The sequence below is a fragment of the Artibeus jamaicensis genome, unplaced genomic scaffold (assembly GCF_021234435.1).
Source record: "Artibeus jamaicensis isolate MK-2021 breed Jamaican fruit bat unplaced genomic scaffold, CSHL_Jam_final contig_387, whole genome shotgun sequence".
Classification (NCBI taxonomy): Eukaryota; Metazoa; Chordata; class Mammalia; order Chiroptera; family Phyllostomidae; genus Artibeus; species Artibeus jamaicensis.
This window is the reverse complement of record NW_026521812.1, coordinates 41,690,092-41,762,180: the sequence shown is the minus strand read 5'-3', so window position 1 is coordinate 41,762,180 and position 72,089 is coordinate 41,690,092. Positions and strand designations below refer to the sequence as shown.

Below are 72,089 nucleotides of genomic sequence, written 5' to 3'. Positions count from 1 at the left end.
AAATAAAGTCACATTGTACTTCTAACCAAAATCCGAGTGACAGTATGAACAGTATGAACAAACAGGAACAGACTAATTTTGACTAGAGCAATAATGGTTGACATAGAACACGCTTGAAGAAATTATCAGCTGGTCACTCATTCAACAATTATTTGTTTAGCATACACTACAGCCTGAACCAAGTTTCACAGGAAAATTGTATTTGAATTGAGCAGAACACACAGGACAGAAGTGTTCTGTTCAACTGAAGGACAGAAGGGGGACAGAAGAGGGACAGAAGAGGGACATTATCTGCTGAGGGACCAACATATGCAACACACAAAAGCAACTTATATGCTCTTCTTCTGAGAATCTGGAGTGGTCCAGGGTGTGGGAACCAAAGTCACAGCTGGGAAAGCACAGGGACAGGGCACAGGAGTGCTGGGAGGGACTGCATTATGTTAAGCCTGGAAAGCCCACTCAGGCCAGAGAGTCTAGAGTTAACCTGAGGGCAATGGCAATCAGTAAAGGTATTTTGCTTTGTTTTATCTTTTTAGCAGTGATGTAACAATCTTGTTTAGTGGAAACAAGACAGCAGTCAAGGGGAACAGACCTAAATTAAAACAGGAGCAGTGAGAAAGGAGAGCAAGGATTCTATCGGCAAAAGGCATCACAAACTGACAGCTTGCAAATCCAACCTTGTCGTAAATGCTTTGTTTGAACTATGTAATGTAAGTTTGTTTTGCCTGAATTCATTGTCAGCAGTTTAACATCCGAAGACTTCACATAAAATCTAAATTTCCATTTTCTCTTTGGAAATACCAGGTCTGCAGAATTGAGACGCATTCATGTATCCCATTGTACCTGGCAGTGAGAAACACACGCTCGCTCTAGACAGACATGCCCGCTCCACCTGACCAATCCCCTCTGACCTGTTTTATTTGACCCACTGGGACCCTATTGGCATTTGAGAAATATCTGAGATAATATGAGAAAACCAGAAGGCCCTGGTGGTTGGTGGGTGTGGCGACCGTGGGAGAAGGACAGGCTCAGCTTCAGGAGCTGGCAAGTGGAGACTCAGCTGCCTGAGGTGGAGGGCACAGGAGAGGAACAGGTTCGAGGAGGGCAATCATTCATTCGGTTTTGAACATGCTGAGCAAATCTATTATTAAATTAATCTATCTCCCAGTTAGGTGTTATTAAAAAGAAAAACCATCTTTTATTATAAGCTTTTAAAAACAGATGACTCTCTATTAAACCAACCTGCTAATTCTCTTTTATTCTGCCAAAAAAAACCCTTTGATCCAAAACATATAAATGTACTGTGTGCATAAAGAGATGTCATTTTAATCGAATTTATATTTGAAGTGTCACAAGGAATTTTTATTCTTCCTGTCATTATTTATGTAAAGGAAAATGTTGCCAGAATTAAAGGCAAAGGAAATTAGCTTTCCTAGTTAATGTCATAGGACATGAAATATTTTTACTCTGATGGAATAAAGAATTGGAAGATTTTTTAAAAACTCTATAGAGTTCATTTACTCTTACTAGAAAGGGTTATAGAGCAAGATATTGAAAGGCTGATTTTTTCCCTTTAATGAGGAAAAATGCCAAGATAAATGAGTTTTAACCCTGAAATTAGAAACAGATTGTTTATGGAAAGTTCATAGGTTATTCCACATTCCAGAATGTTCTCTCTCCTCCTTCCTCCTCATCACTCATAATACTTAAAGGTCCGGCCCCAACCACACCTAGTTCATTGAGATGTCACTGAATCACCCATCTCTTCTTCTCCAAGCTCTTTCTTCTAGTTTCTCTAAGGGTTCAGCACTCTCCCTTCCCTCTAATACTTTCGTGTGTCTTCATTCCACTCTCTAAGTCAGTAAGTGCATTGAATAAAAAAATTAAAAAAGTAAAGTTGTGTCTTCTCTAGTCTCCAGAATACTGTGTACACAGGAAGTGCTTGGTGAATACTCTTGGCTGGTTGAGAGATCAAATGAAGTGGCAACCTAGCACAGGTGGTGGAGCCAGCCTGCTCTCGGCTCCTTCTCTCACGAGCTGTGCAGTGTGGGTGAGGTACTTAACCTCTCTGCAGGAATCTCATCCTTTGTTAAATGACGGTACCTGTGCCATAGCGCTGTTCAGGTGATAAAAAACAAGTCAACATAGGAACGCTCTTAATGCCTGAAATGCAGTAAACCCTCAATGAATGTTAGTTGTTATTACAAATCGAGGCTCTGATACAAATTGTCTGACCTTGGATAAATCAGGGCATCTTCCTGTGCCTCAGCTGTTTTCTGGGAAATAAGGACACTAGTAGTACCCACTGTGTAGGGTTTTCCAGACATTAAAGGAAATGATGTATGTAAAGTACTCTTTGAATAATGCCTGGCACGTATAAGAAACTCAACAAATGTCAGCCATTGCTCTCACCACAACTATTTTATTTATGCCAAAGCAACCAGTCAGTGGACAGGAGTCGGGGTCTGAGCTCAGGGAAGGGAGCAGGTGTACTTAGATGGGGAAAACCAATCAAGATTTCTGGCATCAGGGAGAGATGATCTCCAACAATGTTCTCATATATTTTAATAAGTCCTTTGCCAAGGGAGAACCATCAGTTTCTGTAATAAGTGAAAAACTGGCCCCAGGTGGATAGTTCAATTCAGCAAAGTGGAAAAAGCTCCGTGATTTACTAGGCCCTCATCAGTAATCAATTGGACAAAGACACAGCTGAGAATTAGCACTGCAAAAATATGGGGATGATAGCAAATCTAATTAATTTTTAGAATAAGTTGAGTTTCAGTACTTTAGAAATATGCATTTGTAGGAAATTAGTATGTTAACTCTCAGCTACTAATTTCTCAAGGTCTATTATTTGGAAATGTGTTTAACCAGAGGAGAGGTGGGAGGGGATAATGCAGGGAAGGAGGGAAGGGTCTTCAGGAACAACTGTAAAGGACACGTGGACAAAAACCAAGCAGGGGTGGAAGCAGGGGAGGGAGGTGGGCTGGGCTGTGGTGGGGGTTGGGGTGGAGGGTAAACACAGACAACTGTAATTGAACAACAATAAAATAATTTTAAAAATCTAGTTTTAGTGACCATGCATAATGAAAATAGTAAGTTGTAATTTTTTTAATTTAATGATCCTATCGATATGAGCTATCATTGTAAAGTAATTATATTAATTAATTATATTAATTCAACATAATACCATTTTAGCACCAACTGTGTGTGAAGTTCTTTTCAAACATTATTTTGTTTAACCTAACAATATTCTTGCCGGTATGTATGATAATCTCAGGACTGACAGGTTAAACAGCTTGCTTTGGATCACCAGGTCATGCATCTGAACCGAGATCAGAACCCATCTGTCTCTTCTAAAATTCATCTTCTCTTTCTACTTGTATATAATGTTCCATTTGGAAAATACTTGATTCAAAAATGGACTTTCCTTCAAATATGTATTTGACTTGACTGCCTTGTCGTCCACTTCATTTAGTGTATTTGACTGTGATTGAATCCTGGTTGCTTCAAAAAATTTAAATGTATCCTCACAGGACAACCATTTCCCTCTGTATGATATATTCAAAGAATAGACTCTACATGCCTGTTGTGTAGATCTCAGAAATGTTACACTGAGCACAGAGAAGCCAGCACAAGAGAATGAAATAGGTGATTTCACTTATCTAAGTTTCTAGCATAGGCATAACCAATGTGGAGCAATATGAATCAGATCAGAGTTTGCTGGGGGCAGTGGGAGTGGAGGATATGGTGGGAAATAGATGATTGCAAAGGGGTTTTGGGAGAACTTTCTGGGGTGAAAACAATGTTCTGTATCTTAACTGGGGTTGTCATTATGTAGGCATGTCCGTTTTTCAAAACTTATCCAATGGTACACTAGAATATAGAAAATTTTGTAAGTAAAACAAAAATGCATGATGTATAAAAAACAAGATAGAGAAATTCCTAATATCATAGCAAATGTAATAAATGCTAATGGCCAATATTAGCCAAAAAAAGACTGTGCTATTTTACCATTAAAAATGGAGTTCACGATAAATGTTTATAGCTTATAAACATTATAAGCTATATAAGCTTTATATATTAGGAAAAGAAATAAACTACTACTATAAAATATAACCAGTAGCATATATTTACATATATATGTAGTATTTAAGAAACAAAACTATGAAAATAAATATACTAGTTAATAATTTAGAGATTTGGAGGCTTAACACATCCCTCTTACAGTAACATAGATCAAGCAAATAGGAGCATTATCAATAAGTTAAAACAACTAAATAACAGAGAAATATATTCTTTCTGAGAAAAAAAACACTCACAGAATTGTACTAGGTAAAGCCTGAATATGTAAAACCTGAATAAATTATGTAGAATCGAGTTAACACAATTCTTACAGACTATATTCTTTGATATTGATGCAACAAAATTAGAAATCAAGAAACAAAGGATCATTAAAATAATCCAGACATTTAGAAAACCTACAACATAAATTTTATGTTATAAATAACATTTCAAAAATATAAAATATGAAGACAAGAAAGTGCTACATATCAAAACTTAGGAGAAACAGAAAATTTAAACATTCAAATGCATTTATGACAAAATAAGACCAAAAACAATTAAGTTCAGTTTTTTTAAAGTAAGCCACCCCCCAAAATGCCATCACCTCCCCTCAAAAAACAGTAAGAAAAAACATAAAAATAGTAGCAATTAATGAAATAAACAGCACCAAAAATTAATAAAACTAAAACTGGCTCTTACAAAGTTCCATATTATAAACCTTTGATAAGATGAACCAATTATAGTAGAAAAAAACTATAAATAAATGCATACTAAAAAAGATGGTAATTATAGAGACTATTAAAATCACAAAAGAATGTCATAAATGACCATATGCTAATAAATATGAAAACTCAGACAAAATTTGAAACATTTCTAAACAATATAAAGTATCATAATTGGCACAAGAAGAAATTTTAAAAATTGAATAGGCCAATAATCTCTACAGACATAAAATAATTTTTTAAAATTCTTTTTCTACGTTCAAAAGAGCCAAGCCAAATTAATTTAAAAGCTGAGTTCTATTAAACTTTTTCTATTTAATTATTTTTCAAGTACAGTTTCCTGTCTTTTACTCCCGTCCCAGCCCACGCCCCCAGTGGTCCCCACCTCCCTCCCATTTCCACCCTCCTTAGTTGTTGTCCATGTGTCCTTTATACTAGTTCCTGTAAATCCTTTTCAGATACAAAAATTTTCTATTTTATTTAAGTTATTATGAAAACAGGAAATCTGTTAGATTTATCTTAATAAACCTCATATAAAATGTATTCCAAAACTAACTCTTCATTTCAAATTAAGAAGAGAAAATGTAAGCCAATTTTACTTCTAACTGAGGTATAAGAATTCTAAAATAAATATTAGGTGACTAAGTCCAACAGTACATTAAAAATAATTCTAAGAATTCAAGGTTTAACTTGAGAAAAATCTATCAAGATGTTTTGCATATGAGGAAATTGCATGATTATTTTAATAAATACAGAGGATTATTTAATGAATCGGTAAATATTTATAGGTTCCTTCTTTAAGAAAATTCTTAAAAAATAGGAATAGTACAAAATGCTCTTAACATGACAAGGGTATTGTCCCCCCAAAAGTAGGCCAAATAACATAAGTAATAGGGAGATTTTTTAAATACTGTCATTAAAGTCAAGAATGAGATAAGGATGCCTGCTATTATTTACTATGAAACATAGAAACAAAAGAAGCTCCTCCAAAGATGAGAGAAGTAAAAGTTATAGTAGGTATTTGCAGATGTGTAGATATTAACTCTACATTGGACTTCAAATAAAATCAATAGGCATTATAATAATGTTAGAGTTCAATAATATTGCCAGATATGAGATCAATTTGCAAAAATATACCTTTATATCAGCACTAAGCAAGTGGGAAACTATAATATGCAACAAAATTAATAAAATATCTAGAAATTTTTAATTGTTTTATTTACAGTAAAAATAATATTAAACTCTATTGAAGGATATAAAAGAAATCTAGATGTAAAGAAAAAGACATACCATGTGCATGGATGAGGTGATTTAGCAGTCATATCAATGAATTCTCTTTGAATTAATTTCCTTTTTGTTCAAACGGTGATTCATCAGCACAATGAAATACTACACAGCAGAAAGAAAGAAGAAGGAATTCCTACCCTTTTCGACAGCATGGATGCAACTGGAAACTATTATGCTAAGTGAAATAAGTCAGTCAGTAAAAGCCAAATACCATATGATCTCACTTATAAGAGGAATCTAATCAACAAAATGAACTAATGAGCCAAACAGAACCAGAGACATGGAAACAGGGGACAGACCGACGGCTCTCAGAGGGGAGGAGGTGGGGAAATGGTGCAAAGAAGGGAAGGGACTAGTCAAAGAACATGCATGAGTGACCCATGGACATGGCCAATGGGTTGGGGATGGACTGTGGGAGTGGGGATGGCGGGAACAAAGGAGGGCAAAGGGAGAGAACCGGGACAACTATAATAGAATAAACAAGAATAAAAGTAAAAATCTTAAAAGTGGGGGAAATGTCACTTTGCTACACTGCAGGTGGAAATATAAAATGGTACAATTCTTTTTCACCAGTTTGGCAGTTTTAAGAAAGTTATCCATAAGACCCAGCCATTCCACTTCTAGTTGTTCACCCAAGGAAATGAAAGCATCTGTCCATACAAAGATTGTATTTGTAAAAGGTGACAACTTAAAACAACCCAATACCCTTCAAAAGGTGGTTGTTTTTCAATTTGATGGTATAGCTATACAAATGAATACTATCTAGCAATAGAAAGAAATGAACTACTGATACAAATAACAACATAGTGAAATCCAAAAATATTAATGCTAAGTGACAGAACTCCTCAAAAAATAGTACATATTAAACTTCTTTTCTATTTTTAAAAATTCTAGAAATCACACACTAACCAATAGAAAGCAGATTAATGATTGCCCGGAAGCCGAAGGGACAGCAGAAGTGGTGGGAGAGAGTAATTATAACGGGGCACATGGGAACGGGGGGGACGATGGATACGTTTCTTATTTTTATCGGGTGTTGGTCATATACATCCCTTTATAAAAATGTTGTAATTTATCACATGTACTTTACACATACGCAGTTATAGTAAGTCAATTATATCTCAGTAAAGCTCTAGAAAATCATGAATAGTTTTTGTGGGAGAAATTGACAAAGTAATTCTAAAATTCATAAAAAAATTTTCGAGGAAAAGAGAGATTCATCCTACAAGATATTCTACACTTTCTAAAGTCAAAATAATAAATACAATATGGTATTGGCACAGGAAGAGATTAAAAGAAAATGAAACAAAAATAACTCATAAATATACAATTCAACTTGCTGGATGACGGATGTGGCATCACAAACAGTGGACGATTCAGTAGATGCTGTTTTGCAAACTGGCTTACTGTGTGAAGGAAAGTAAAACTGAATCTCTAGTTATTAATGGTGAACTCCAAACAAATTTGAAACATAAATGTGAAAGGAAAAAAACTATAAAGGCAATAAAAGAAAATATGGAATAGATGCGTATCTTAGTAGAGGGACTATTAAAACAAAATCCCCCCCAAAATCACTAGGGGGTGGGAAATCAATGTGCTTAACTACATCAAAAACAGGGAAAGGATTCATGGACACGGACAGAAGGGTGGTGATTGCTGGGGTTAAGGGGAGGGGAGTAAAAGGGGGATAAATGGTCATGGAAAAATGCTATAAAAGTAATTTTTAAAAAATACAAAGGTAACAAATTACTGACTGAGAGAAGATACTTGTTCCTTCTAAAACCAACTAGGATTTATTTGGAATATACAAGAAACTTCTATTAATTAATTTTAAAAGGCAAGAAGTTGCTTAAAATGGCAGAGGAAGTATTTAATTAATGTTATAGGTTTACAAAGCAATTTTATATCAACTATGTCATTGTAATCCAAACTGCACTGTGAGCTTAATATTATTATACCCATTTTTTCTATTACTCATTTCCCACTAGATTATAAATTCCAAGGGTGCCAGAACTTTGTCTGGTGTCCCCAGAACCTAATGATCTACCTGGTACATCATGGGTACTTACTCAACCTGGGACCACAAGAAGGCCTTTTTTATTTGACATATTACACAGTATATATTATGGTCTAACACCCAATATGTGGAACTAGAAAGTAAAGCCATCTCATTTATTCCATCCAAGCCTAATTTGGATAATCTACAGCCAGCAACATGTAGATAATGCCAGAGTAGCTATTAGTGTTTTTTCATGAAATCACTTTGGGAATTTTACATGGAAAAGAATAATGTGTTTTCAGAGATTTTTTTTCCTCTTTAAAATATATTTAGAAGACATAGTTCCAAGGCTTAGCACGCAAAGGCTAACTGTGTTATGAAAGTTTAGAGTATTATTGAAAACAAAAGCTCTGGTTTCCTCTAGGAGAGAATCAATAGAGAGAAAGCAGTAAAACACAAAGAAGAGCAAAGAAATGTCCTTAAACAGGTGACTGGGAAGCAACGGCTCTCCTAACAACGAGGGATAATGCTGGAGGAGCTTTCATTCTAAAGCTAATAGCAGCTTTTGAATAATACAAGGGTCACTTGCTTGTAGCTAAGCCAGAGCTGGTACTTATTTTGTAAATTACCTTGAAAGGAAAAGGGGGAAACCAGAAAAGTTAGTGGTTAACTTTTGTACAAGGAAAAGTTACCATATGATGCCTAAATATTATGTTTTTTAAAAACCTTGCTATAGACCTTCTCTGTGTTTATTTCATCTCTTACCAACATATATACTTTATAGAAACATACTAATGAGTAGTCTAATTTTTCTGAAAAATAATAACTGGGCTCATTCAGGTTTCTGTTTTGCCCCCTCTCAGATAGCTCAGCGCGAATTACCCAAACTGCGGAGGCTTCTTCGCCCACCTGGTGGAAGTGCCTGGAATTGCAGGAAGAGTTTTCAGTGGAGCCAACCTCTCCAGCACAGTGCGAAAGGAAACCGGGGTGTTCATTCATGTGCTCGACAAACACTGGTTAGGTCCTAATAAAAGGCGAATGTTAGAACATAATGATGAATTTCAGTGACAGCAAAGTTTTAAAAGGTTTAAAAGTATATCATACATTGGTGTAGCACAGGGTTTAAATGCAGCCATGAGGCACCTAGCATACAGCACTCAGTGACTTGATTCAAAGTGCTACAACCTAATTGTTTGCTCCAGTTACACACCTATGAGCACTTGCGAGCTGTATGTCTGACAACAGGATTCCAGTTCCTGTGAGATAAATTTTGCTATATATATATATATATATATATATATATATATATATATTTCACAAAAATCACTGTCTACTCCTGGTGGTGTTGGGCCACTTTGAGTACCTCTTTTAACTGGCGGCTGGAAATAAAAATGAAAAGAAAAAAATTATGTGTTTTGATGAGCAGTTCAATACAGGATGAGCATTATTCATTTTTTCTTGGATAGTGCTCAATTTCACTACTCCTCAGAGGAAGAAAAACCTAAATTTGTTTTATTTTGCAACAACATAATCTAAAATACTCTAATCCATGAACTGAAATGCTTCTTTTAAAACATGCTGAAAACTATGACTTTGCTGACTAGTTCAAAACAGTTGCAAATGCATAGTCTATAATTTAGGGCTTGAGCAAATTAAGACGATTTCCTGGCCTGCCCAAGGCCACAGAAGTTGCTGTAATAGGTTTGGGAACCAGTTTGCAAGGGAACTAGTGGATGCATGAACACTTTTTAAAGTACACGTTTTCTTATGTTTGTTTCTGTATCACTCAGGGATACGGAATGAGCCGAGAGCCCATACACAGAACTGCATCTCTTGATTAGGATGCAGAGATTTGATTCAGAGATGCTTTTCACTCTTTGGACCCAACTCTGGTCTTGAAATAGAAGGCACTATTGTGCCTGTCCATGTGCAACTTGCGTCCTGACGAAGGTGAAGTAATCCACTTTCCAAGCTGTCCATTTGAACAGCCCCTGGCAAAGCCATCCATTGAGAACATAGCTACAAAATAATCAAGATTTACACCTATAACAGGAAAATTAAAATTCAGGAATTTTCATTTTTATTCAAACATTTACTGAGCATATACCAGATATCAAATATTTGATCAGTTCTTAGGACACAATAAAGATGAAAACTGTACTTGAAGACCTTACCGACTAGCAACCAAAAGCCTAAATTTTATTCTTACAGAGCTTATGAACACTGTCCTCACATCCCTCCAGAAGTGCCATTTGAGGTACACTTTCTGGGCAGTACTTTGCTTAACTTCCAAAAGATATATAAAAATTAAGCCCTTCAATCAGTGGGAGAAGCTTGCTCAGGAGGATTTCATTCATTATTCTGGCTGGTATGACTCAGGGGTTGAGTGCCGGCCAGCAAACCAAAAGGTCACCAGTTCCAACTTAGGGCTTACGCCTGTGTTGCGGGCCAGGTCCCCAGTTGGGGGTGTGCAAAAGGCTACCAACTGATATATCTCTCGCACGTTGATATTTCCCTCCCTCTCTTTTTCCCTCCCTTCCTCTATCTGTAAAACTAAATAAATTAAATATTTTTAAAAAAAGAATAGAGGAGAGGTGATAATGAGAAATGTATTGACACCAGAATCAGAGAGGAAAGCTCCGGTCCCAGAGGCATAAAGGGAAAGAATGGCTTTGCTAAATTGTTCTCTCAGGGAAAAGTGGCATTCTTGGAGTTATAGACGATGGGCTCTGTGTGCACATGAAGACAGAGTACAGTTGAGTGATACATTATTAAAAGAAATAATTTTATGTTTTTATATCAACCAGTTGAGAGTCCCCAATAAGCTGGTTTATTATTTCAATGACAGGACTTATCAAATCTGACTTGGATGTTTCTAACTATACCATCACAATGTAAATTCTCTGAGGGCACAATCCATTTCTTAGTCGTGTTTATGTGTCCAGCGGCTTGCACTTAGTAGGTATTCAATACCAATCAAGTCAAGACTAAATTTCAAACTCGTTTTATGACAGGGTGAGACTAGGTTGTCTGTAAAATTTTTTTACATTCTATAATTCAGCAATTTTTCCTATTACCCACATTGGAGAAAGTCTGTTAAAGCAGTTGGAACTAAAAGCACACACTAATCTGATGATACCACTGTATTATCTTTCACCGGGTGTGGAAGACCTTTTCAGTAATGGCTCCCAGTTTGTTCACACCTCCTTGTGTCCAGTGTCAGGTAGTCCCCTCCCACACTGGCTCCGCTGTTGGCCTTATGACTGGTTTTGGCCAATGTGACAACAGCAATAATGATGCACGTAGGAACTTAAAAAAGCCCTTGGGAACTGGAGCCTGCCTTCTCTTCCTGCTCTGGGAATGGGCAGCTTCCATAGGAGAAGCCTGAGCTAGACGAGTGGATGATTAGAAAAACATGATCCAGTCGCCACTGTCACCTCATCCAACTGTTGTCACACATGTGCACGATGCCATCCTCGATTGTCTAATCCCTGGTCAACCTGCCAGCTGACTGCTGTGGAGGAGTGAGTTCAGCAGAGGCCAGAAAAACAGCCCTGGTTGACCCACAAAAAATTTAAAATCCATTTGGAAACATTTATGCATCTTTCCTAAAACTTTCATTAGTAAGGCAATATGAGCAGGGAAGTGCTGTAGGGACACAGAAGACCAATTATTATTCTGTTCTGTCCAAAGAGGACAATCTCTCTTTTAATGGAATACTCAGGAATTTGCAACCTTGGATGAATTCAGGATCCACCCCAACCCATCTTCTGATTCCATTAAATAAATATATTTTGGAGGGGTAACAAAAACTTGAATAGCTATTTTAGGAAACTCCTTTTTTTTGTACATTTGTCTTCTGGAAGTGACGTCTACATAATATACTTCTTATTTGTTACTTAAATGCTCTCGTTTGTTCAAACAAAACAAAATAAAGAAGTTTGTTCAGCAGGGAAAATTTGCTCTCCACAAAAGGGCCAAACGACACACAATCTTGAAATAGGAAACTTCCAAATCTTTTCTACACTGGCCCTGGAGTTAACCATTTATTGGGCCCAACTGCCTGGAGAGTGAATGAGGACTGAAGGAATCAGAGTTGGCAAGAAAAAAACTCTCTCCCTCTGAAGCTTCCAGCTGCACATTCAGTAAAGACAGGACATTTGAAGTAAGAGCCTAATCTACCTGTCAGAAACATTTTGATTTTGCTTAAATACCAGGCAAACTGACAAGCACTTTCCCACAACTGAGAAGAATCTCCTAACATGAGAGGCACTTGAAGACGTGTTAAAATTTTTGCAGCTATTAACACATTCCTAAGAAAAATACTGCTGGAGACACAGAAAAGCCAAGGATAACAATCTCCTCTTTCCAATGAAAACGTTCCATCTGTTTGATTAAAGGAAGATAAATGAAGGGGCTAGGGCAAACTCACCTCACATTCTGTGCTGCAATTTAGTTTGCCTTAAGACCAAGTTCTCCAGTTTAGAAAAAATGCCACCAGCCTGCCTTCAAGCCCCTGCATCCCTGGAGCAGGGGATCTGTTGAGGAACTGCTTGGCATTCAGGAGAGGGGGGCCCGACTGGCTCTAAAGGGCTTCTTTCTCTGGCACACTTTGCCAGGGGTAGGCTGAATGGAGAAGGCAGAGCCATAGTGAATGCGACCCTCTGACACTTATCCCTATTCCAGGGGATTCTAGGAGACCTACAAATGGTCCTAAGAGAAGAATATAACCCCGGTCCAGGAGACCTGAGCTCTGGTCCTATCTGTGTGATCACCTGTGACTTTGGGCAGATCTTTGGGGGTTTCTGAGCTTTAGTTTTCTCTTCTAGTAAATAAAGTTAAAAACTATTTGTCAAACTATGAGTAGTAGCCATTAGTGGGACATGCTATTAGTGGGTTGCAAATGGTGAGTTTTAGAAAGATAGGATTCGATAGGATAAAAGATATGCTATCATGAGATTTCTCTTTCAGTGTTTTGGTTGTGTATGTTAAATATAGTTCTCACTGTATACTTTTTAAAATTCTAGTTTAAATATTATGTATATTGTATTTTTAAAACTTTTTATCAGTAGTGGGTTAAAACAATGTCAGGTTTCTCTTACTCTGGTTTTCTGGGCTTTGGTGAAATATACAGGCACCCTTTTGATCAGCCTACATTCTGGGTCAATCCAGACTGTGGTACACTTCACCACTCAATATGAACCTATTTTTATGTGTGTTGAAACCACTAGAATGTGTGCATTTGTGTATTGATGTGTGTGTGCATTTGTGTCTTTATCTCACCTAACACAAGACCTAGCCACACAGTCAGCATTAAAGTACAACGTTACTGACTATGACAAAACAAAACAATACACGATAGCCTTCAACTCAGTAGAACCAGTTTCCAGAGAAGCATCCTGGATACCATGGGGCTGTGTTTGCCTGATGCTCAGAAGGAGAACATGAGAGGGCCATACTCATAATGTTTTGGTCTAGTAACCACCAGAAATACTTCTTGGGAAATACACCACCACACTATAGAAGTAGTTTAGAAGTAAGTTACATGGTCTTGTAACTTAAACACATTTGAACAGGAATATAAAGCTACAAAAGCATTTAACATGCCAATTTATTCAATATTTCTTTCCTTATGCCTGTCACTGTGCCCAAGACACAGTAGCCACTCAGTAGATGTTTGTTGATGTCCTATGTGGCTTTGCTAGCCTGGGAGAATCTTCTGTCTTAATAGCTGGGCCCTTTATCCCTCCTAATGGATGAAGGACAGGCATAACTATGGCCTCTATCTCATTGGCCAGAATCTAGTCACCTAGTGCCAACCTAACATAGGCTTGAAATAAATAAGGATACTTAATAAGCCCTATTGTCCTCTGTTAACATAATCACTCCCTCCTTAAAACACTTGATTAACATGGTTTCCAGAATACAACATTCTTTTGGTTTTCCTTTTATTTTACTAGCTTGTCTTTCTAGGTACCTTTTCTGATTCCTCTTGCCCTGAATGTGCTTTTTATAAATAGTATATAGCTAATTTTTTAGTGCATTTACATTTATTGCCATTGTGGATAAAATTAAAGGTGTTTTTTATTATCTTACTTTTCAGTTTCTATTTGTCCCACCTTTTCTGTTTTAACTTGAAAGGCTCCCCCCCCAAATCTTACTTTCCTCTCACTTTCTGGCTTTGAGATTTGTGCTACAGCCGGCTATAGCAGCTCCTGAGAGTTAACTATGCAACTATCTTCTAACTGCAAGTTCAGTGACTTCATGTTGGTAGCTTGAAATCAGCCATGGTAAGAATATTTACATCACAAAAATTGGCAAATGTGAAAAATGAGAACAAGAGAGAGAGAGACATCAATCAGTTGCTGTCCTGTATCACAATCAGGGATCAAACCCACAACCTACATATGCACGTGAGTGAGAACCAACCTGCAACCTTTTGGTTTGCAAGACAATACTCCAACTGAGCAACCTGGCCAGAGCCTAATTTCCTTCCTATTTAATTTTTTATTCGTTTTTAAAAGAGGAAATTCTCAAAACTTATGGACTGCTATGCCTAAGGCTAATAACAAATTTGAAAAATTGCTTCCATGTACAACAAAATTACCAATATATTAAAAAGCAGTAATTGGGAATATTAATTTCTGACCAATTCATTATTTTACTAAATATGACCCTACCTCATTTTCAAATGAATTTCTTTTGAGCAAATTATCACCTCTCCTTTGAGACCCTACTAGATCCCACAGTATTTTTATCATGGCATCTCCTAGATTTTATTTCTGTACTTGTCTATCTTATACTATTACATTATGAAGTTCTTGGAGGCAGTGGCCGTTTACCTCTACTTCCCAGCATATAGTAGAATGCCCAGTATTTATTGTTCACGCAATATGATTAAAGTAATGAATTAATAACATCCAGTATAACCCCCTTCTGTCTAAATCAAGTATGCTAACTCTTTATAAGCCAATAGTGTATGTTCTATACACAACTGTTTATGAGCTATAAACTTGGGTGTAAATGTTAAATTAGATAATTGCTTATGTATAAAAGATCTTTGAAATGTTTTGAAAATAGTGATTGCAAAATTAAAAAGCAGGATCATCTGCATGGTTCAGTTTTTATGTAGGAGAGGACCCGAGGAGAGAACATTGGTTTCCGCCCCATCCAGATTTGCCCTCCTAAGGGTTGCAGTCCACCTAGTTATTTATTACAAAAATAGCTAGACCCTGCCAACTATTGGACCTTGATAAGATGAACCAAAGTCAAACTCCAGAAAAGATTACAACTTATTTTTTAAAACTTTATTTATTTTTAGAGAGATGGGAAGAGAGGGAGAAAGAGAGAGAAAACTCAGTGTATGGTTGCCTTTCACGTACCTCTTATAAGGACCTAGCCTGTATGTGCCCTGATTGGGAATTGAATCGGCAACCCTTTGGTTTGCAGGCCAGCATTCAATCCACTGAGCCACACCAACCAAGGCTATAACTTATTTTAAGGCTCAGAATTTGTTGTATTTCAGCTGCTTGTCTAAGTCCTCCTTAATTCATTTGTTGCCAGTCATTATTCTTAAATAAATGCTTTTGGAGGTAGAGGGAATAGAGGAGGCTGTTGTTTTTCCCACATGTACCTCGATGTTTACTGAATCGAATATTAATCTTCATTTATGTTGATTCTATTGATCCATTGCATAGAACAATTTAATCTACATACTCAGTTAAAAAGCATTAAAAGATGAATTTAATAAATAAGGCCTCAAGTATTCTCTGTCACATAAATAGTGATGAACTTGGATTTCTGATTACACAGAGATTCTATATTTGATGTCAACATCTTGATAAGCATTGCTGATGGTCATGTCTGGGTGTGTTTCTTTAAAAGCTATGTAATAATTTTCTCACTGAAATGTCCAAATGATTGAGCAGAATAAACTTAGGTTTAATATTATTGATCTTATTTTAAAAAATAAGTGAAGAGGTCCAATAAATTTTGAAGTCAAAACTGAAACAATCCTAAATTGTGAACTAATGTTATCTAAGATGACAGTACATTCAGATTCAATTCTATTTGGGAAGAAGTGGACTAACATTTTTTGAATTCACCAGTTTTCTACTTTTAAAGTCCATGTTCTATTGTGATGTTATATAGCAGAGAGCAGATGATAATAAGTAAATGAGTGAGACAAATTTGGTGGGACTAATGGGTATGTCGCCTTTCCTGAAGATTCTCACTTGGAGTCTGGGGGAAGGGTAGGAGATGATGAGAGAGCAATTTATCAGATTGCTCTGTGGAGGACTTTTTCATAATGTACCCGACGGACCCAAGAAAATATTACCATGAGACATGTAAGAAAAATAGCTAATGGTGAGTGTATTTCCACCTCCATGTTTGAGAGCTACCTATGTTTAGAATCTAAGCTATCCTAGGTAATATTTTAAGTGCACTCAATGTTTTAAAGGCTCAATAAATATTGACATGTAAATGAATACTCATTTATCATGAAGAGACAATGGCCTCAAATATAATAGTTTTGTACTATAAACTGTATACATGGTACAATGGCAGTTTTTCTCCTAACTACCAAATAGCCTATAAAACTTGGCAGTCTTTTGTGTATGTGTGTGTTTCATGGCATCCTGACTTCTCTTTTATAAAAATCTCATTGGCTGGTGTATATACTTAAGTTAGTGATGCTCTGCTCACATAGTGCTAATTATGTACCAGGCACTATTCTGACTGCTTTACATTTATGAGATTATTTAACTTCACAACATCCCCATAAAGTAAATACTATTGTCATCCTCTTTTTTTTACAGATAAAAAGACTGAGGTTCAGACGAGTTATGGAACCTGCCCAAGGTCTCAAAATAGTTAATGTAAGGACCTAAACATACACTTGAAAATTTAGAACAAAGTTTCTTTCATAAGAACATGGTACAGAGACCAAATGATTTATTCTGTGCCTATATAACAAAAAATAACTGAGAATGTCAGGCAAAAAAAAAAAACCCATGTAATTCAGGACATTTTAAAGACAAGTAAGCAAGTCATAGCTCAGGAGAATTTGTTATGTGGGCTATTGCTTTCCTTGATTCTTCTTCTCTTATATGGACTTCTATTCTCCATGTATAAGACCAGGAAAACTGGAAGAATGTATACAAAGTTGAAAAACAAAATACATACTCCCTGTTGAAAGCTGGGGTAAAATTAGATGTCCTCTAACATTCTTATTTTTTGCAGAGTTGTTTCAGAAAGGGTCCCAAGTGACCTCACAATAGGTAGCTTTTGATTCCCCAGTGAGTGGGGCATCAATCCTCACTTTCATTCTAAGTTCTTTCTCTCCATAAAAAGTCCTAAGATATGTGCTATGGATAGGCAATTTGGGTTTGCCCAGAAACTGTCTATATGATAAGCATGTGATTTTCTTTGCTAACCTCTTCAAGTTAGCATTTTTATTGTTGTCTGTAGTTCAAGACCCATTAACATAATTGCAGATATACTTTAGGATTTTCAGAGATGAACCACTCTATTTCCATTCAATTGGATAATAGCTTCCACACACCAGATAAAGCTCTGTCCCAATAGTTTTATGTGAAGGGAAAGAAGAAAGAGGCAGGGTGAAGTTGATTAAGAATAATTCCAGTATATTCAAACATCATTAGATATATATGTCTACATAGTCCATCATTTATATAGGTATATATCTACATAAGATAAGTATGAGTATAAGTAGATATATAGATATATTTCAATTAATACAAGCATCATTATTATTACTGTTATATTGTACTGCTCCCTTCTTTTCTTACCCACTGTGAACATGAAATGCTTGACAGCCATCAGGTTGACTGGAAAGGGAAAAATAGGACCAATGACACAAAAATCACTCACCTTCATAAGTATGGACCTATTCTACTGAAGAGTCAATTCTGGAAGTTCATACAGGCAACCAGTGTGCACAGTGCCCAAAAGACAGACAGCCTACAATGCTAAACTTCGCAGCCATTGATAGATCAGGAGGAAGGGAGGAAAAGCAAGAACCCTTTTCATAAGACAAAGAATAATGGGAAAGTATTTCTAACTCAATGATGTTTTGGGAAAGTTCAGCTTAGAAAATGGATCTCTGATGGACTAGCATTTGGGTCAGCCAAACAATCAGTAAGAGGTAATCTGGGGAGGCCATTTCATCCTTCATTCCACTGGAGGCAAACCGTGTTGACGTATAAATGTGCCTCCTGGTTTCCAATTGTTGTTCTCACACAGCAATGAGGCGTGAAGCCTGGGAAACCACAGATATTTGGGCCTAAGAAAGTATGTATTTTCTTTCCCCTTCCCAGGGCTGTAGAGTGGAAAATGCACAAGGGAACTTTATCTTTGTCTTGTGAGTTCTCATAGATGTATAACCCTCTTCCTCTGAGTTTCAAACTCATTAACTGAATCTGTACATAATTCTATTACCAAAAATGGCTCCCTGGTATACACATCTCAGGGCAACAGGGAAATGGGCGGGTTTCTTTCCTTCTCACAGGTCACATACCTTACCTCCTAGCTTTCAGTTATCAGAAACAGGCCATTTTAAAGCGAAGTATCAACAACCTCTTTGCTTAGTTATTTAGCCTCCATATGCTTTGTTTGAATAACTCGCTAAAAAAGAGGAAACTGGTCCTCGCTTTCACACACACACACACACACACACACACACACACACACCCTGTCCCCTGCGCCAAAAAAAGATCTCTGTATTATCTTAATTCCTTTAGGACTGAGTCAATCCCTCTATCTCCTATCAAGGGGGAATAAAAAGACAGAGCAATGAATTCAGGGCTTTCCAGCACAGTTTTTACTTTCCAGATTCCTTAGAGACCTCCCTCCACAACTTTTTTCCCAGCTGTACTTGGAAGCTGTAACAGATCCAGAGACCATTTTAGAACCTCATTTGTATTGTCCTGACACTTAAGAATCCAGTTTCTGTTACAGGGATGTCATCAAAGTTGGTGGGCTCAAAACATGACCTACTTTTTAAAACCCATCTGTTAGGAGCCTATAGATTTTCTCGGTTTGTTTGTTTCTGACTGTCTACAGAAAGGGCAACAGCAGCATTCTCACTCCGCAGGCCCACCCCCACATAGCAATCAGCTGAATGCTCACCACGGAGGAGCTCAATGCCTTCCAAATATGCAGTATGCAAAAAAAGTGATTTTCCTTAATCTGGAGGGAGAGTAGGAAGTAGTATTCAGTTTAGTTTATGCACATCCAAGGTATTTCCCATCAAAAACTTACTTCAGACCCAATCGAAGCATTAGAAAGTAGCACAAAAGATCTACCAGTTAGCTTCCCAAACTTTCACCACTTTGGGATTATGGTTCCCTCTAACAGTGAGGTTCCCAATACTCAGCCAAAGAAGGGGGATTTAGGAACCTCAAATTGAAGTTAATGGACACCTTAACATAAGCCACTATTGCTCTGGATGGTTGTTCTTCAATGTGCCCTCTCCATTGACTTTAACCTAGTTTCATGGCTGAATTTGTGCATGCATGCACAGACACACAAACACACATAACATAATGAAACGTCTGAGTTCCCCAGTGTTCATCGTTCCTGGACTACCAAAGCTACAGATGAGGAGGGCTGAGAGAAAGGAGGGAGTGAAGGAAGGTGGGATGGAGGAAGAGAGGGAGAGTGGGTGGGTGAGAAAGGAGAGGAAGGGGGAAAGCAGGAAGGGAAAAAGCAGGACACTCTTCAGCTAAATCATTTATCTCTACCTAAAAGTCAGATTCCAGATTCTCTTAACACTCAGTTTCACATCAAGTGGACCCCAAACCAGTCCTAGTTACTGATTCAGCAGTTCCCTATAATATGGTTCAGTATCCCATTTTAGAGTCTTTTGATTAAAGCCCTGACTCTTCACATTCCTGCCTCCAGCCTCCAATGAACTTCCTTCCCTACAATGACTCCATGATCCGCTTTACTGTTAACACCTTTATGCTCAAACCTGTCATATAGTTTTGTAACAGATATTAGACTGGTACATCAATAGTGCAGGGCTAAGCTCCGCCTAGTAGCCTATGAAGTTATGTAGGATTTTGTTACAAGTTGACCCTAGACAAGTGAGATATGAAATATCCCAAATTATTAGATTCAGATATAAATATTTTTATGATCTTTTTGCTCTCCCGTCTGAGTTCTGAGGCCAAATTATGAATTGCTGAGGAACAGAAGTTGATACGAAATGGGTTAATTTTCCAGAACATTGACAACTCAACTATTTTAATTAAAAGGCCCTTAGTTGAAGGATAAAAATGAAGATCACAGTTACCCAGCATTTCCGTAGGCAGCTTCGGTTCAGTCACATTAAGGGACTGATGTTTTTGTGTTGAGTCAAGCAAAAATTATTTAACAGCATCAGTCTGAAGAGACTAAAATAAATCAGTTTCTACACAAGAATTTGCATTGAGATGGGAAAAATGCAAGTATGGTATTTAAAAAAACTTATCCACTTTCACTTTCAGATAGGTCAGTTCTGGGGGTGATTGAGAAGAGGGAGGAGCGATTGTTTTAGTGGTCCAGCCTGCCATCGCTAGCGAGTCACACCCCCTAAAAACTCTGGCAGATGGTGCTGAACTGTTGCTGGGAGAGAGAAATGGAGGTTTTTTTCATAACCACAATGGACTATGTAAAAGTGTTTCTTAAAGGAACTAAGGAGAAGTCTCTCCTGGGCTTGGCACTGGCAGAGAAACTTCTAGTCTTTTTCCACTTTGTCACCAGTCTACTGATTTGGGCAGGTCTCACTTTTTGGTACTCTTATTTTTGGCTTCTGCCCTATCTCTTCTTGAAAAATGTAAGCTCCCAGAGATCTGTGTGTATGTGTGTTTTATTTTTAATTTTAGTATGCTTCTAAGCCAGCACCAAAGATTAGTGTTCCACGCCAAAAACTGAAGAAGCCCAGGCACAATCAGGGATTCAGCCTTCCAAGCTGCATTTTGTGATTGACTCGCCATGTGGGCTTCAAGCAATTCATCTCTATCCCTCCATTCATCTCTGAAGTGGGAACAATAGCAGCCATCGTCACTTACAGTACTGTTTCCTTTGTCATTAAATATTTATTAAGCATCCACATGCATGACACAAAGTTGGAGCTATACAGGCTAAACCAGACAGACGCTATTCCTGGCTTTAGAGAGTTTTCATAATGCAAAAGACAGGCGGAATCTGGGCACATAAGTACAGGGTAAGAGTGTGCAAATGTTTGTGTGTGTATGTGTGTGTGTGTGTGTGTGTGTGCTGAGGAACAAAAGCTGGGCTCATATCCTAGTTGACATATTCCTAACTACATATGTTTGCCTTGATTTTAGCTTATCTTTGGTCATTAATAAATAGAGATGTATTTTTTATTTCACACTAGAGTATAACTTGATTCTGCTGTCCTTTCTGTTTGCACAAAGAGCATTCACTGGAATACATCCCAGAAGGTAATGGCATAGCAAGTAGACAAGATGACTGACCCCACAGAAGAATAAGGAGAGATCAAACATTCACAGCACCAATGAGATTCTCACATGTTGGTGTTAGCTAAGTGCACAATACCACTAGGGCATTATTCTTCACAGCACAGGTCATAATGAGGCTGAATTATAATAGTTTTTCTTTTCTGCTAAGAAAACACTTTCTCTGGTCAGAAGAGGGCAATTAGAGATGTGGTAACCAAGAGGGTGTAGAATGGAAGTTGCTGTGTTAATATGTCTCTCGCTATGAAGCTCCAGCCCTTCCCATTAACCTTGTGTCAATCTGTATTATTAAGAGACAGTCAATTATATGAGATACATTATAATTTTTTTAAGCAAGCCATAGTTGCAAGTTTTCATCTGGGCCCTAGCTGAGTTTCCCTTGTTTGCTTAATCTAGGCTTTCGGTCTTCCTGAAAGATGAAAGCCTGCCATTTTAGCCTCAATGCCTCGTAATATGTGCGTTAAACTCACCACTGCCTCATTATTTATTAATGTCAAGTTATTATACTTCAGTGGAGGATGGGGGCCGAAGCCGCAATGGTGACAGATGTTCCAACAGATCAGCTTATATAATGAGAAGTCGGGCCAAATCTGTCGAAAGGGGTGTTTTTTTAAAAAACACACCGACTTCAAAGAAATGAGTTGTGGCATCTGTAACATCCACGGAGCAGTGCCAGTGCAGGCGAGTGGGTCTGCAGCCGAGCAGCGCGGGGCGTGCGATTACTGGAGCTGCGGCGCGGTGACTGGAACAACATCTGGGCTGCAGCAAGCTGGCCAGGACTTTTTAAAAGGGCTCCTGCGGTGCCTCAAACTTTGATTTTACAGAGCTGTGGGGAGAGAAACAGGCTGCATTCAAGAGCTTATGTGTTTTGGCTCACACATTTTGTCCTCAGTCACTGTGGAGGGCCCCACTCAGCTGGGGAATCTGGGGGACACTCTTGGACGGTTGCTCTCCATCCATTCTGCTAGCTTAGTGGGTTTGTCCTGAGGTCTGGGCAGGTGATCCCTGAAAAGCGTATGAAATAAGAAATATCTCTCACCAGTCCATGCAAACTACTTATTCTTTCTCAGCAAGAAACTCTCAAGGGACATATTTGTGCAAGAACTTGACACCTATCAGTTGGTTTTGGATAGCATTCGAGTTGGAAAATAAATAGTATAGTGTATGAGTGTGAATGTGAGTGAATGTGTAGTGAGTGAGTGAGTGAGGACATTGTGTCCTACAGCTGAGAGTTAAGAATGTCCATTCCCAGTATCACAGTATCCCAACTAATTCCCGGTATGAAAATGTTAAAAAAAAACCCCTTTTTTCCCTGTCCCCTTTCTAGAGCATACATTTATTCCACAAATATTATTATGAAACTACCATGTGTGTCACATGCAGTAGAAAGTGTCCTGGACAGAGAGAAGACCTGGGACTGAATGTCAACCTTGCAGCCCCCCAGTTGCATGTGCCTCACTTGCAGCTGAGATGCTTTGGGGGGAAGGCATTTACAAGGTGTTTTGGAAACCCTGAAGTTCACTAGCATGGAACAGGCAGCACTACAGCGGGGGTGATGAGGAGCTGCTTGCCAGAACCCTTGGGTGCAAATCCTGAAATCCTGACTTTGCCAGTTACAGATGGTGTGACCTTGGGCAAATTATTTAATCTCTCTTCCATACTCGGTGTCTACCTCTGTAAGATGGGGATGATACTAATAGTAATAATAACAACCAATTACAGAGCTTGTTGTTAGGAACAAATGTGTTCATACATATAATGTATTCATAATTTTACTTGGCACATAAAAATCATTACATAAATATTTGCTCCTTTAAAACCCACACAGCATGCACACATCCCACCCGATCACACATAAAGGAAAGATGTTATTTCAGAACAGAAACCATCAGACGTGAAAACCCAAACTTCCCTCTCTTTTCTGCCGCCTTCTCTTCACAGCCTTCATTTGGACCAACTCTGTCCTGCAACTCCTGATTTCCTTGTATTTCCAACTTTCGGTGTGTACCTTTTAATTGATGTAAGCCTCCTTTCCCAACTTTTTGCGTATTATGAAGTTTGGAAGCTTTCCAATCCCAAAACACAAGCAGGAGCAGAACCCAAAGGGCATATTGTACATGCAAATTAGAAAAAGGAGAGCAAGCATGAGCCTGGAGAGAAGCACTGGGTGGCGAAGGCGCTGGGGCTGAGGAACCTAAAGTTTAAGACTCTCGCTTTCCAATGCCGACGAACACTTAACACTTGATAAAGTGGACTGTGGGTGAATCAGACCTGGCATGAGTCCTGCCTTGGCTTGAGTGTTCACTACCTGTGAATCCTTGGTCTTAGCTTCCTCCTCTGTAAAATGGGTAATATTACCTCTTCTAGCACAGTTGCACAAATTGTATTATAGAAAGTAGATAACAGACTTAATAGAGCATCTGAAATATAGTAAATGTATAATAAAGAGCAGCCGTGATTATTACCACTGGCTGTGTCATTTCCAAAACAGAGCCCTCATCCCTAGAGATCTCTTTCTCTCTCTCCAAATTTCTCTTTCTGTCCAAATCTCTCTCTCCCAGTCTCTCTGTCTCTCCAAAGCCTATAATGGCACAGGTGTCAGAGACTTTAGTGGACTCAACTCACAACCTCACATCGGCATTAGAGAAAAGTCTGGAGAATGGAAGAAGAAGAATGGAAACCTCCCAGCTTCCTGCCTTTCTTCATCTCAAGCTGCAGATACTTAACAGTGCCTGGAAAAAAAGTTGACTCTTCATTGCTTGATAGAAAGGCTAAGAAGAAAACCCCGGGCTATCTACTCAGAAAAACAGAGACTTACCTATAATGGAATTAACATGAAGACCGAATTTCAAAGGATTTAGAAAAAAAGTATTGCTTTTAAAAAGTCAATGACCACACTTTTCTGTAACTGAAAAAAACTAAACAAACAAAACCCAAGCTTCCCCCCCCAAAAAAAACAAAAAACAGCCCAATATGCTGATTGAGCAGGAGGAATTAAAGAACTGTAATACAATCATAATCTTATGAGCTATCACAATTGTTCCAGTCTCTAAAAGTGACAGTCACCCTGGTACAGCAGTTCAGGTTCACGTACTTCATGAACCTACAGGATACTCCCAGTATGGAAGCTCATAAGTGAGTCACTTGGGGAACAGCACATTTTTCTTTTTCTTTTGAATCAGTTAACAGCAGAAAGAAAGCACAGTTTTAGAAGCCACGTTGATAATTCTTGTTATCCAACCTATTTTCACATCAGAAGAAAAGATGGTGTCAGGGTCAGAAGATTTGTCCTGAAGTTTATGATGGGCCAGCTAAACAAACAAGAGGTCCAAATTCCCCTTTGATAGCTCCCCTTTCCCCTTGATCTAATGCCAGCTACACTTTTTATTGGATTTCTATTCTCTCAGTGTTCTTTGTGGAGACAGTTCCTGCGACTTACAGCTGATGGTAATTTAGCACTTTGAAGATTACTAATTAATTCACTGTATCACATAGGCCAGTCATATTTCCATCAAATGTTGCTATTTTGTCCTCTAGCCTACAAACCTTGGCGTGATACCCTCTTGGAAAACCTGGATCATGTCTAAAACCATGTGGCAGAGAGAGAAGCCAAAGACAGGCCATCCTGGGAGGCCTCAGGTTGGGAAGAAAGCTCTACCATCCAAGCAATGGAGGACCAGCCACGTGCCACGGCTCCACTGCCCCCCCCCCACAAGTTTCCATGTTTCTCTGAGTCATTTCACTTGTTTCCACATCACTTGCCTCACCCTGACCCTTCCACTTCTGTTATAGTGACCAATGACTACAAAGTCCTATTTCAAACATGCCTTCTCTCCAAAATACACACAAATCTGGCACACCAGGTACACTTAATGCTTATTTATCATAAACCAATAATCATTTTCACAGAGCATGAAAGAAATTCCTCTTTGTGGAGGCGGGCAAGGGAAGGAGACGGAGACATCTGTAATAGTGTAAACAATAAAAATAAAGTTAAGAAGAGAACTTGAAAAAAGAAATTCCTGTTTGGAATGGCAGCCACTAGACACTAGTGGCTGTTGAGCATTTTAAAAGTGGCTAATGTGACTGCAGAATCCGACTTTTAATTTTACTCGATCTCAGTTAATTGAAGTTTCAATTTAAGAACAGGTTATGTAAACTATTTTTCAATTAAAAACAACTTTATTGTTTTGGAAGGGCGACTCTAAAAATTTGAAAATCTAGAATCCAAGTTGAGGTGTACTATTAGTGTCCAATGGACCCTGGAGTTCAAAGACTTAGTCCCTCCCAAACACAAAGTCTCCCATCAATACTATTTTTATTAATTACATGTTGAAATGATAATATTTAAGATATATTGGGTTAAGTAAAATATGTTATTAAACTTCATTTTGCTTGCTTCTTTTTAATGTGGTCCCCAGAACATTCAAACTACACTGTGTGGCTCGTTTATATTGCTATGAGGTAGCAATGCTCTAGAAAAGAATACAAAAAGATTGGAAAGAACAGTTGCACCCTGAAATGGAGAGGCAGGAGGGTAGAGGGAGGAGAATGAGAAAAGACTAATTTAGCTCATCTAACTTGATGAAAGAAAACAATTTTATCTGAGACTAAATCACTGACTCACAATTGCCTATAGAGTTAATTTTCCATTTCATGTTTCTAATCAAAACCTTGTATTGGCCACTTCTGGGTGATGAAATTGCCCTGTGTGACAGCTGACTGTTCTGTGCCCAGACAGGACACGCTCCCCTGCCCTTATCAAAGTGCTTAAAATGGTGTAATAAACATACAGCTTACAGTAATGGCATTAAATGTTCCCCTGCATGGTCTTTGTGCAGAGCTTAAATTAGATGGAAGGATTACAGGCAAAGTTTGTGTCATAATGATTCTTTAAAGTGAAACCTTAGATCAAAGTTCATCACTACCAAATATACAACTTGAGAACAAACTCAAGTGCTGCTATTAATCACAGTTTCTGGGGATTCGATGACACAGATTAAACTGCTGTAAAGAATACTGCTGTGCATCACGTTCTTACAACTGTCATCAGCGCTTCCTCCAAGGGTTCACAGAGCAGGAAGAAAAGCTGTTCCGCATTTCTGTAGGTGCCTCTCGCACTGAGCAAAAGTCTGGCAAGACGTTTATGTTCACGACAACCCTCAAAGGTACCTGCTTTCTTAACAGGAGAGAAAAGTCTTGGACCAATTGAGAGGCAAAGGGGAGATAGAGCATAGGGCGGCCAGTAAATCAGATATCACATTTAATTTAATTTCCATTTAACTTTCAATCAGATATGACTTTCCACATACATTCTATAGAATATTTTAAGTAATTTATAAGATACCATATTTCAAAGGTCTGAGGCCATGTAACATTTCTGTTATGGTTTTTAAATCTTCCAAACAGAAACGCACCTTAGAGTCACTGACATCTCCCAGTCCCCTCAAGCCGGCATCATCTCCGATGACGTCATCGTTGCGTGCCTGCTGCGTGCCCTTTCAGTGGTGCTGGCCCTATTTTAATCACCTCTTTGAGTTCTTTGCACTGTCAGTACAGTAGGGGCTGAGCTTAACCACAAAATAAAAATGTCTTTAAGAAGATTACATCAGGATGCAGCGTTGAGACAGAAGGCTATTGTGCACATAAAAAGGCAGAGAGAAAAAGGTAGAACATAAATCTGACATTAGTGAAGTTATCATTAGAGGAATGACATCAGCTCCACCTTTTCTTACAAGCAACAACCAAGTGCTTTATGGGATGAAACAAGTAAAAGAAGCCGCCTTGTAGTTTGCTGGAGAAATGTGCAAAAGGATGCTTTACTGCACACCAAACAACGCAAGGGAAGGCAGAAGAAACTGCAAAGCAACGGGACTGGTGTGACTGATGGATGTGCTGCACAGAATGATGCCTAAGGCTTTGGATCTAGTATAATTAGCATTGTGTTTTCTTCCTTAGTGGTTCAAAAAATGCATACCTTCAATTCCAAAGAATTCGGTATGAACGTAGATGTATAAACGGAGGGTATGAAAGAGCTTGTGCCCTCAGTTTATTTTGGGTCCCAGTGACACACTCTTAAGGGACTTCCTTGTCTTTGGTAAATAGTAAGTTGCCCCTGCTCTCCCTTCTAAATATGGGTGCTCAGATGAAACTTATGTGCTTCCTTTTTTAAGTGATTGTTTTGAAATATGAATCACTTTGGGTTTTTATAGGTGAGCAGCATTTAATTACAGAAATTATGAAGTGTCCTCTTGCCTGTAAATAGAATAATCTTCCCTTGTTTCTGACTTGAGGTCTAATAGATATGACCACAGAGATTTACTAAATAACATTGATAGGAAAACGCTGGGAGAATTGGTTTCCTGCTGGTTAGATGACAGATGAGACTCAAACACATACCAGCTGCATTTGCGTATCAGGCTTATGTATTTTTTTATCCTCACCCAAGGAAATGTTTGTTGATTTTAGAACAAGGGAAGGGAGGAGAGGGAGAAGGAAGAAACATCAGTGTGAGAGAGAAACATCAATTGGTTGCCTCTTTCACATGCCCCAACTATAGCTGAACCCACAACCCAGGCAGGTTCCCTCACTGGGAATCAAACCCTTAACATTTTAGTTTAGAGGATGATGCTCCAGTCAACTGAGCCACACTGAGCAGGGCCAGACTTGTGTTTTTAATGTCATTTGTGTCGCATAAGAAGCATTCCCCAGCCTTTTTTAGTAAAGCAGTACCACAAATATACTTGGGTTGCAGATAGGAGGAACTTGAAAAAACCGCAACTCGTGTTAGATGGGGCAGCAGTCTAGTGAGTGCAGGACACAAGTGTTCGCGTATTTAGGTTTTAAATGTAAGATGAAATCAAGACCGAGAGTGTCCTTTCTTCAGTCACATTCTTCCTAGTACATGGTTTCATAGCATTATTGATGCCCTCTTCATGAAGAACACCTACGCTATGGTGATTTTATATTTATTTGAGTTATATGATTAATGTCTATTTCCTATTTCAGATCATACGCTCTGTGTGCGGGGCAGTTCTGTGTCTTATTCACCACACTGTTTCCAACGTTTTGAATGATTCCTGATTTGTAAATGATGCTCAATAAATATTTATTAAAGACTGAAAGGACATATGCATAAATGATGGTAATACATTTTTCTGAATGCTATGAGGATTATTTTTAGTCTTTCTTAGTAGAATTATTCCAGTACTATGAACGTACTAGCATTATCCTTTTGAAATTTTTTTGGTAAACTATACATAACAAAATTTACTATTTTAATTCATTTTAAGAGTACAGTTCTAGCCTTGGCTGGTGTTGCTCAGCTGGTTATAGCATTGTCCCACAGGTCAAAAGTCTGCAGGTTCAATTCCCGGTCAGGGCACATACCCAGGTTTTAGGTTTGAGTCCCAGTTGAGGCATGTGCAAGAACGCAACAAATCAATGTCTTTCTCTCTCTCCCTCCTTCCCTCTCTCTCTCTCTAAAAACAATAAAAAATGTCCTCAGGCGAGGATAAAAAATGTTCTGTGGGATTTAATATTCACATGGTTGTGCGTTAGTGCCACCACTCATCTGCAGAACTGTTTCATCTTCCCAAACTGAGTTCTGTGCCCACTAAACACCGACTCCCCATTCCTCCCTCCTCAGCCTCCAGCAACTACCACTCTACTTTCTGTCTGTGAATCTGACTGCCCTAGGTGTGCACAAGATTTGTCCTTGTGTTTCACTTATGTTTTCAAGGTTCATCCATGTTGTAGCACATACCATAACTTCATTTCTTTTTAAAGTTCAGTAATGTTCCATTGTACATACAGATGACATTTTGTTTATCTGTTCATTTGTCGGTGGACACTGGGCTCCCATTCACCTCTTGGCTACTGTGAATAATGCTGCTGTGAACATGGGTAGAGAGACCTGTTCAGATCTCCATTCTTAATTCTTCTGAACACATATTCAGAAGTGAAATTACTGGGTCATATGGTAGTTCTATTTTTTTTTTCAATGAGCCACCATACTGTTTTCCACAGTGGCTGTACCGCTGTCACCTGCAATGCACAAGGGTTCCAATTTCTCCACATTCTCACCAATACATGATTTTCTGGGATTTTTTCTCTTTTGTATTATATCCATGTTAATTGACATGACATGGCATCTCATTGTGACCTTGTTTTGCATTTCTAATGACTAATGATGTTGAATATCTTTTAATGTAGTTATTGGACATTCATGTATCTTCTTTGGAAAAATGCCTATTCATGACATTTATCCATTTTTATTTGTTGTTGCTGCTGAGTTGTGGAAGTTCTTTGTGTATGCTGGCTACTAATCCTCATCAGATACATGGTTTGCAAATATTTTCTCCCAGTCCATGGGTTGCATTTCCACTCTGTCGATAATGATCTTTGATGCACAAAAGGTGTTAATTTTGATTAAGTCCAATTTATCTATTTTCTGTTGCCCAGAATGATGTTTTGTAACACAACAATTACTGTAAAAGCAATTCTGGTCTCAGGTGGACTTGAGTTCAAATACTGATTTTGCTCCTTTCCAGCTGGGTGACCCTGGGTAGGTCAGTCTTTTATTTTGCTTCAGTTTGCTTATTTATAAAATTGTACTAAATAATATTTGTTTGTAGTTTGTAGATTAAAATGTGTAAAGGAACGTTGGGATCACAATTCATGTTAAAAGAATTTTAGGCAATGACATCAATAATCCTAAAATTTAAATTTCAATCTGGTAGAATTTTCCTTCAGGCAATATAGCTACAAGATCAGTGAATTTTGGCATGCGGTGAACTTTTCTTTCAAGAAACAAGTTGATATCATTCTTCTCTCAATCTTCACGGTGTCAACATGTTCACTCCCTTTGTGAGAGGTGTAGGAAAAATAATTCTCTCCAATGAAGACCTATCTATTGGAAATAATTTCGAACAGTATTTTGACATTTTGTACACATTTTTCAGGGGGATCAGAAAAAGGAAAACTGACGATTTCATTTCTCCTCTTACTAATCCCTAATAGTAAACTCTGTTAAGCCAATGAAACAAGGAGACCATGGTCTAATGCCATGGTCGTCTCTACAAGCAAACCAAAATCTAACCCTATGAATGTTTCAAGGTTACGAAATCAAAAAGCCAAAGACCGCCAGTCACAAACAGCCAGCTAAGCTTTAAGCTGTAACCAATAAATTATTTCCTTACTTTGTTTCTGCCTTTTCTCTAGAAAAGTCTTTTCCCAAGCTCCTGTCTGTGGAATGCTCTAACCAATTCCAGTTTGGCGTTGCCTGATTAGAATCAATTTTTGCTCAAATAAACTCTTATAATATTTAATATGCCTCAAATTTTTTACCAACTCTTAATCCTTCCCCTGTCACCCACTGATGATAGAGAGCTGTTCATAGGAAGCAGGTGGCAAGAAGGGGAGTTGTGTTGAAGGATTGTCTTGGCGGTTGGTCCTGCCAGCCAACTGCTTTCCCTGACAAGAGCTCCATGTTTGAGTTATACAACATCAGCAAGGAACCCTTCTTTCTCCTTTTCTCTTCCTTCCCTTCTCTTCTCTCTCTCTCTCTTCCCAGTCAGGATTTTTCCCCAGTCATTACTATTGTCCCAGTCTCCTTCCTTCCATACCGTTGGACACTATTAAGGCACCAGAGGCTTAGGCTGAGCCACAGCTTGTCATCTGATGGCTGAGTGATTGTGAGCAAGTCCCAGTTTCCTCACTTACCAAGTGAGGACCAAAACATTTCTTAGGACTATTTGTGGTAAAGACTAAAGGAAATAATGTATGTGAAAATGCAGTATATACTATAAAGTGGTACACAAACTCTAGTTTTTTAATACCTCATATAAGCAAAATTCTGCATTAATTTTTCCCCATCTTTAGCTGGGAGAAATTGTCTTCTTAATTTATTTAATGGGGGGGTAAGAGGAAGAACCACATTCACCAATAAATGATTATCTAAGTTTCAGTCTAATTTGACAAGGGAAGAGGATGAGGAGACAACAGCCTTCTATCCTGCAGTTCAGCAGCAGTTACCACATGGGGCGAGTGTGGAGCAGGGTAAGGAGAAAGGAGTCAGGGTGTCAGAGTCACCTCAGCCAGGAAGGTAGCCACTGACACTGCAAACGGTCTTCCCTGCTTCAGAATTAATAACTGTTCTCCCCAAAACAAACCTTGTTGAGGGAATTGCAATGTGTTAACTCCCCAGAAAGGACTCTCTTGGCCTCTGTCTGATGGAAGGGAAATGACCTGAGGCCTGGATCATCACTGGACAATGGTGTGGGACAAGACCAAGTATTTGGACGGCAAAAGGAGAATTGCACTGGTGGTCAATAAGCTTATACATCATAAATGAGTGGCCTGGCAGACTCATACGCATTAATCAGTTTTCAGCAACAACTCGAGTCACTTCCTACTCATAATAACCCTCCAGAAGCATCATCCATGGGTGGACTATGGATTTTTTTCCTGGTGATTCAAATGTAATTCACTTTGGCAGCGACTGAGTCTTTTTATTTATTTTTTTAATGTTTGTTTACACTCTTACAGTTGTCCCAATTTTCCCCCTTTGCTTCCCTTCACCTAGCCTGCCCCCTACTTCCAAGGTTAATCCCCACACCATTGTCCATGTCCATGGGTCCTTCATATACTTTCTTTGACTAATCCCTTCACCTTCTTTCAATCAGTCCCAACCTCAGCCCTCCCCTCTTATAGTTGTCAGTCTGTTCCATGTGTCTGTGCCTTTGGATGCATTTTGCTCATGAGCTTCTCTTGTTCATTAGATTCCACTTATATGTGAAATCATATTGAAGAAGCTATTCATTCTCCCTATTGCCCATTATCCATAATTCTCTAATTTCTGCTTTGCAGAGCTTTCAGAGCGTCACTGTTCAACACGGTAGCCACTATCCACATTTGAAAGAATTAATATTAAAACTTAAAATGCAGTCTGTCAATACTGGACAGTGAAGATAGAGAACACTGACATTGTTGCAGAAAGTTCTATTGGACTATTGGAGAACTCTGTGCTAGAATACTCATCCCCTGCTTTCACCAACCCTCCCTGGTTTTTATCAAACAGTCTCATCTTCACACCTTTCCTTGACCTTGATCCTCTTCCCAGATAATCTTAGTCATGTCCTCCAATTCTTCACAGCTCTTGGTACTACCTCTGTCTGAACATTTACTACATGGTGACTGCATCTTTGCTTCTGTAACTCTCTGGTGAAACTCTGACCACTGCCCAAAGAACAGCTTTTCCTTGCTCATCACCATGTTCCCAGCAACATGTGGCATATGGCAAGTGCTCAACAAATGTTAAATACAGGGGTGTACGAATGATTGCACTTCATGTAAATAAGCAAACACATGTTAGCAGCTCAGGGTGTCATCCACACCCTTCTCCCTGGAGTTCTGACAGGTGTAGTGTATCTCACACACATGAGGAGAAAAAACAGAAACAAAAAACTGTTTCATCAGTATAGGCAGATATCTGGTATCCACAAAGGAGAGCTATGGTAAAAGATATTCTGCAAACTCAGTGGGGCCTCCTGTTGATGCATTATTCCCTTTCCCCAGTCCAGGCCTCTTCCACCCCCAACTTTTTAGGTGAAGCTTACCACTAGGATCTGAAGGAAAACCAAGCCAAAACATTCTCCTGTAGTCCAGGGAAAAGGAAGTGACCAGAGAGCGAGAAGAAGCATCTGTGCCCCAATATGCAGTCCTCACTCATCCAAGCTGCTCGCCCCTGAGATGGCAACCCAGCTGCGGGGTTGACAGCCATCCTTGTGGTTTACATCATAGCAAAGAAGGTTTTCTTCAAACTGTCTTGAGTCTTTACCAAGAGAGAAATTTTTTTTTCTTCCTGACAGAGTACCTTTAAACCATGGGAACTGGAAAGATCTGTATATCCTCTTCTGAAATGTAATATAAAATAAGTACTTTTCCTCGATAGAGTATTGATTGCAATATCAATTCTCTTATACAAATGTACAACTAATAACCTAAAAATAACCATATTAGTAGCTTAATACAACAATCTCTTTAGAGCCACTGAGCCCATCCCTCCCAGGATACACTATGCCCATCTCTTGTGAAGCCTGGGCTTCTTCATCACCCAAACTATCTCACTGCAATCAACAGCATATCTGTGGATGTCCAAAAGATAGCTGGATGTCTTAGGATGTAGAAAGCCTCACTTTCCTCTTGTTATTTCTAGACTAGACTCTAGGGGGTGCCTGCAACAGAAAGTCAATTCCTGAAAGGAGAGCTTAGCTGTTGAAGCTCTAAATTAAATAATCTCCAAATTGCATGTACCACCTTCTTTGCTTAGGAATATTTCCCCTTTAAATTTACATAACAGCCTAAGTGCTTTTGAAGATATTTATAATAAAATACCTACAATTTGGGAGAAGCGTCTTCTTTGGACGCCAACCACAAACCTCTGTTCATAAGACTTAGCTGAGACAGAGAGAGAAGACTGTCTCGTCTATTTGTAAGGAGGCGGCATTCCTGGGTCTCCAATGAAAACAGTAAATTGGCCACCACCAAGCAGACCCTTCAGACTAAGGTTCGATCCTAGGCCTACAAATTTTACTCATTTTTAAAATTCATTTTTCAAACATTTGTTTATGTAGCTACTCCTTCATTCATCATTTTTTTATCTTTACCATATGTTGTGACAAAAATAAATAAGACACAGCTCCTTCCCTCATGGATCTCCCATTGTAGCCAGGCTGGTTGATCTACACAAAAAGCATATACGTTTTGATGCAAGAGACAGAAATTGGAAAAGGTTTCACCAAGGAAAGAGTTGAGTAAGTCCTTGAAAAAAAAATGAGAATGTAGGTTTGAAGGACATTGAGCCCTGAAGGGAAAACTTGAAGAAAGACAAGAAAGCTTGAAAATGTTTCATATGATTAGTGGAAACTATCACTTAATTTGCTAAATATCTTGTGTGAAGCTTGTAGATGGGTCCAAATTGTTACCTCTGAAGGTCATTCACTTCTCTACACACAGCTCTCCTAGCTGACCTTTCAGGACCTCCTACCTCTAAATTTTTTTATTTCTGTCTCCCCACCATCCCAGCACGCTCAAGGCAAAACTGAGTAGACAGCAGACATTGAAATACATACAATTTCTAGTTCCCCTCTTCCCCACACACCAGAGTCATCAAATTCAGAAAATACAATGAGCAGAAGCTACAAGGGACCCGCCATAATGTTCATTCATTCTAAGCCAAGCTTCCCTGAGGCAAGGGACTCCTAGAACTTTGTAACATTCATTGACAGAAGTTCCTCTCTTTATTGTTGCTAAGTGAGAGCTGCTATTTTGTTTGAAAAAACAACAACTAATTTTCCCTTGAAATGCATTTAGGCAAATTAAGAAAAAGGGATCTGCAAATCTCTGCAATCCATTTCACCAAATACCTTTAAGAAAAATGTGCATGAGTTTTCCAAAACCCTAAACAAGCAAGGTTTTCCTTCCTGGTATTAATAGAGAAATATCTTATTACAGTTCTGTAAACAGAGCCAAATTGAGAAAATTGCATTTAAATGATGTTAGGGTTTCCACACAAAAAAACCACAAAGCAAACTCAGAGTTAAGGCGATAATGCATCCCTGTTGTATCCTGGCACGGGAGCGAGCTTTCTGCCGTGACCGTCTGGGACGTGTAACATCATAATCAGGGCGAGGGCACCAACTCGCAGAGAAGCCAAGGAGCAACACTTTTTTTTCCTGCCGACCGTGATACGTTCCAGTAGGAAGGTTTTTTTCTAGAAGACCAGCATTTTCATTTTTACCAGGCATTTGAAGACACCAAAACTTTTCCTCACTGCTGTACCCCAAATGTCTAAAATAATGCCAAGCAAATACATGCTCAGTAAATATTCATTGATTGAATAAATATTGAAAGTGCCAACGTTTTTCTACAGTAATAAAAATTTGATAATGTTTTTGGATACTTTTACCTCCTTTTAAAACAATAAAAAATATATAATTATTTAACCAAAAACATTTCAGATGTGTTATAGGAGGGGTAATTCATCCAGTTCAATTAACTTCATACACCTGAAAAATCACTTGGAAAATGCATGTCTGTTACTACTATTTCTACTAAGAATGTGAAAAGGCAAATTCAAAACATCCAATCCATCGAAATGTATTGGCCCTCACACCAAAAGCACAAGCAACAAAGGAAGAAATAGATAAATTGAATCTCTTTGAAATTATAAACTTTGGTGATGCAAAGGACATCATCAATAAATTAAAAGACAGCCCACCTAATGAGAGAAGATATTTGCAAATCATATATCTGATGAGACTCGTATCTAGAATATATAAAGAACTCATACACTTTAATATTAAAGACAACCCAATTAAACATGGGTGATGGATCTAAGTAGGTATTTCTCTAAAGATACACAAATGACCAGTAAAGCAGAAGAAAAGATGCTCTACATCATCAGGAAAGTTATATCATCAGGGAAATGTAAATCAAAACTACAGTGAGATATCGCTTCACATCCACTAGGCTGCTATAACCAAAAAGACTGAGAATAACAACTGTTTATAAGGATCTGGAGAAACCAGAGCCCTCGCACATTGCCGGAGGGGATGCAGAATGGTGCAGCCACGTGGGAAAACAGTCTGGAGCGTCCACAAAACACTACAATAGTACTCAGCAAAATAACTCCTAGGCACACACCCAAGAGAAATAAAGCCAAATGTTCACAGAAAAATGTGTACACCAATGTTTCCAGCTGCATTATTCATAAGAGCCAAAAATGGAAAAAACTCAAATGTCCACCCATTAATAAATGGATACATAAAATGTGTTATATACCTACAATGGAATATTATTGAGCAATGAAAAGAAATTAACCATTGAAATATGCTACGATGTGAATGAACATTAAAAACATGCTACGTGAAAGGAGCTAGTCACAAAGGACTGCATATTGTATGATACCATTTACATGAGACGCCCAGAACAGGCAGTTCCATAGACAGGAAGTAGGTCGGTGACTGTCCAGGACTTTCCGGCAAAGCGGGGATGGAAGGAAAATTGAGTGTGACTGTTACTGGGCATAAAGTTTTTTGCAGGGTGATAAAAATGTCCTAGAATTGATTATGGCAACGTTTGCACAACTCTGAATAAACTAAAAACTACTGAATTGTTCACTATAAATAAGTGAATTATATGGTTTCTTAATTATATATTGCAATAAAGCTGTTATTTAGAAAAATGTCTTGGACTTAGTCTATTTACTATATTAATATAAAGTAAAACATGAACATAGAATGTGTATATTGATCCAGTTTCATATAACTCAGTGAATTGCAGAGCAATCAACTATTTCATTTTATTCTGAGTTTCAGCATGAATAAAAACCCTTTGAAATGAAAAACACAAGTGTTTTCTCAATGAGGATTTAAACATATTGTGAATGAACTTGGAATGCTCTCAAGATATTTTACTAGATGCCATACTTATTCTGAAGTAAAATAATTTTATGTCATGGAATTAAGAGCATCATGAAAAAATTTTATTAACATTTTTTGTTGTTATTGTTCACTATAAGGTAGAAAATATAGTTCAGCTTCCTTTAAATACTAAAATACTACAACATGTCTTACATATTATAATTAAATAATCCAGAGTTTCATTTAAAGCACAGGTGGCAAACACAAGGCCCATGGGCTGACTCCAGCCCGCCACCTTGTTTTATCCAGCCCGGGACCTTGTTTCTACCCAGCAGCAGTGCCGAGCTCTCGCTTAACTGCTAAGGAGTAGTCAGGCACCTTTACACAGTCCTAAAATTATATTCAGCCCTTTGAAGGCAGCCGTAGGTTGATGTGGCCCCTGGTGAAAATGAGTTTGACACCCTGTAAATGATAAATTCTGAGTAGTCCAATAAATTTAAAATAAACCTGGCTGCATTCTGTTTCTTATAAATGTATATTCCATATCCAAAAAGATATTTTTATAAAACTATTTTCCTACAATTAAGCTGGATAATATTTTTATCCTAAGGTCATATGAACTTGAAACTGAAACAGTAAAGATTCTCACCCCAGCTACCCCTCTCACACACAAGAAAATTGGGACCTAAACTGGCTGTTTTTGTCCAAAATCATGATTGGGAAATCCATGGTTTGAAACCAAGCTTTCTAATCCTCAAGGAAATTATGTTTTTATCATATCAAAATTCCAGAAAAAGAAAATGTATTATTTGCACATCTATCAGTATATAGATGGAAAACAAGTTTGTGTATCTGTTGTGATGTTTCTGTAGCCGAATGTACAGTATTTGTTCACTGATACCACTGATAATGTTTTAAAGCCTTGAGCTCCTAGAAGGCTGCAATCAGGGATCTCTCTACTTAATAGTTTACATAGTCAACCTTGCTCTCAAGTTATCTGAGAACCTCTTATAAATACTGATGACCAACAAGATGAAAACACACTGTAATAATTTGTTAAAGCTGTTTAATTTCCAGTGGAGAGCTTCAGCAAACCTCCATGTACATAAGTCGATATTTTCCCCATGAGGAAGCACAGCACAGTTTTATCTGAAATAAAAGATTCTTTATTTGAAATAAAAGTTTCTTTACAAACTTGTCTAATTAGAGAGTGCAATAATGTAGCATCCACCAACTCTACAATGATCCTGAAAGAAGCTCATGAAATGATTACTTTTAATGGCTTTATATTCAGTTTGGTTAGAGATTTCTCTTCTTGTAACTCCTCCCCACCATCCAAATCTTCCCAGAATTGCCACCCTCCAAAAATTACTCTTTAATCCTAATAAAACCTCCAGCTACCTCCAAAGCTTCTCTTTATCTATTTCATACTAAGATGTGAGTTGCTGAAAGGTTTTTATTCCTCAGAAATTATCTGAGGAATAATTTCTCCAGAATTCACATTTTTAAAGTGAGGTTCCTTTTGTTCAAAACTTCCCTAATTAATGTAAAGACTGAATGTAAATTAATGTAAATAGTGATCCTTTGCTATATCAGCAACACTGTGCCCCAACCTCCTCTGGGGGCCACTGAAGTCTCCTGACCCCCTACATTCCAGAAAGAGGGGTCAGCAACTGGGTGCCCTGCTTGTGAAAAGCTGTTGACCTCTGGGAGGGCGCGTGTATGGAAGCAAGTGTTAATTTTCAAAATGTGACTGGCTGTGATAGCAGCAACCTCACCTCATCACAATGTCCCCTGGAATGTTTTCTCGTCCAAGGGTCTAGAAGTGATCTGTCATCACTGGTCAGCGGTACAAGCAGCTCATTGTTGTATCCTCACCCTTCTCCCCTGGACCTGAAACAAAACATACCACGCTGCCCTCCCCACTTTTGAATTCTCATGTGTTCAACATTTGTCAGGGCTTTGCCCTCAAGGACATAGTCAGAGCACCAAGAAATTGTATTTAACACATGAAAAATGAATAAGAGGCTCATTTCTCCATGCCTTGTAACAGAAAGCTACCCAATTTGTGTTTGGGGTAAGCATGTGCGAGCTTATTCTTGGAACAACCCTTAGAGACACTTTAAATGATTACCCTCCAACGTCATAAAAGGGTTTAGTAACACACTTTAATATATAATTTCTTAAGCACTTTTTTAATAAAATACAGATATATAATTATAATTATCAATGCATATGTCATTTAATATAATGATAAAAGCCTAGTCATTGAAGTGACATGGTGATTAATATTTACAGTATAACCTAAAGGAGACAGCATTTGTACAATATTGCCAAATCAAAAAAAGGTTAATAATACTTGTGGTTTCATCTCAAATCAACAATAGCAAAAAAGAAAATGCTTTTCTTATTAATACATATAGGCATAGATTACTACTTGCATGTTTTCTGAAGATGAAAAACCCTTTTGTTCTCCTTAAATTATACTAAGCACTAAGGCTGGGATGTACTCATGAGGACTTTCCCCAAATCTTTGTCAAGCTATTAATACCATATACAAATATCTCATATAGATCTACCTATTGGAAATATTTCATGTCCCTCCATGCTAATCTTAAATTTAAAAATCAAAAATAATTTGATGAACTGTTACAGAATGCACGAAGAACCTTATCCATATCTATAAACACAGTGACATCCTGTGCAAATCCTGTTGAAATAGTAATCCTCCAAAACGTTCAACAGCCATGCTGCTTTAAAGTGAAGGAAATCAGGAGCTACACTCTCACCCCATCTAAACTAGAGATGAGTTAAAGCAACCACTCAGCACCGAGAGGCAATCATACTGCTTTAGCTTGGAAGATACATGAGCTATAATGAGGCAATGGACATTGTTTTAGTTTCTCAGCAGACATATGCCATTGCTCCCACCATGCATTCTCAGCCTTTCCTGTTCATCTCATAAGAACTATCACGGTTACTTGTCTTAAAATTTTTAAATCAGGTATACATTCATTTAGGGTTTTTTTTTTTAATCAATATTTTCATTTTTCTGGTTTTGAAGTTAAAAATGCTGCTGGGGTTAAAAGTTTTATAGCCCCTTTATCATAATTAGTATCTTCCTCCTCAGTCCTCCAAGAGGGGCTTTATAGTGATGGGCTTTGGCCTTTGCACTGCAGCCCCCAAAAGACAGATTGTGGGAGATAACGCCCTGAAATTCCTCATGGCGTTATTTAACACCATGCAGAATATATCCATTTTGGGAATGACTCAGACTGAGGGACAGGGTTAAGGAGGGAGGAGGTTTCAATTTGTAGGAGTTACAAGACATAAATAAGTAGCACAAATGCCTTTTTCCTTACTTATAGACCATGGGTCAGGAGTATCGCAGCAAGACAGAAAAAATATCTGGAGTAAAAAACCACACCATAAAAATCTAAGGGGTAGCTGACAATATTATTCTTCTTAATTTAAGAAGATAAGCATTTCTCATTGGGATCAAAGAATTTGACTTGGATTTATTTTCTTTTTGCCATTCCACTCATATATTCTTTCCCTAGTGAAAATTGGAACTTAGAAATATTTATAGAACATTCTTTAACGGTCTACTTGATAAACTAAATAAAATGAGAAAAATCCAAAATACTGGAAATTTATTCTCTGCAGATGAATAAATACCTCTTATATACTCAATGGAAAATGAAAAATATCACAAGCCTCTCCTCTGCCTTCCTTAACAAAATAATTATTGTGGATTATGGGATTTTACAGAACCACGGTCATCTAATCTCTGTGATAAGAGCAAGCAGAAACACAAAAGCTAATCCTTCATGATTATAAATACTTCTGAACGAATACTAAGACTTCAGCTGGCTGCTGAATTTTAGTTTCTCACACCGTACCCAACAATAACAGAAATCACAAGATTCTGTGTGCTGGTTACTGCTGGTTATCAACACTCAAGTATAAAACTGTATAGGGCATTTTCCTGATACCTTGTTATAAGTCTTAGTCTGGTTAGTATCACTGCCAAGTTTTACATTTGCTGTTTGGTTTTTGAAAGGGTCTGAGAACTTCAGTTAAACAGACTACACTTATGCCAATACTCTGTGCAGCTGGGTGAAGTGGAGGGAAAAACAGGGAGGGTGTGGTTTTTGTAGGCTTCAACACTCCACATGCTATGTACAGCATACATATACACCACAGATAATTACAATTTCACCATGAGAAAGTACAAAAGCTCAGTGAGGCTCCATTCTCCATTATATGCACATTTTACAAGCAACCGACAGTTTCTTTTCATATTGCTTTCAAAACAAGACGACGAAGAAAGAAAATACATAAGATCAATTCAAAAGTAGTTTAACTTAAAGGCTTCATCAGACCATATGTGCAGACACTTGAGATGATGACAGAGTTAAGCTTCCTAGGGTCCTAGAGTCAAAGAAACTCTGCTGACCCCCACTGCTAAGCAGGTGCACTCCTTCCACAGGGGGCAACATCTGCCGATCGGTCATGGTCCCACTCGGCGAGGACCCCAAGAAACTTCCTTGGGAAGAAACTATTTTCTCAGGACTGGCAGCCAGCTTGGGGGATGTGGAAAAGTTATATCCATACAAGGCACAGGGGCTGTGTAACCTGAAAGTGTTATAGGAACCCTGATGGGTCTGGTTAGCAGCAAAGGCGTTGCCGGAGGGTGAAGGCATGATGTACTGCAGCTGAGGGGACATCCCCGATATCTGCATGGACAGGCTGGTCTGTGGGCAGCTAAAGGTGTCCCCATCAGCGCCGCCCATGGACATGTTCACCGAGGCGCTGCTGCTCACGCCCACGTAGGAGGGAGTCCGGGGCGGGGCGAAGGTCTCGCTGGTCTGGTTGGTGAGCCTGTTGTAGGTCTCGGCCAAGGATGTGCTGTATCGGTTGAGGGTGAGGCCAGACCGGGCACAGGCGGAGTAGTCTGCTGGGGCCAGACTACACAGCTGGCTGGTATTGGGCCCCAGATGGAAGGCAGGAGAGGAGCAAGGGGAGCCAGACAAAAGATGAGGGTGGGTGGCAGTGACGCCATTCCCAGAACCTTGGAGTAAGGTGGAAGAACTTGCATTTCCTGAAAAAGAAGGCAAAATGTAAAGAGCAACAACTCCACGGCCATCTTTTCCTTTCAATTTTGTAAACAGGACCTAGACACGGCTTGTTACATGGGGTGCCACCAAGTTGAAAAGGAGACGGTTTTAGCTCCCAAAGAATTGCAATTTAATTGATTTCAGATGAAATGTTTTAAACACATCCTCTCAATATTTTTGAGGCAAAATATCTCCCTAGGGGATGACATATTGTTTTTTTTATTGCAGAAATATTAGGACACTACCAGACAGAATTTTCACATTAGCTTTCTCATTTACTATAATAGTATAAACACTGACTTTCCCAACAACTTTATAAAGCATAAATTTCATCTTACTCTGTATCTTGTTCCAAAATTATAGCCATCCCCTCTCACCTCTTCCTTCAGCAGAAGTTGCTCTGCATCAGTATATTTTCTAGCAAGAAAAAAAAAGAAGGAATTCAAAGGAAAGAGCTGAACTGGTCAAAAGCACCGGTGCCTCAAACTTGACTTCAGCTGGCACAGAAAGCTTGTGTGAGTCAGTGACTGTGCTACACAGGGCTCAGCTGTTGCAAATAGGCAACCGTCAAGAACTTCAACCTTTTCACTTCCAACCAAAAACAGGTTGGTGAATCACGTGCTAACACAGGAGCAGATGTCCAGTGAGCAAACAGTCCTGTGGAACAGAGAGGGTGGTTAACCCTGCCTCCAATCACTAATGGTAACTGTGGCTGGCTCCTCTCTCTGGATTTGCTGGCAGATTGGTGTTTGCAAACTTGACAGAACTTAGTGGGGGAGAGGAGAATTCCAATGGGCTGGACAGGTTGTAAAACCTTCATTGCCCTAGTGACAGTGTTTTATATAGCTTCTCAAAATAATCTCAAAGCCGAATCCAACCAATGATAATTATCTAAAACACAGCACCCTAACTTCTTACTGGGGAGCTGGGCAGGATTGGACGTAAGCAGCCTGAGCGTGGCACTGGGTCGGGAGCCCCACCTACACCAGGCAGAGACGGCAGTGCCACAGAGACAGCATCCCCTTCCGTACAACTCTCTGTAAAGAAACACTGGCCCTGGCTCGGGAGAAATACTCGGAAGTGAGCCCAGGGAAGTCTGCCCGAGCGTGCCTGACATTCTCATCATAGACACAACAGGAGGACTCTATCTAGGGGCAATTCTGGTGAAAAAAGAGAAGAAAGAAGCTGGCGAGAGAAGGTGAACTAGAGCCAACGGTGCACTTGCTGGTGAGGTGCAGCTGGCACCAGAGCGCGCTGGTCCACCTCTAATTTTAATAGAAGACTTAAAGTGAGGTAAAGGTCAGGAAATACACAAACATCCTAAAACATCGAAGACGTAACCTAAGACCACAACAGCCCTTTTTCGTGGCCTGTCACCATACCGCACAGAAGGAGATGGATCCTGTAAAAGGAGGATGCTGGTGATGAGGTGGCCACTGCAGGTGTAAATAACGACACAGATTTTTCATTGCCTGAGCTTCTAGGCAGGAACTGGCTGTTTATACAATGGGAAGACTGTGATTTACCTTGCTTGGGAATTCCAGGAATATCTTCAAAGGTGAGAGTCCGTAGCGAAGGTCTCCAGAATGCATACGACTCTACGAGGGCTTCCAAACCCATTCTAAACAGAAGGATATGGATGGAGATGGAGAAAAGAAGCTGCATTAGGAACACTGATGCTTTCCTCAGTCACGAGCAACTCAGAAAATACCGGCGGCTTTGGCAGTGCCCCCCACATTGGCAGGCTAGAAGCTTGGCACAGGCAGAAAGAAATGCTTCTGAGATGGGCTACCATTCTGCCACTAGGGGCACAAGAGTATGGAAACCACCCAAGAAGTCCCGTCAGTGTTAGAAAACGAAGCGGAACTCAGAGGATACGACGCTGTCTATCCCCTTGGGCTGAGAAGTTGACGCAAAGAGCGGCCATCCTAGCTAATGGCACTCCAAGGCTCTGCTGTGGTCCACCCTCTCTCCTTGTTACATTACTTCTCCCTCTGGTGCGGAAGTCTCTGCCACACAGGCAGGCCCTTTAAAGCCACCTCTTCCCTAAGAGGCACTTCTGCCCATTATCCATGGCCTTGGCAGCCAGCTTAGAAGGGCCCTCATCCAAAGAAACTTGCGTTCTCTCTCAGAGGCCCCATCTGCACCACACCCAGGGCAGCCCAGGTGTGCTCTCACTCCAGCAACAGGGGGTCTGAGGGGCAGCACTGGTGTCCCAGCCCACTGCACAGGAGGATTGCAGGAAGGTGGTCTCGCAGGGAGATAAGGTATATGGAGCTAGCATTAGCATCAAACGTTTAAAAATCCCTACATACACTTAATGGATAGATACTTAAAAAGACAGGAAAATTGGTTATGGGCTATTTACATAATATATGCATACTTTTAAACAAGGGAAACTATTCTAAATATACACATACATGTATTTATCTCCTATCCTAAGTGATTCAGAGTCTTTCCCTCCTTATCTCAGAAAACTAAGTCCTCTAGGTTCTGGAAATGAGGTCCTTCATTCAACTAGACCATTCTCACAACCTGACCACTATTCCCTCAACCGCTTCAGCCCTAAATAATTTGTTAATCTAAATAACTTTGAGCTTTCTGTGAAACATATAGCTCCACTGTAGAAAACGACTGCTTCCTTCGTGTGAAACAGTACACAGACATCTCTTGTGATTCTTAGGTACAGTTTTACTTAATACAGGTAATTTGTATTTAATGCAGATATTATCTTTAATAGCCGAGACTCAATCTGCTACCTCCTCTGCATTCCCAGCACCTCTAAGTCATGAACTGTGAAGTAAGACTAAAGGAAACCCTCCCACCACCACTGGAGTCACACCACCTAGAAAACGCCTGTGGCAAAGACGTGTGCAGATAAAATCATCTCACACGACCTGCCCTTCTCTTCCTAGATTTTACACATGGAATTTGCTTCCTTAGAGTGTCCAGGGTACAGACCCATTAATTTGTCGATTTCTGTCATGACTCCGTAAGAAGCATGACTATCCCATCTTAGTGACTGGAGACAGGCGTGTATGTGTGGATGGGTGATGTGGTACATGCACAGCCTTGCATATATAACCCATGCTCATATGAGACCACACATGGACTTGACTCATCCCTGAGATCACGGGTTGAAGGGGATGCTGTTCTGGGAGCACTTGCGAGAGCCGTCACCAGTGCCAGACAGGTGCTAGTACAGGGCTGCAAAGGGGAGAGAAGGGCACAGAATTACCTGCATATGCTTTACCTGGGCAGCACTGACAGTGAGGGGCAGGCCCTGTTTAATTTGTAATTGGTGTGCCACAGAGAGAGAGAACTATTTAGTGGTGAGGACACAGGGTTGACAGTCAGAACTGTGACTGCAAGCACAGAAACTCACTACATGACCTTAAGCAATTGTTCTAACCTCACTGGACTTCAGTTTCCCACGAAGTGAGCATTAGAATTCAAAAGCTACGAATCCTGTCCTAGCTCTAAAGTTGTTTGCTGCTAAGTGATTTTCCCCAAACCAGACATCATATCTGTGGCTGACCACAACCCAAATCCAAGATCACTCTACCGAGTAATGCTTTATGTACATTAAAGTATTGATTTGGGGAGAGTTTGGCAGCCTGCATGTCATTTAATATTCAACTAACTAAAGCCCGGTGCTGTTTCTCCAATTATTTTACATATAGTTTGTACTGATACTAAACTTGTATGATTTTCTAGAAACAAGCTTTTTTAAATATTAAAGAATGTCAGGACACAGTTTTACATAAAACTACTTTTTTATTACCACACAGATGAATTTTAGTAATCATAGTTTTAAATATTAAAGACACCAAAGTGGCCATGAAGTGGTCTCCAAGGAAGTTTACTAAGAGGTAATTCATGACCAGCCACTGGCCTTAGAACTCATTAACTGTGGCGATGAGTATTACTGCATTACTAGTGTTAGCAGTCTAAATACAAATCCGTAGACTAACGTCTTGGGGAGGAGTTACTGGTCATCCCAGACACAGAGCCCTAAGCTTCAAAGACAGGTTCTGAAGTGGCGTATCTGCACGTGATCTAATTTGGAGCTATTGACTTTTTTTTTGAGGCTGCTGTTTCACACTGCAAGTTCCAGAAAGGATTTCAGATATTTTGCAGGAAACAGTTATAAAATATTTATTAGCTGAATCTGGACTTTTCTTAAAAAGCCTTCATTTTCCCTAGTAATGGAGACTTTTCCCCGTCTAGTTAAAGAAAAGATAAAAGGCACCTCCTGCAGGAGTGTAGCCAAGGCGATAATTTATACAAGATGCCTTTGAAAAATTTCCACATTTTATCACCCCCCTAATTTATGCTATCAAATGGCCAAGTTTATTTAGTAAAATGGTTATGCTTTTCCTGAAGTATTTAAAGAGAAGAAATTTTTGTACCTTCCTGAGTAAAAAATTTTATAGGGTCAAACCTAAGACCTAACTGAAGAATGAAACTATTCTCAGCACATAAATTCTCTTTCACGTAGCAAATGTCTTGCAGGAGAGCTTTTAGGGGCTGAAGCTACTGATTCTTATAAAATAGGCTGTACAAACCATAAATAGCCAGGAAGGGATAATTTTTAATTAAAGCAAATTGTTTTATAAAGTTTAAAAAATCACAAGTCTGTGTTTATTTTTTGTCCTGCTTAATTTGTTTATTTCATCTATGGGGAAACATAACAGAATTTGCATTAAAAAGCAGTAACAACAGCACAACAGAATCACAGGTATTAAAGAAATATATTGAACTTTTTCTCATGGGCTTTCTTCTCTACTAATATACAGAAAACATCACTCCTTCCCCAAGCCCTCAGCACCATTGTACCCTCAGAGTTTTAAATGTAATTCAAGTTCTTTTTTTAAGGAGCAGAATCCATAAATTAGAAAGCTTTGAAGTTGATCAAATTTTCTCCTCTCCATCTTTTTTGCATTTATCAATGGCAAATGTTAAAATCAGATATTTTAAAATGTGGACTATTGGTTTACAGATATTTAATAGTCCAAAATGAGAACTGAAGAGCTTATGTATAAGAAGAAATAATTTTACTGAGAAGAAAAGTGAAACTGTTCATTTCACTAACAAGAAAGCTTTGTATAGGCTCAACATGTTCTTCCTGTACTAAGCTATTGTTTAAACATTTGAAGCAAAATAAACACTTTGTTTTAGCAAAATTTAAAAAGTGTCAAAATATAATTCATTATTTGCTATACACCCATTAAAAACTCTGAAAGTTTTACAATCAGGAAGAAATAGTAGTAAGCACCGTACAGCCCATGCCTATGCACTCCTGAAACGGCCCAAGGGCAGGGAAACACACATCGTAAACCCAGCATTTTGACTTCACCAAACAATAGATGTAGTAGTTGACTTTCACCAAAACCACTGATTGTCTTCACTGACCAAATTTAAATTTTCAGGAACAACTATAAAGGACACATGGAAAAAACCAAGGAGGGGTGGAATCAGGGGACGGAGGTGGGGATGGCTGGGGTGGGGGGGTAGTGGTGGGGGGAAAATGCAGACAACTGTATTTGAACAATAATAAAATAATTTAAAAACAATATTAACCTAAAAAAACACCTAGATGCCTTTGCATTATGCTGACTTTTTAAGAAATCTTCCTGAAAACTTGTCATATGCATCCTATCATTTCACTTTTACTTGCAGGTTTATTTACTATTACTATCTACCCAAATCTGCCTTTTAAAATATTTTTCAATTTAGTGCTTCAGAAATGAAGCAGCGTATAAGCAGTGTGATACCCCAGCATCAACGGCAGGGAGGCCTCCCTGGACCCGTCCTCCTGGGGAGCCTGGATGGAGTCCCTGGCTCTGTGCCCTCCAGGCCTCAGTGCTGTGCGCCCTCCTGAAGTGCCAGTGAGTTTTAATAAATGTAGTCTCTGCTTAAAAAACTAACAAACTGAAAGGCTTGCAAGACTCTTAACTGGATAAATACTATTCTGCTATAACCGAAGCCACATGAAGATTCCACCGAGTGTCTGTCAAATGAGGAAAGAAACCTTCCTGAAGACTCCCTTCAGTCACCTTGCCAGCAACCATCTCAATGGCTAAATTATTCCACTTTCAGAAAAAAGCAAGTGAACCAGGAGCTAATATAACATAACAAAATCCAGGCAAAATTTTCTCCATATTGAAAAACAGAATATGTAATTTCAATGCAGCCAACATATTAGCATAGAACATAAGCAAATCTGCCTACAGAGTGAAGAATTTCAGAGGGAAGCCCCGTGATATTAGTCTTGTTGATCTACATGCACCAAGTTAAAGGCCACCCTCGAAGTAATATTTCCATTGCCTTTTAGTCCTCACATTGCACAGTGTTTAAACGACACCATTGCATAGAAAGATGAAATCAAGTCTTGACTGTATTCGGAGAAAAGGTCTACACCTGCCTCGACCAATTAATCAGCTTAAAAAAACTAAAAATCTAGGCTACTACCTGATTGTTTTCTTTCTACAATTTTAAATGAAATTGTCTCTAAAATAAGATAATTGGGGATTTTAGCTTCACACATAGACACAAACTATCAATACCAAGTTTTCAAGGAGTATTAGAATAATTTCTGGAGCAGAGTAATACAAATTTCTCAAGTACTTTTTAAAAAACAAAATGCTTTTAAAAACATTGAAGTCAAAGCCTTACCCTGAAAAGTCATCTGGAGAACGTTAGTCTGTTATTACTCTCTACTACTATCAACAGTCATTTTTGAAAATGTTGCACTGAACTGTATTGGAATAAAATTCTATCAATAAATTCAAAAACTCTTGGCACACAGACTAGGGTGATCTGCTTTTTGATAAAAGTAATGGAGTGGATTTCATTATTGTAGCTCTCCCACTTAGTACAAACACCATAAAACACGACACAGAAAAAATAAACAAGAGTGTGACAGTTAGCCCAGCCAAGACAAATTTGGAAACTAAAGAACATCAGCTCTCTTGGCAATGGGCAGTAGTCTCACATTCTGGTTGGAAATCTGAGGGAACAGGAGATCCCGCCATATTCCAAAAACAGAATCAGGAGACGGCTGTGCCATCACTAAGCAATTTCTAAACCAAGAGCAGATGCAGAGAGGGTTCTGTCTGACGACAGTGAAGCCCCTGGGCCTGTAAGGGCAGGCTTCGCTGAAGCCCCTCAGAGGCAGCATGTGCTATACAGTCTGAGAACTTGTACCCCAGCACCACACATCAAAGTTTGCCTTAAGAATGGGCAGGCCACAACACTACACCCCAAAATAAGTTATAACCAAGGCCCAACCGTGTTAACAAGGTTAAATCCTCATCAGAAATGCCTTCAAAACCATGCCAGCCAATTTAACTGCTTACTTTGTAGTGGAAAATATACAATAGAAGCAAATATATTTATTACAGCCGGGTGTTCACGAAGACCAAGACTTACCTGTTACGCCCAGAGTCTCGGAAGCCTTTGGCAAATGGATTCCTGTCTATCTTCAAGCGAGTAATCTGCAGAGTAAAAAAAAAAAACCACACTGGATCTTATTATAAATGCTAAGTAAGGTTATTAAAAATGGAAATGATGAAAGAACCACAAGTAATTCCAAAGTTAGTGTCAAAGGAGTCTGTTGTATTCCTCTCTCATTTCCCAAGTATTTGATTATCTTAGAATAAAGCTGGAAAAAAATTCAGAAATCATTCAGACATTTCCCTGCTATAAAAAAGACATTTCCCCACCTCTCATTCAAGCTCTGAAAATAAAGTTTGTTTTTCCTTAAATTTGCCTAGAGGAGGAGGTTCTGAACAGTCTGTTGATAACTTGCCCTTTGCTTTCCAGTCGCTCTCAACTAAAGCTCCTCCCTTTAACTCTGTGACAGGGTTGAATCCTGCTTCTCTTATGGTAGCAGTGGTGGTGGTGGCGGTGGTGGTAAACAGCTAATATCCAGCTTCGATAACAGCCATTTATATGCCCGAATGTTGTTAATTTCCTACATATCCTTCTCTTCCTCAAAGTTAGGTCATTTACACTCCTTTAACTTTTCTGCCTCTGTATTCTTCTCTTTCTCCTTGAACCATCTTTATGACTCTCCTCTAAAAGTTTTACCTGTTCCTCTTTCATCTGTGGAGTCCTGACCTCACCAGAGTACGACAGTGATGTCTAACCACTGCTAACCACTATTTGAAGGTTTTAATGTCACTCAATCTTATATTTGTAGTAGAAATAAATGGTGTTTTAACTTAATGGTGTCGAACTTGTAGGCTCACAACCAGCTTTTTGCCCACTAAGACCCAAAATTCGGAGGAAAATTTTTTTACAATTAGTCTAATCATCTTTATTGAAACCAATTTTTTAGTTACACCATCTTGAAATTAACACTAATAAACAGCATCCCATTTATTTCCTTCCAAATCTCCACTTTACCCAGAAGAATTTGCAGCCTGTTTTCTAAGAAGCACATCGTCCTTGGTGTCTGGTGGTCCTTGGTTTAGTGGAATCTATAAAGTTACTAAACCTACTTCTGACTGTACTTTTTGGTTGAGGACAAACACTGTTGGGTAACACTAAGGCGAAGAAAAGCACCTTTGGAAAGTCATCTTCAATGCCCACCTACTGTCTTAGCCACTCCCCAATCAGCCATGTCACACCTGAGATACCTGAGCTCCATACAGCAGGGTTTTCATATGTGGATGAACTGCATTATAAATGATACAAGGGTTTGCTCATTAATTTACCATGTATACTACTCTTTCTTTGAAGGAATTATTTATAACTCATTACAGCTCCATTCTGTTCATTAAATAATGATTTAAAAACATTAAATAATTTAAATATTCCTTTAAAATACTATTTTCTTTAAAAAAGCACAGATTTATATAAAGAGGTAAATGGAGATATAGCACAATTACTATAGCACTACGTTTCTTACCGACATCCCATCTACCATTGTAATGGTATACAATGGCATGTATACCATTTATGCTGGCCTACGAGTTTTATGCATATTATTGTTTCATTCTCATAGCAACTTACATGTAGTTATTATCTCAATTTTATGTTTTCTTTTAAACCGAGGCTTAAGTTTCCTATGATGAAAAGGTTTCTCGGTGGCAGAACTGGGCTGGGACCCCAGGCTTTAGAGCCTCTGCTGTTCACCACCACACTAGGCTGCTGACCAATTTTCCGTAAGTTCTTCAAAATAGTAGCTGGGAAGTTCAAAAATAAACATGATTGTATTTTACTGTTATCAAGTTCCCTTTTAATTTTTCTTTCCCAGCATTTGTTAATTGGTGTTACTAAGTAACATGTATCAAAAGCTCACCACACTGTCTCTCATTTACTGTATCACAAAGGCTGGGAGAAAAAAACATATTTAATACAATTAATTTTCGTGTGTTCAAGAAAGAGAGAGAGAGACAAACACAGAAAGATGAATTGCGGTTGTTTAAAAGGTACGAAATGACTCTGCTCTTTTCTCCTCATGTATTATATTTTTCCTTTATGGAAAATTTATTTTCTGCACCTAACATATTTTAAGAATATCTTCCTAATTATTTCCAAGGTCTATCTAAAGGTTAATTTCGTGTCACTTCTTAAAAACCTGTACAAAAGCATGACAATGTGAGTGTGAGAGTCCAGGGCAGCTTGGCCTGTGGGACTGGCATCTCCAAATGGATGAGTGTGGATGAGTCTCACAGCCCGAAAAGGGAGGTGAGGTCCATGTCTTCTAAGAAGCTTTAAAACCACGGAAGCCACAACGGAGAGATTAGAAAGCCTTACAAATTTTATCTGAGTTGCGTGTAAATATAAAGAGAAACGGAGACCTAAAATAATTCTGCTGACAACTGAAAAATTTTAAATATGTACCAAAGACTACATCAACTTCAACTATATCTCTGTTTCTCATAAGAAAACTGGCCAGAATTACATGGATTAAAAAATTGGCTTGGTTCAATTCTCCACCTACTTGACACAGCCCTGAAAAATATAGATATATGCTTATCTGCATGCACAAGAAATATTTATTTCTCAAAGTACTTCCAATTTTACTAAAGGATTACCCCCCAATTGCTGATCTCTTGGACTGTAAGCATATACCTCACCCTCTACCACAATGAAAACATATCGTGAAAGAAATAGGCCTCTTTGTATCTATCCCTAAATGACTATAAAGGATAAATTTTTTCTGAAATATTTCTTGTAATACATGAATTGTAGTTTTAAAATAAAGTGAGCTGCTGAATCCCATGCTCTCTGATATTGTACAATTCATTTTTTTATATTCCCCATGTCTATTTCCTAGGAAATACACACACTTTCTAATTTTCCTATGACATCATGACTTAATATTTTGAAATGGAAAGTAAAACTGACACTTGGTCATGAGACACATTCTTGTCTAAAAAAAAATCTTTACTAGAGTAGCCTATCGTGGGTAATCCTGGATAAAGAATGATATGATATCATATATGACAAATGCTTTGTGACAATTCATAATGTTTAGGTGCAGTAAAAAGGATAGACAGCTTTCTATTCACATCTGAAATTGGAAGTCTAGAAAGATACCAATTCTGAGGACAATACCTGCTGATTCTGATAGGCCGTAACAGTCGTGAAGACAGTTTCTGGAAAGGAGAAGGCTTTCACCCCCTCACCAGATGGCACAGGCTTGATAGGAGAAAGGTCATCTCCACAGTCTTTACGGATGACATGGACCCGTGGTTGGTATTTGTGCATAGAATGAAGAATAATCTATGGCGGGGAAAGAAAAGCCAAATGTATCAGGAATCTTTGCCCAATCTCAACACCATGACAAAATATTTCGTATGTAAAATGTAGCCCAGTTGGAAATAAAAATTTCCAAGGATGAAGAAATGCTAATTTAATAAAGCATATCAAAATTGGAGAAGAAGGGCTTGGAAGTTATTTGTAAAATGTGCATAAAAATACACAAGAAAAACATCATTATTTAGATGCAACCCTGTGTACAACCATGTGAACTTAACCTCAAATTCATAAGAGTTTTGACTATAATGAGCTGCATGGAACACAGAGTCCAAACTAATAAAACTAAAAGTGAGTTTGAAATGATTATGTAAATTCTATCACACCCATCTCCTAAAAGAATAAGCATTTGCACACCAAGGTTTAGAGAACAGCTTTCCTCTATTAATGACTGCAACATGTCTATTTAGGGGCAAAACGAATTTTAAAGATAGCCCAGGGTCTGCCACATGTGCAGCTTGCGAAGTCTCTGATTTGTCTGGAGAGCTCTGTGTCTATGCCTCCAGCACAGCAAAGCCCCCCAAACCCAGGCCCCTGGGGGTGGAAAAGCCGGCATTCTCAGACTGCTGGAGGAATCTCATCATATGCTCCAACTACATTCTACCTTCTAGCCACTCGTGAGAATTCATCCGAAGGAAATATTTAAAATCCAGGAGAGCATTCCATTACACAGATGTGCAGTGAACCGTTTATAACAGTGAAGAAACTATGAAGCACCTACATGGGTAGAGTGGTTGTGTTAATGAAGGCACCACAACTGGATATGGTATTATTCAGTCATTTCCAATTACTGTTTAGTACAATTCTAACCACATAATAAATTCTTCTTTTAAATCTTACATGATAAAAAAGGACCCAAGTTGTTTATAAACTTACCACAACTATATAAAGATAGACAGTAAAAGGGACCCATCCAAAGATATGAACAGTGATCATCTCTGGATGATGGGATTATGGTGAACTCATTGTTCTTTATCTGTTTTATGGCTTCAAGGTTGAGGAGGAAGAATAGAGAAACAGCCTCATCCAAGGAGGTTTTCTATCTGCTGCTGAGACTCTATTTTCAGAGTCATTAACGAGTTTAGTTAATAAGCCCCTAACTTTCCTTAGCTCTACAATTTGCATTCAGGTTTTGGAGTGTTAGAAGCCCCAACACAGAAGTCTTGGAAAAACACCATGGTGGACCTGCCTTGTGCTTTTCAGAATTCAGGCAGTTCAACGAGCCAAACGCAGAATCTTTGGTCAGCCCCCCCACAGAAGCCCTCTACCCAGACAGTGTACTGCTGCCATAAGAGAATGTCTTTACATTCTGGCAGTAACCAGCACAGTGTTTAGTTTTGTTTTGCTTTGTATTTTTACTCTAAAATAGTGTTTCTATCCATAGAGCAGATACCTGGACAGTGGACATGCTTGAGGGAGGGGCAGCATAAGTATGAGGAGAGGAGGAGAGGGCATAGATAGCAGCCCCTGATCACCTGGGGACACACACATGAATCTGCAACCTCTGGAGAAGTATCTTTCCAAGTCTAAAAAAGGACAGGATTTCAGTAACCCTTTAGTGCTCACAAAGAGCAACATGTGGAAAGGACCCAAGGACAGAGACAAGCGGGGCTGTGGCTGGGAGGGGATGGGAACTGAATGTGGGAGGTGGGGGGTAGGTAGGGCTGGGGAGAGTAATGAGCTAAAAATGGGGACAACTGCAATTGAACAACAATAAAAAAATAAAATGAAATAAAGTAGAAAATAGAGTGTGCTACTTGTAGTAAGGATAAGTATTATTTTGCAAAATATTCTTTTCTGTGTATGTATGTGCACTAGGTCATAACATAAAATGTGTCTATGGCTGTGAGTCAGCTAAAAAGTCTGAAAAACACAAAAGCAAGATTAATTCTAGTGATCATCAACTTCCAGAGCAGAAGAAGAACTGTAGAAAATTACTTCACATTAAACAAACAATACATGCATAGCTAATTTCAGAGGACTAGAATGAACTGACTTGAAATGAAGGGAACAAAAACTGGTCTGAGTGTCTGTTGATCAGTAAATGAAAACGGGGTTTTCGTTTTATGAAGTCTTTGTTTTCTCAAGCAGAGTTCTCCATATAGCTATACCCATATCTGCACATTAAAGGACAGCTGCCAATAATAATCTAAAGATTAATGAAGCAAAATGTAATTTGCAGTATTACTTATAGGACTTTAATATAGCCTTGGAAATTTTTTAGGGTACGCTAAACAAGCCTCAGCTCTTCTTACAACACTGCATTATTAACACAAACTTGTAACACAAACTTATAAAGATGAGTATTTTGCTATAATATTTTGCTTATTTAATAGAAGAAGCAGAGCAAAGAGAACCACGGCCTTGTAAACAAGGAGACCACAATGATATACTGCCCAACACTAACACTCAAACAATTATAGCTGATCTGCACGTTTCATGCTCTGTTCTGTTTAGAGGATCTCTTTCCTTTTTGCTATTGCCTAGTAGCGCTAATATCACATGGGCCTATGTCCATAATACAGAAGGCAGCTTTGCAGATTACACACTTTTTTTAACTTTTAAGACACTAGGCTTGAGTCAAATGAAGCATGATATCATTTATTTCTGATCTGATGGGTCTAAAGTTCTTGTAGTTTGACAGATATGCCAGCTGAACCTTCTAAAACAGATCAACAGAGAAACACTACCTGCTGATTCTGGAAATTGTTCTAGATGACCGAAGTATTGCAACAAGTCAAGCAAAGCACCAAGAAAGAGTGGATAACAAAAACCTGACTCCCTGTATTTTTGGTGATACCAAGTACTGAATCAATTTAAATGGTAGGGGTCAATGCAGAACACCAAGTTGCAAGCTCCATAGCAAGGTGACCTTGGTTCTGTTTCAGGCATGATGGTGTATATAAAGCACTCCTTAAAAATACATACTTTCAAGTTCATGAACTCATTTGATTCACACAAAATTCTCTGGGAACTGGGAGCACCAAAAAAAAAAAAAAAGTAAAGAAAACTAAGCTTCACAGAGCCAAAGTGACTTGCCCATGAACATGAATGAGTTAGACCTCTAAGTTGTTTAAGTTCTTTCCATTGAGGAGATCCTAGCACTCTCCCCTGTAGTATTCTCTTGCTTCCCCACTGCATTCTCAAGCAGAAATGAGAATAGGGTGAGGACAAATTTAGAAGTAGGCTGCCTCTATATCACTGAATCCTCAGAAGCTAGAAAAAGAGACCCTTTCACAGATGCCCTGGCTATGGGTGCCTGGGCGTGATTCCTTCCAAAGCACTGTGGGTACAAATCCTGCTGAGGTTTCAGGGGCACCTGTTAAATGTCTTCTAATTCTTCAGGAAAATGATCATGTAAATGCTTCTCTCCAGACAGCAAATTCCAGGTGAATAGCGAAACATGCACATGATGAGAAGGAAATACCCATTAACCATCTGCACACGGGTAGCCCAAGGACCAGTCTTGTTTGCATACAGTCCAACATAAATCTGGCCCTAGATTCCTCAAAGACCAAATAGGGATTATTAAGTCTTCGCAACATTCAAAGATTAGTTGTGGAGCAGTGGGACATTTCCACTCTAGATTCTCACCAATATTCCCTTCCAAACAATCTCTGGTATTTGGAAAGATGAAAAGTCACCTTGGGAGAAACCCAATGACACATAATCTCAGATCTCATGCAGTCCTAGGTCCAGTCACAGCCCTGTGAGAATTTGATTTCTGTAATCACTCGAAGTTTAGTGAAATTTTGGGTCTCCATGGAGGTCTCAAGCCACTATGTTGAACACTTGTATGTCTTTAGCAGAGTAAAACTAGGAGCTAGGAGCACAAAAAAAAGTGAAAGCTATTTAGGAAGCAAATTAGAAAATCACTTCTCATTTAAATTTACAGCTTGATTAGTTAGACACTAGTATCATTTCCTTTACAACTGGGGGAGGGGACCCTCAACAAGGGTGAAGGGGTAAGTCCCTGAGAAGTCCCTGCATGAGGAAATGGATCACTGAATTTAAAAGTCCCACCATAATGGTTCTACTGTCTTCCTAGACCTGAATCACATCAACAATAGAATAAGAAACGAATTCCTAACCTCTAACCTAAACTCACTGGGGTCATCAACTGAGTAAATAAGCAGGACAGACACAGTCTGCATGAAGCCTGTCCAGGCTCTCCTGGCTGGAACAGTGTGGCATCTGTACTTTGAGCTGACAGTGTGTCTTCTCTCCCAAGCTGGACTCAAAGATCACCAAAGGCAGAGACCATGGCTTTTTACCTCGTATGACATTTTACAAAGTCTTCAAAAATATCTTTTTAAAATAAGTAACAAAAAGAGCATTTTCCCTCCTACATTCTCTTCTAGTATCAAGTGATACACACATTTTTACCATTTGCAAAGGCAATTTCCTGGCTTCCAAAATGCACAGATGTATCTCTTCCTTTCCCTATTCCCCACACACATTAATTGCCTCCCTTAAAGTATTACATCCTACACAAACTCGCAAGAAAAATTTCACTGGTAGATGACACACTTATCTGAATTTTGCCTATTTTCTGCAATGTTTTTGTTTTTCTTAATAGTAAAATATAATTATGTAGTTATAAACAACTGTGTTTCAATTTGTAATCTTTTGTGTTTTAACCAAATGCTGTGTGTTCTGTGTGTGTGTCCATCTGGCTAGACCATGGAACCTATGTATTTTGCCAAACACCAGTCTGAATGTTGCCATGAAGGTGTTTTTTTGTTTGTTTTGCTTTGTTTTTTTTTTAAGATAAACTTAACATTTAAACCTGTAGACTTTGAGTGAAGCAGATCACCCTCCATATTGTGGGTGAGCCTCATCTAATCAGTTGAAGGCCTTAAGAGAAAAAGACTGAGGTTCCCTGAGGAAGAGGAAATTTTGTCTCCAGACTGCCTTCAGACTCGAGCTACAACATCAACTCTTTCTTGGGTCACCAGCCTGCCAACCTACCCTGCAGATTTTGAACCTACCAGCCCCCCAAATTGCATGAGCCAATTCCTTAAAGTAAGTCTTTCTATATATACTTATACACATCCTATTGATTCTGTTTCTCTAGAGAATACTGTTTTAAATAAAGTCTAGTGAAATTACAGTTAAAACCATACAAATAAATTAGTAGATCCATATTAATATTATATATTTTAGATATTAGATATAAATCCAGTAATCTGATCTGAAATAATTAGAATTATAAAATGATTATTAATGTAAATTATTAAAGGGAGTTTATACCTTATCTATGACAGTATATCATTTTTAGACCAAATTATCTCTTTAAAAGATATATTGTCAAACTGTTGAATTGAGTAAAGTGGAATATTTATACTTTTTAAAACAAGTAACACTTAATGACATTTATTTTTAAACTTTTTATTTCAAAAAAAATAAAAGATCTCTCAATTGTTTCTGGCGACATAGTCAGTTTCCTCAATGAGACAGAAGTAACTAGTGCTGTTTCACTGAAGTCAGGTGAAAAGTGACTGGTACAACTTGATTGGGTAAATAAAGAAGAAAAATGAGGTAATGCACTAAAATGTAGGGCATAAAGTTGGACTTGGAAGTAAAACCTACTATGCCACCTTTGCAATTCTGTTTTAAATCATAAAAGGTAGCAAATAAACAAAAACACTGGCAACGTGAGATAGATGCATCTGAACATCTAGATACTGCCTTTGTACCATGATGAAATTTGTACTTGAACATTTTCATTAAGGTCAATTGCTTAAGTTATTGTCTAGCAACTTGCAAATCATATCCTGTCATCATAGTATTACTAATTTATAACAGTTTGCATTTTTGTTTTAAAAGATTGCTCATAAATATGCTATCTTTGTCAGCCCTTTGAGAAATGAATTAGTTGATATTCGTTTTATGTATCATATACTAGTCAAAAGGCATTTTAGTCTGGTATCAATCAAAACCCTCTCAAATAACAGAAACATAATAGAAATGCTAGCTTTGAATGGAAATCAACATGTATCCAGAGTTACTTATCTATTAAAAGAATAATGTAGAAATATTGCCTATGAACAATAATGCATAAAAATTAAATAAGGTGTTAAAATGACTGTATTATTGGAATGGCTGACTTTGACTTACATACCATATTTCAGCAGTTTTAAGACTAAAAGGAATTATTATTTTTACATCTTTTGACACATTATATGTCATTACAAAACAATTGGGAGTTTGCAGTTGGAACATTATTGAGAAGCAATAAGCCTCAACTGGGAAAAAAGCTGATGCAGGCAGGACACAATAAATCATTATTCCAGTTAAACAAATTATATTCTTATTCAGAGTATGATAATTAGCTCCTCACAGGAGTTCACACAAATGTTTTGGGTGAACAGTCTGCCTAGGATTCTTTCATTCTAGTACAAGTGTAATACCTAGTTTTAGTCTTTAATTCTTCATAGGAGCCCTGGCTAGTGTGCTCAGTGGATTGACCTCAGGCTGCAAACCAAAGGGTCACCAGTTTGATTCCCAGTCAGGGCACATGCCTAGGTTGCAGGCCAGGTCCCCAGTAGGGGGCATGTGAGAGGCAACCACACACTGATACTTCTCTCCCTTTCTTTCTCCTTCCCCTCCCCTCTCTCTCTCTATAAATAAATAAATAAATAAATAAATAAATAAATAAATAAATAAATAAATAAATAATTCATAGGATACTCTGGCCCCAAGCATAGTCTCTGATGCAATTATCATCTTGATTTTGCACAGCTTATTATACACATGCTGATTAACCAGGAGAGAAATATTATTGATTTAGAAAAGCTCATTTTCTGCAGTGTGGCATAGTATGGATGTGGGTCCACCATCCAATGGCAGTGAATTATGTATGCCAGCTACTCACATGGCCTTGGTCATCCAGTTCATTGTTGGTGAGCTTGAGCTTGTCGAAGCTGATCACTTGTCTCATCCAAGTCTCTCCGGAGGCAGGCGAGTCTGGATGAATGTACACCCGGGGTGGCACAGGGGAGTCAGCGTTTCCAGCCACCATCCACTTAGAGCTGTGGTAAACATACCTAAAAGGCAAGGACAAGGCTCAGTAATGTGAACTACTGCTTTCTTGAGATTTCCAACTCAGTGGAATCAGACAAAGTTATAAATCTAAAATACGATGATGTGCTCTTTATATCCAGTGAATATAAAATAAGATTTTGACAACTTTTCAAAAACTCTCGGAGGCAGCAATCGGCCTACTGACCACAAAGTGGTGTGTTAAGGGCTTAGTGAAAAGATGCATACCATCCCCTCCATCAATACAAGTACCCAGATTCTCAAGAATCACATTCATTCATGTTCATCCTTCTGTCTATGTTCTGATATTTTCCATTTTTCATCTGGAGAGCCAATTGACATGAGCAACTATTAGGCTGTCCAGCTCACCTTTAAGTCAATCTCAAAAATACATGAAAGTTATATCTAGACGGGTCCCACTTCCTTTATCACTTCCCATTTTAGGCTTATGTACTTGTTCATGAGATAGATTGATAACAGAAAGGCATGGGGAAATTGTTAGAGTTTCAGTAACTTTTATTTTCAGAGCAAAAAAGTTTTCATATATAATTTAGAATTACTTTTTCTAATTCTATTATACTATAAATTAAGGATAAAGTATACAGTTTAATTTAAAAAGTTTGTATAATCATAAAATATAGAATTTAATCTCCTACATATCTCTTTCTTAAGCGTTATAAGAAAATTCTGTAAATAGCTTTTAAATGCCACTAATTAAAATATACACAAAACTTTGTAAACTATGGCGTATATAATATTACTCTCCTAATTATGAGACAAAACATTCTATTCTATTTGTGTCAAAAATACTGACTCTAAAAATAATACATTTAAATCCAATGCTTCAAGTAATAAAATCATAATACTTAATTCTACATTACTTATTAGTGTTAACTTAAAATACCCTAATTCAAAAACTGGAAACTAGTATGTCAATGACTGACTTAGAAAAAGATAGAAAGTAAAATTACTTTGCATACTTAGGTGTTTTTATTCCATTTGTGTTTTAAAATATGACATAAAATGTTAAGTAACAATTTACAAATAGTCTCAGAGAATTCTACCTGTGTAGTATACAGATTTCTTTTTAAAATAGCATGGAACATTTTCATCACATCTCTGGTAAGACCCTCAGTTTCAACTATGGTCATATATTTTATTCTATTTTGAGCTCAATATGCCTTTTATTCTAATTCTTTTTCTTGGGTAAAAAATACATAGTCACAAAATTAAGAACAAGGTTTTTTTTGGTTCCCTTTTTTGGTGTAGCATAATTTCAATAAATAAATTCCTAAGTGCATAGGCTTTTTTGAATATTAATTGTGCATTCTAATAAGTCACAATCATTTTACCTTGATAAAATAGCATTCTCTGATAGCAAAAAAAATAAGGCTTTTTTTGTCTTTTTAGTGTTTTTAGCACTAACAGAAGAGAGTCGGAAAATCAAATGCAAATCTGGGAAATGCAAAAATTACAACAACAACAACAACAACAACTGCACTATGGACAAAGAGTTATTACCAAATAAATAGAGTAATATGCTCTATCAATTGAAAAAGTATGAGCATTGAACAGTTTAAAAACCTACACCCACTAAGAGAATAAATGTTACATGCTACATATTCTCTGTGAAACACTGTAATTACAAATGCTAAAAACAAATTTCTTAGGAAGTAATGTAACTGAAAGCAAATTTATGTTTTATAACTTGATCATTTAAAAATCTGGCATCTTAATACTAATACTTGAAATTATTCTTGCTTTATGTAAAAATAATAAGAATCAGTTAGGTAAAATAAACCATCCAACCTATATGGAAGAGTTCTGGAGGAAGAAATATGAGATAAACTTAGAAGAGAAAGGAATAATTTCTAAGCTCATTAAGAACTACATTATTTTCCTTGGCATGAAACCCACAATAGAATATGGATTTTAAACCAAGTATATTTAAAAAATAAACTTCAATGTCTTCTAACTTCTCTTACACAGTGGATAATTTCAGCAAAACTCCCTGGATTATTCAATTAAGTAATACAACTTATACACAAAATACAAATAATAAATCTGTCCTTTTTATTAACCATTTTTTAGTATTCTACATGTGCCTGTACTAAGTAAATTGATATCCTCTGACACCATAAACCTTTTTCTAAAAATCAACTCCCTAAATTTTAAAAAGTGACAAAAATCAAACTGATTTCATTTAAAAACTTACCAAATACGACAACAAAACAAAAACAAAGAAAACCAAAATTTAGAGCAGCATTTCCTGGCGTTCACTCAAAATCTCCTTTTTAAATGTTAGCATTTTTAACTCCTCAGAAAAATAAAAAGCATCATCATTAAAAATTATTGATTTGCTTACTTGCAGAAGAAAAAGAGCAAAGATTATTGAGGAATGTATATCTTCTCCAACTTTACTTGATGTTTATATAAATATATTCTCTTTCAAAATCCAAATACTACAGATTAACTACTAAGTAAAAACAACACTAAGATAATTAATTCATTACCGATTTAAAGATCTCTTAATATCATAATGAATTATGAAATTTTATTTTTCTAAATTGTAAAATATCTTTAATCATTTTCTCAAGTAAAGAGGAAAAGCTTGCAGACAGGTACCATTTCTAATGTAACCAGATAAAGGGAAGTATTTAAAGATAAAAATCACAAAGAAAATAAACATTTCACTAAATATTATGTATATGTATAAACTGTACTTAACATTTCCTCTCACAATTCTAATCAAAATGTGAATCGATATTCACTTAGTTTAGCAACACTAAACTAGACCCTATTAAAAGGCTTCAGTACTTAAAGAGATTTCTGTATCTATGGAAAGCAAAACAAAAATTAAGTTTCCACATTTACTGTAAGAAAAGGCATCCTCTGTGGATCTAAAGGGCACTGGATGATGGGTCCGGGGATTCTACAGGCTTTTGGAAGCAAACATCGCAGTTACAGACCAAACAGACATAATCCAGTGTCTTCTTCCCTCTTGCACCCATCTAATTACTGTACCTGTATCTTTTGTTGTCCACTGGCACAATATCCATGGCAATATAATATTGCTGATGAGGATCCAGTCCTGAGATCTTCACTCTCATTGCTGGGAACATGCGCCTAGGCACAAGGGACGGAAGAGGAAAAGATCTGGCTTCTGTTTTTCTTTGTGATCACACATGGAGAATGAGTAAGCAAAGAAACCTTGAGAATCTGTACTTTTCATATAAACTAATTTGTAGCATTCACTTTGGTAATTTAACTCAAAGAATCAGAACACAGGACATAGCAAAACTGAGGCTTTCAAATGTAATTGGTTGTAGCCTATACTGGTGTTCTGTGTTTACCGAAATGTCAGTACAGCTAAAAGCAAAAGAATTTTACACACTGAAGGAGTAAAGGCACTAAAGGAAGCACTTTTCAAAAATCAATAAGCATCTTTGCTTTAATAATACAATTAATAAAATATTCCAAATGGTAGAAATAGAAATTTTGAATTTCTAAAAGCGATAAAATATATTATAATGTGAAACTTTAAAAGGGTTATAAAAACCCACAAGGAGCCAATGTGCCATGCTATAACCAAACAATATGTTCTTTATTGAGACAGGACTTCCTGTCTGCAGCATAGTAAAGGTGAAGTGCAAAAGTTGCTCTAAATTTGAAAGGTATAGTAAAACTTCTTTATTGAAAGCAGAAACTAAACACAATGTATATTTACCAAATCGTTCCTTCCCCCACCATAACCTCATAATAATTTCTTATTTAACCACACTTACTCAGAACACTGCTAATTAAAACAAATGAAAATCGGAATTTCTCTGGGTGTCCCATAGATAAGTATCATAGGAGATGCTAAGCTAAATGCACTATCTTTTTAAAAGGGCACAGTAGCAAGGAATACAACAGCAATTTTTTGTGTATAAAAAAACAAATAGAGCAGTTCTTGCTTTAAAACAAAATCTTTCATCTAATGACTTATGTCCAGGACCCTTCCAGCTAATCTAATTTTTGCTCATTTACCTTGTAACACAAATTTTAGTACTGTTATTTACCAATTTTTTTCTGTAACAATAATGCCATTAAAGACCACTTGCAAAAAAAAAAAGAAAGTCCATTATTCCTAACTAGGCACGAGAACAGTTTAATACGCTGGCTGTTTTAGTGTTATTTCTGTGCACCTGTAAGATAAAGAGTAAAGGTCTTTAACTGCATCCTTTATAAGACAACTGTTGCTTTGTGTTGTCGAAGGCTGAATTTGGATCATTAATAATAGCTCTGAGAAAATGTGGAAGGTAGCATATGGATTCAATAAAATATGTTTTTGTAATTTCTAATAAGTTTGGATACTTTTATGCTGCCCAGGTTTTTGCCATGTGTACTCCCTAAAAGAGATGTGTGTGCTTTTTACGTTCCTTTTAAGGAAGATATTATTCATAGATTTCAATGCACTAAATGAACTGCAACCTTTAAAATGCAAATATTTCTCCAATTAATGTGATCTGGCCAACAAAATCCATTTATTTTACTAACTGAGAGATATGTAAATTTCACTTTCAAAAATGGATATAACTACTTGCAATATTTTTTAAAGAATTCTTCAGCAAATTTAGACTAATGTGCTGGATTCCATTTAGGAAAAAAAATGTTAACTACGTCATTGTAGATCTACAAACGAAGTACTTTTTAAAAATCAGGGTAACCATTTTTGAAGGAAGTAAGCATGTATTACGGGGTAATCCAGTAATTTTTCATCCTAGTCGAAATAGCACAACACACCATGTTCTCCATTTCAAGGAAATATTTTGTAAAAGAACCGATGTGTGGGTTTCAATCTGAAAACGCTAAATTACAGTTTGCTAAAGAGTAAACTGCCTTTTTAAAACGCGGGGGCCTGGGGAGAGGTAATGTACCAGAAGCGAGAACTGGAGTCAAAATAAATGCCTGGACAGATGTAAATATGAACACGAATTTTTAACCACGCTGCAGGCAGATTATCAGTCGAAACAGCTACCACACTGGCGGTGACAGTGACTTTCTCCTGAGCATCCATCCAACGAGAGGGCGGTCGGACCTTGCCCCTCACCGACAGCATCGGGGTAGGCAGGCAAAGCCAGTCTCAAAGTGAACCACTGCCCAGGGCCTTGTCGGGTCTGTACCGAAACGCTAACCAGAGACACCCCCCGCCCTTCCTAACCTGCCCAAAGGGTCCGGTGTGGCCAGGGCCGAGGGCCATTTGCGCCAGGTCACTCTTTACCTGCCCGCCTTGGTGATGATCATCTCGGTGCCGATCTCGTGAAAGCGCTTCCAGAGCTCAGCTCCCTGAAGATCCACCCGCGGGGCCTGCGGCGAGGGCAGCGGGGTCCCGGGCCTGGCCAGGGCGGGCACCGGGGAGCCCTTCCGGGAGCCGCCCGGGGACGCCAGTGGGGAAGCGCCCTGCACGAAGCCATCCTCACAGCCTCCTGAGCAGCAGAGAGCAGAGAGGGGTAACCGGTGAGGGCCCCAGAGGGCAATCCTGATGGGGAGACAGACCTCGGGAGGGAGGCTGGGGGTAGGTAAAGCACCAGGAGGAAAGGGGAAACTTTCCCGTCGTGATGGCCTTCTAACAGGTCTGTCGTTAAACACCCGCACTGCCCGCCAAAGAGCCGCTCGACGCTCATGTGGGGCCCCCTTGGCCTCCCAGTACCCAGTGCACTCCGCCTCCGCGGGGTCAAGGCCCCAAAATAAGTTTCGCGCGGCCACCGGGACCTGGGGTGCGCGCCCGATGGCGCCTAAGTCGGGTTTCCGAGTTCAGATTCCCAGGGCGGACCCCGACTCGCCCCGCGCCCCGAGCGCACGCGGCAGAAACGCCTAGTGCTGGGCGCCGGGTGCTAAGAGTCAGGGCCTCGCTTTTCAACAGGCGTCTGAAGCGCCTGGCTTTGGGCTGGGACGGTGCCTCCAGAAACACGTCAGACTCCGCTCGCGCCAAGCTCCCGGGTCGCCCTGAGCGCCTTAGCCAAACAGCTAAGGTCGCGGTCGGCCTGGGCCGCGGGAATCGGGCGGGGAAGGGCAGCGAACGGTTCAGCTGCCCCTCGGGAAACCACGTTGGCAAATACGCCGCCCTCTTCCTGGTTCGCCCAAAGGGCTCAGGCTTTCGTTCCGCTTTGGGAGGCAGTTATGCGGTTGCTTTCTCCGCCTCCATGCTTTTAAAAGCTAGGGAAGAAAATAGAGCATCTACAGGCTGAAACCCCCAGCGCGGCAGACGCGAAAAGCTCAGATCCGCCCGGCGCAGCGCCGCGAACAGCAGCAGCCGCGGAGGGCGCCGAGCGCCGGGCGGGAGGGGGCAGCAGCCTGAGGTGCGAGGCTGCAAGCGGCGTCCTAACCTAACCGTCTGGAGGACGACGCGAGTGGCACGGCGGCGGCCCCGGGGTGGGCGAGCCTCGCGCGCGGACACCCACTGCTGGCGCGCCAACAGCTGAGTCGCCTCGGGAGCGCAGGGCCCCGCACTCGCGCACGCCCGCAACTCGCCGAAGTTCAGGTCCGCCGCGGCCGCGCGGGCCCGCGGAACTGGGGAGGGTACGCGCCGCGGAGAAGTTGGGTGGCAAGCGGCCGACTCACCCGCGGCTCCGCGGGAGCCGCAGCCCAGCTCCAGGTCCGCGCAGCTCCGGGCCGGCCCGGACGCCGCCCCGGCGGGCGGCGGGAGCGCAGCGCCCTCGTCTCCTTCCGAAGAGCCCGGGTCGCCGCCGCGGCTGCAGCCTCCGTCCTCCAGGGCCCCGGCCGCCTCCTCCGCGCCCAGCTTCCGCCGCTTCTTCTGAAGCTGTTGCTGCTTCTCCGCGCCGATCAGCGCCTCCACGGAGAAGGCGTGCGCTTTAAGGCTTAGCATGCTGCACGGCGAGCCCCTCCGCTTCTCGGCCATCCCCGCCGCCAGGCGCCCGCCCGCCCCTCGCTCATATACACTCACGCGGGCACACGCGCTCACTCGCTCTCCTTCCCCCTCCAAAATTTGAACGACTCTCGGGGCCTCCCGCAGGCCGAGATCTGCCCCCTTCCCCGCCGCGGGCAAAAAAACAAATTTGGCGTTTCCTCTCGCTCGTGTTGGGATCCGAGGAACTAACAGCGCGCCCGCCAAGTTTCCCTTCCTCGGTCTCGCGCGCGCTCTCACGGATGCACTCCTTCGCTCCCACCCCTTCCACCTCCTCCTGCTCTTCCAAGATCTGCCTCGACTGATGCGCCAAAGAGCACTAACATGGGTAAAAAACACTCTGCGGACACAAATTAGGGATTGTAATTGAAATTTGTTGCCTTGATCTGTCAGCACTTCCAGTCAGGAGAGCGGTGGGAAGAACTTGCTCATTAGTGTCAATAAAGCGGCGGGGGTGGAGTGCCGGGCCCTGCCAATCACCGCGAAGGCCGGCCAGTCAGGAGGCGCCGACTCCCCGCAGCCCGCGCCCACTTCCTTACAAGGTTGCAAAAAACCTAGAGCGAAAAGCGCCGCCGTCTGGCTCGGACGTGCCAACCCCGGGGGATGAACAGGGTCAGCCTCCCTGCGTCCAGCCCAGTCCAGCCCCAGTCCCCGGCTTTTCTCCCTGGGACCTGGAACCGCTGAGGCGTCTGGCTTTAAACCTAGATGATCACCAAGTTAAACTATCAAGAATATTTTTTAAAACTTGAAACTCCCTTATCAGTTAATGTTGTTACCACTCAGAACATTTCGAGGAGTAGGGAGAATTCACATCCTCCGGGCCCATTTTTTTTTTCTCATTTAAACATTCCTGCGCCTACTCTTTGCCTGGCAAGGCACTAGGCGAGCTTATTTTTTGTTTGTTTGTTTGTTTGTTTGTTTGTTTGTTTTATTCGGTGGGTTTTTCTTGAGGAGGAGAAGTGGGAATCAAGATACATTTGCATTTATTACATTTATGAGAACAAAATAAGTTCAGCTTCTCATAGGAGCCCTTTCCTTACAAGCATAATAGTTAAAAATGTAGGTCGTTGGATTTAAATTGTGTGACTTTAATAATGAGCATTTAGTTTTAAAACCCCTGGAATCTTTGCAAAGTGAAATAAGTTTTAAGATGCAATGAAATTTCTCATTGCAGTGTTTTTAAATGTTTCTATGACTTAACATAACTTCAGATTTGTCCTGCTTTGGACAATTTGCCATTTTTTCCCTCAGGTTTTTAAAGAGCCAACTTGTTTCTTTTTAAAAAAAAATTTTTTAGAAAGAATAACAATTTTAAAACAAATAATAATGAACACATACCTGTACAGTCTTGTAACTTCACCTCGACTTTTTGTCAGGATTAACAAAAAATGGGTTTGGTTTATTTAACTACAGCAAATTTCTGTGGAATAAAATTCATGCTGCATATTACTCTTAAATCTTTGATATAAAACATACGGCAAAAGATTGCTTTTCCTCTCTCTTGCTCAATTCAACCTCCACAACTCTTGGCTACCCACTATCTCTGACTTCTCTTTAAGCTTTCAGTAGAGTGATTCAGGGAGTAGTTTTGCTACTTCGATCGTTTTACTGAAACTCGGGGAACGCAAGGTTCCTCCAACTCAACCTTCAGAGCTGGAACCCGAGCTGGCGGGTCCAGACGCCCTCCTGTTCTCGCCGCGGGGTAGGGTCCGACAGCCTCAGGGTCAAAAGCGATTCTGTGACACTCTTGGGGAGAGGCCCTTTCAAAGGCTTGGAAGATGGATTCAACTGGAAGGAGTGTTTTGCATTTGTTTAAAAAAAAAAAAAAAGGCTTTGCAAATGACACCGTAGGGCCTCCAAACTCCGCGGCTCCCCAGGCGGGTATTACAGCTTTTAAAGCACAAACTGGTTTTCTGAAGCCTGGTCCAGTGCTGAGTTGGGCCTGCGAGAGCAGAGGACGCTTGAAGGGCTTGGGCCGGGAGTGGGAGTGGGTTAGGAAGGGAGGGGTCGGCGGGGGAGTAGTGCAGAATGAGCAAGAAGCTGCGTTTGGAGCAGTGCATGGCAAGGCGTCTGTGGCCAGTATCAGCGGTCAGGCAGAACGAAAGGTCCCGCTCTGAGTCCCAGGCTCTTGGTAACCCGAAACCGGAGCTACCCTTGGCTCTTGCGAACCAACCCCTAGGCTCGGAGTCTCGGAGGCGCTGAGGCCGAGGGCCGGAGTCGCCGGGATCTCAGGCCTACTCGAGCCCAGCGGCAGGGCTAGAAGGAGCTGCTGGTACGCAGAAACCGGAGTCCGCCTGGGACTATCGCAGTTTCCAGAGGCGAAGCCAGCTTGGTAGACAGGTTCCTGTCCATTTGTACTCCTCGCAGCTCAGTCGACATAGAAGGGACTACTCGGGCCTGCAGGACTCTCCCAGGATCACGCAGACCCAAGGCCTACTCAGTGCTTCCGACACTTCTTTTGCCTTTACTCGGGGCAGCAAGGGGCGCAGACCCCAGAAGGCGCGAACGCCCGGGAAATTGTGTCCACGTAGATGACAAGCTGGAAAGCCGGGCCTCAAAGATACCCACAATGCAGGTAGACTGTGTCCCTTAGAAATAAACCAGGTGCGCACTGGGCTCTGGGAACAAGACGAAGGCATGTTTCGTTCCCCTTAGTCAAGGTCTAGCTGGACTTGGCGGAACAGTGACGGACCTGCACCGCCCCTGGCCGCCTCACGCAGCCCTGAAATCAGGCTCAAGCTCCGGAATCCAACAGGAAAAGCAGCCACTGCCCCCACCGATCGCCCCCCGCCCCCCATCTTCCACCCCAGTTTAAGCGGCGGGTCTCAGATCTCACCGCGACCTGACCTTCGCTAGCGAAGTGGGGGCGCCAAACCTCTCCCGGGAGCCGGAGGGGAGGAAGGTCGGAGACTGCGGGAGGGCTGAGTCTTGGCCTTTGGAGTGATGGCAAAGCTAGCGACCTGAAGAGGCGTTTTTTCTCAAAAGCGTGGCACAGGTGTGTAGGGGCCGAGCCAGGGCCTTGCACACTGCCAGACAAGAGAGCAGAAGAAGCAGGCACAGGGCGCACATTGGCCGGAGAAAAGCACAGGCGCATGTGCACGTATCTACCAGTGTATGTGTGTGGATGCGCGCCTGTGCACCTGCGCGCGTGTAAACTTGGGTGGGGATGTCTATATTGGGGAGCATGTGCCTCCCTTCAGTTTAAGAGAGAAAATGTCCTTTCTTGGGATGAGCTACATTAAAGAAACGATTAAAACTGTCAGGCTGCTGGCAAAACTCGCCTGGCTCTATTTCAAATGGAAGTCACCCAGGGAAGACATTATCGGAGTGGGTCTGTCTTCACTGCGTGGGTGAAAGGGAAGGGCAGAAAAGCCCCGCGTGTTCGGGTCTGAGAAGATGGTACCTAGTGGAATCCACTTTCAGCCAAACAGCACACGACCTGGGGCAGGGGCGGGGTGAGCTTGAAAGAACATATCCGGTTCCTCCTCCTTATTTTTCTTGGTGTAGCTTTAAATCGGGCCGTTTCACAGACGTGGACAACAGTTTGGTGATTGCGGAGGGAGGGAGGGGGCAAGAGGGGACTAAAGGGTACTGGGAAAAATACCCTTATAAAAATAAGTTATAAATGAATCAAATTGGGCAGTTTGGAAAGATTCTTTTTAACGTGCATTCTCTGCCACCACCAACCCCCTCTGAGCTTTCTCAGCGGGGCGGGAGGGCGTGGGGGTGGGAAGAAAGAGAACTTGCTATTTCATAGTACCTGACATCTACTTGTATTTTTATAAGCAATTATTTATTTCTAAATTAAAAAAATTATGTGTCAGGATTTCATTCTCTAGATAGAGCTTTTTTTTTTTTTCCTTTAAACAGTTGACAGTCGTGGTCAGAGTTTCTAACCTTTAAGCGTCGTTTCCCAGACTCCAGGCCCAACACAAGGAGGTAATCCCTGGCATACACAAAAGCCTGGTCTCGGCCCCCGGAGTTGAGGTTCATCAGGTTGTCCCAGAATTTCCGAAGGGGAACATCGGGACCTCCTTCCCACCCATAAGAAGATGTGTATTATTAGCTGAAAGATGAACCCAGATGAGGAATACAGAAATAGATGAGAGAGTGAAACTGAGCCAGGGCCCAATCCAAGCACCACAAGGGGTACTTCTTTGGCGGCATTGCTTTGGAATGTAATGAGGGAAGGAGTTATATCCTAACCAGGAGCACTGGACAAGCGAAGGCGCGCCGAGTCAGTCACTGGGCAGCGCCACACACGCGGGCCGGGGGCTCCCTCGCTCCTACCTTCCTTCCCCTGCCTTTTCCCACTCTCTTCGTTCTGTTGGCACAAACGCTTCTTCTCGCCTCCCCCTCGGATCTGGATTAATAAAAATAATAAGTTACAATCTGTATAAATTTACAAAGTCTACGGGAATAAACCCAGTGGCCAGGGGCCGGGAGGCTGCGCTCTCGCGGGCCTCCTCTCTGACGAGTTGCCGGCTGCAGCTGCAAACCCAGGCCCGGCGCAGAAAGAGATCCAGAACCACAGTCCCTCGCTGCTCGCTTCTGCTGCGGATTGGTGCACACAGACTACACCTCCCCATGCGTTGGCGACTCTGGACGTTCCTTGATTCCACATATTCTTGACATTGCAGATTCCTATCAGCTGCGACCCAGTGCCGAGTCCCGCTACAGAATAACTCGCGTGGCCCACAGAAGAACCATTCAGGGCTCCGCAGCGCCCAAACTCGGTTTCGGCCAGGAAGGACTCGCTTCCAGTGCTGGTTTTTCTATCGGTGCTCACTTCCCACTGCGGTTTAGCAGAGGCGCGAGGTATGGGCAGAGCCGAAGGAGAGTGTACTTTGAAGGTGAACTTGCCCTCATGCCGGTCTCCCTCCCACCTTCAAGTGCACCAGCTTGAGGAAGAAAAAGAAAAGGTGGGAGGAAAGGGACCTGCGATGGATCTAGTGGCAGGGCGGTGAGGAAGTGCTGAATCTGTAATGTGTCCAGAAGAAAGCTCATTCGGCTGAGCTAGTGAGCTTGCCCACTCGTGTCCAGTTTCCAGTAGTGTCTGCTCTGCCTCCAGACAATATTGCAGTTATGTTTCACCTCCTGCGTGAAAACCCGCAGCCTTCAATTCCTCTTTCATTGACCCACATTCCTCCCACAACCCTACAGTTAGGGGTTAGCAAGACAAAGGTCCAGGAAGGAGGCCACACTTGTGGCTATCACTAATGCCTGATCCAACTACAAG

The 72,089-nt window shown here is 39.8% G+C and overlaps 1 protein-coding gene across 2 annotated transcripts; it reads right to left on the bottom strand.

Moving 5' to 3' along the window:
* Positions 1–39,276: 39,276 nt before the first annotated feature.
* Positions 39,277–67,195, bottom strand: TBX18 (T-box transcription factor 18). Of its 2 annotated transcripts, XM_053664743.1 has the most exons (9): positions 66,547–67,195; positions 65,207–65,411; positions 62,968–63,069; positions 59,777–59,948; positions 52,699–52,866; positions 49,561–49,625; positions 43,653–43,747; positions 42,504–42,543; positions 42,067–42,110 (listed from the first exon to the last, which is right to left on the bottom strand). In XM_053664743.1, the coding sequence occupies exons 1-8, from the start codon at positions 66,842–66,844 to the stop codon at positions 42,512–42,514; spliced, it is 1,137 nt and encodes a 378-aa protein (XP_053520718.1). In that variant the 5' UTR covers positions 66,845–67,195; the 3' UTR covers positions 42,067–42,110; positions 42,504–42,511. The 2 variants fall into 2 exon arrangements, with proteins under 2 accessions (XP_036999717.2, XP_053520718.1); XM_037143822.2 differs by lacking the exon at positions 42,504–42,543 and having other exon boundaries at positions 39,277–42,110.
* Positions 67,196–72,089: the final 4,894 nt, after the last annotated feature.

Bases quoted from the DNA above. Each gene is read 5' to 3' on its own strand.
- TBX18 (XM_037143822.2), bottom strand. From the start codon at position 66,844: ATGGCCGAGAAGCGGAGGGGCTCGCCGTGCAGCATGCTAAGCCTTAAA. The intron at 63,070-65,206 runs GTAAAGAGTGAC...CCTTGTGCCTAG, and splicing joins ATCATCACCAAGGCGGGCAG to GCGCATGTTCCCAGCAATGA. The intron at 52,867-59,776 runs GTGAGTAGCTGG...TCCCCGCCATAG, and splicing joins AACTGGATGACCAAGGCCAT to ATTATTCTTCATTCTATGCA.